Here is a 72,089-nt window from a genome sequence, read left to right as displayed (position 1 = left end):
GATAGACTTGTGGATGGGGTCCTACCCCAGTACCATTTACTTTATGGTCCTCCAGACCAACAGGTGAGTACACTGTGAACACGCACGATGCATGGGGCATGAATGCATGTAGTGCTGTGTGTGTAAGCCTCATGTAAGCGGGGTGGCTGAGGGGTCCTGGGCAGAGTGCTGCATGTATGGTGGTCAATGTCTGTGCGTCAGGGGATGGGAGGGATACGGTTTGCCATGAATGTAACAGGCCGGACAGTATGACTAATATATTTTTCTATGTATCTTTTTCTGCAGGTCAGTGCTCATCAGAAAAAGGGTATTTGGCGTGCCATCGCCAAGGACGTGTGGACCCTGGGGGCCTTTGACAGGCAGAGCACCCACTGTCACAATCGGTGGGAGGACCTGCGCCGCTGGACAAGGAAGATGGCAGAGGCCCAGCTGGGAATGGCCTCCCAATGAGGAAGGGGTGCCCGTCATACCCTGACGCCCCTAATATTCAGCATCCTGGTGGTGGCCTATCGGAGTTGGATGGGCGCTTGAAGGCATCACAGCAGCCACAAGGGGGTGAGTACAGGTTCAGAATCTGAAAATTGAGAGTATTGAGGTGTTATCTGGGTGTTATGTGGGTTTGTGGGTGCAGGGTAGGTTCCATGATGGGCAGGGTGTGATGCACTCCAACCCAAAATATGCTAGTTGGCATCTACTACTGGTCAGGGTCCTGTGGGTTTCAGATGTGAGCTATTGGCATTAGGCATTGTACTCCATGGCCTAGTCACTAGCATAGTAACAGGAAGTGCATGGCCTAGTGCATAGGGCTGTTCCCTGTGTGTTGTTTACGCCAACGGTGGTGTTGTTGCTGGCATTGACCAAGTGTATCCTCTGTCTCTTCCACCACCCTTTTTGTTTTGTCACCCTGTCCTTGTGTGTATTAGCATCATCTGGCGGAGAAGCAGAGGCACTGGCGAGGGAGGGAGCTGCATCCCACATGGCCCAGGAGGCCGAATCCACCGATGGTGAGGGCACCAGTGGGATGGAAGGCGAGGGGAGCACCATGGCAGAGACTGGAGGGGACAGTTCTGACTATGACACCTCCTCCGATGGAAGCTCCCTGGTGGTGGCAGACACCTCTGTGGCCACCCCAACTACAGGTACAGCCGCCACCCCGTACCAGCACTGCCCTCCCAGCAGTCCCTCAGGGTGTTTCCCTTGCCCGCTCACCCAGGAGTGTGGGCATCTCCTTCGCCCTAGGCACCTCAGGTCCTGCCCCAGTCAGCCCTGCTGGCCTCAGTGAGGAGTCTATTGACCTCCTGCGATCCATCTCTGTTGGGCAGTCAACCATAGTGAATGCCATCCAGGATCTGGCAGGGCATTTGCAACAAACCAATGCATTTCTGGAGGGCATTCACTCTGGCGCGGCTGCCCAACAGAGATCATTCCAGGCTCTGGCCAACTCCCTGATAGCAGCCATTGTCCCTGTCTCTAGCCTCCCCCCTCCAACTTCCTCTACCCAGTCCCATTGCCCTCAACCCCAGCCTATCCCAAGCACACCTTCAGACCAGCATGCACCCAAATCAACACATAGAAGTGGCTCAGGCAAACCCAAGCACCACACTTCATCCCACAGGCACTCACACAAGCACCACCCAGATGCAGACACACCAACATCCACTGCCTCCACTGTGTCCCACTCCTCCTCCTCATCCACCTCCCTCCCAGTAGCATCTCCACTCACACCTGCATGCACTACATCCTCATCCACTACCTCCATCACCATCACGCCTATCACTACACGCCCCTCACTGGCAGTCACCACCCCCACATCCATGCACAAGTCCCCTCTGTCCTCTCCCAGTGTCCCAGTGTGTCTGTGTCCCCTCCTCCCAAAGTACACAAACACAAGCACTCACACACCCAACAGCCACCCACCTCACAATAGCATCCAGCCCATGCACCTACACCCAAACACAGCAGACAGACACCTCCTACCACCACTCCCTCTTCCTCCACTCCCAAACCTTCACCCTCTTCCAGCCCCAGTGTCCTTAAAAATCTTTTCCTCTCCACCCTTGACCTATTCCCTACCCCTACCTCCGTCCTTCACTTCAGGCCAGGGTGGTCAGGACAAAGGCTAGCACCTCAGCCACCCAGTCCACGGGCACTGTTGGTTCTGCAGCCACTGCAGTTCTGAGAGGCACAGTGACAAGACTTGTCCACACAGCCTGCACCAGCTGCCAAGGGGAAAAAGGGAGCACCAGCTGGCAGACACAAGGAGGCACCACCAGCTGGCAAACGCAAGGAGGCATCACCAGCTGGCAGAAGCAAGGAGGCACCACCAGCTGGCAAATGCAAGGAGGCACCACCAGCTGGCAGAAGCAAGGAGGCACCACCAGCTGGCAGAAGCAAGGAGGTACCACCAGCTGGCGAACACAAGGAGGCACCACCAGCTGCCAAGGGCAATGAAAAAGGCACAGACGCCGCAGGCAGGATGGATCTGGAGCCTGGTGCTGGAGCAGCATCTGGGAAAACAACACCAGCCATGGCACTTCAGCCGTCCGAGGCTGCGGGGGAAGGGCTGGAGCCTCCACCCACCACTGGCAGCCCCGCCACTGCCACCACTGAGCAGCCGTCACCACCAGGGCAGTGTGTAGTCATGCCTCCATGGGCTGTAGTACGTCCTGGCCCCTGCAACAACTGTAGGTGTGACACCCAGGTGAGAGACTGTGACCCTGCACCATCCAAGATCTGCATCACTGGGCACAAAGTCCCCTCAAGAACCAGTGGAGGAAGTAATCCACTCACCCCCTCCTTGCCAGGATGAAGCACACTGGGCACAAGGCCCCCGCCAGAACCAGTGTAGGAAGCCATCCACTCATCCCCTCCTTGCCAGGATGAAGCACACTGTGCACAAGGCCCTCTCCAGAACAAGTGGAAGAAGGCATCCACTCACCCCCTCTTTGCCAGGATGAAGCACGCTGGGCACAAAGCCCCCTCCAGAACCAGTGGAAGAAGGCATCCACTCATCCCTCCTTGCCAGGATGAAGCGCACTGGGCGCAAAGCCCCCTCGAGAACCAGTGGAAGAAGCCATCCACTCACCCCCTCCTTGCCAGGATGAAGCACACTGGGCACAAGCCCCCCTCCAGAACCAGTGGAGAAGCCATCCACTTGAAAGACTGTGACTTTGCACTCCCCAGGACCAAGCAGTGGGCAAACCACCTACTTGAGAGATTGTGGCTTTGCACTCCCCAGGACTAAGCAGTGGGCAAACCACCCACTTGAGAGACTGTGGCTTTGCACTCCCCAGGACCAAGCAGTGGGCAAACCACCCACTTGAGCAACTGTGGCTTTGCATTCCCCAGGACCAAGCACTGGGAAAACCACCCTCTTGAGAGACTGTGGATTTGCACTTCCCAAGACCAAGCAGTGGGCATATGTAGCCCCCTCTAGGAGCAGTGGCGTTGTACCATCTTCCGGCTGAGGTGCCCCCCGTTCCCCCTGAGGTGCCTGTGTATTCTCAACCTGATGCCCCAGTAGTGTTCTTTCCATATTGAGGCAGGAGTCAAGTGGGGCCTCGGCCTATGTGATATAGACCTGTGGGCCGCGGACATTTTGGACTGGACATTGTCCCTCCATTTGTATATATTGTAGATACTGTTATATGCTTTAAGGACGTATTTTTCGAAATTTTTATTATTACACTGACTTCACTCACTTCCTTTTGTCCTTGTGTTATTCCTAAGGGGTGGATATGTAATGTTGTTGCATCTGTTTGTGTGTATGGTGTTTGGGGTGGTGGTGTTGCCTGTTGCATGTGTGTGTCACTCTCTTTTTCCTCCCCCCTCCCTTGTGTGCTAGGTGCGGTACTCACTGTGGTCGTCTTCACCGCCATTCGTGTTCCTGGTGTAGGAGGAGGTATACCAGCATGGGAAACACCTGTAGTTTGGGCTCCATGGCATCATGTTTTTCCTTGAGTGTCCAGAGGTGAGTCGTTTCCCTCTTGTGTACTGTTTCTGCCGTGCTTTCGATGGGGTTGGTACCGCCACGGAAAAGGTGTCGGATTGGCTTGTTGTAATGGGCGGTACATTGTCTTCCGCCTGGCTGTTGGTGGTTATCACTGCGGTGCTTGTTGCTACAGCTGTGGCGGTCAGTGTGTTAAAGTGGCCGTCTGTGTTGGCGGTTTCCGTCGTGGTCAAAATTCAATTTTTTTTACCGCCGCCTGTTGGCGGTATTACCGCCACTTTATCACTGACCGCCAGGGTTGTAATGAGGGCCAGAGTCTTCAAAAATTCAAGAAATCCCTCTACTTTCACCCATGAAAATAAGAGGCGGTCAAGTGCTAACATTTTGGACAACTAAATGGACTCCCTTATGGACTGGGTAGTGCAGCCACTCCTTGCTGAAGAAAGACATGTTGGTGGGTTATTGTGGCAGTTGTTTTTTTTGTGAGGACACCACCTTAAGTGACCTACGGTGGGCACGAATGCTGCTTAAATGCTTTGGGGTAACTGTATCCATCTTTTCCTTGTGCCTTGCCAGTTTGCTGTAAGTGATGAGTTCACAATAAGACCAACAGGGCTCCTTTGAATGACAGTGACATTACCTTTTTCTTCTTCCTAATTGTTTGTCAACTACTTCTTTTCTATTGACAGCGGCTGTTAGACAGGTCCTACTTTGGTAATAGGACTGTATGTTTTAGCACAGCAGCACTGCTGAGCATGGGAGACTGTGTACACCCCATGCCATTGCGTAGCTGTCAGCCTAACTCCTGGCTAGCTCACAGTGCGTCACCCGAAACTCAAAAGCTGTAGTGATGAAAGGTGATTGTGGCTACCTGAGTATGACACTCTCACTACCCAGAGAAGTCTTTGAAACAGATCGTACCCCTTTTGTCCAGTTATTCATGCATGCCAAGGTGAGACACAGGAAGCTTAATGAGTTTTCAATGTGTTTATTGAAGAAACCCCATTCTGGTAAAAAACTGCATGGCTGCATTACGTACGCAGATGACACAAAGCAAGGTAACCAACATTACAATCAAAGTGAAGATAAACAAATCCCACCATGTTGTGTGAGTCTAGATGTTCTTGAGATTACTACCTAACACTATGGCCCTCATTAGGAATACAGCGGTAAACACCGGTGACCGCCGTGGCAACGGCAAACAGAAGACCGCCATTGGCGGTGAACAGAAACCCGCCATGTAATGACGCAAAAATCAGAAACCAACAAAAATCTCCCTGCCACCAGTCACCACCAGGACCTTGTCGACAGAAATGCTGGACCTCCCACCCCGCCACCGCCGAGCAGAGAAACTCCCCGCCCTCTAAATAATGAAGCACTAAATCACTGCAGCGGTCATTGGCGGTACAGGCTGCCACGGACGGCAAGTGGACCCAACAGTATGAAATGCATACATTGACAAGTTTGAAACCCACACACCTGACACACATCCAAAACACTATAAAACACCCACAGACACACCCCACAATCCTTTGCAATGAAATTAGGCCAACTAATACAGAGAACCCCAGAAGCAGACACCGAACGCCACAATACACAATACATACACCCAACCACACAAGAGCACCCTCACCTAGATCCACACAAGACACCATTCACAACGCACACCATGGCACCCCCCAAACACCCACGCTTCACAGGAAGAGAGCTAAGGACCATGGTGGATGAGAAATTGAAGGTCGAGCCACAATTATTCGGGGCACAGGTCCAGCACACACTCATCACCAGGAAGATGGAGCTATGGCAGACAAGTCAACAAGGTCAATGCAGTGGGACACTATCCACGCACCAGGGATGACATCCGAAAGAGATGGAACGACCTGCGTGGGAAGGTCAGGTCCATGGCATCCAGGCACCACATTGCAGTCCAGAAGACTGGGGGAGGACCTCCACCAACACCACCCGACTACACTGACTGGGAGGAAAAGGTACTGGCCATCCTGCACCCTGAGGGACTCACTGGACTCACTGGAGGAATGGACTTGGGTAAGTCATCTACATTTACCCCATATCCATCACACATGTAATGTATGCACCACCCCACCCCTCCAACACCCACCAGGAGCACTACCCTACCCAGGCCACAATCACTACATCCAGTCCCCCTGCATGCCCACAAACCCACTAACAGGCCCACATCCCTCCCCCTGTGCACAGCCACCCTCCCCTGCAAGGAATCACAATGGCCTACAGCACCCACAATCCACCTCCACAACCAAAGCAAAATGCAATGCTAACCTCACAAAAGCACCCTGCATGACCCTAAAGTGTGAAAACATGCACAAAACTGCCCAGTACTGTGCACCCCGTCTGATCATGCAATTGTAACAGACATGTCCATTCCCCCAAACAGGCACCACCACCCATGCCACCCTGACGGACAGGACAAGGAGTGGCAGTGCCCCACAGGGAGACAGAGGCACCTGCCAGGACACTGGGCATGGAACCCTGGACATTGACGATCACCCTAGCCCCTCACACAGTCTGGACTGTCATCATTCAGCAGCCCCACCCAGGACACCACTGACCCCCCTACCACCCAGCCAACAACATCAGCCCAGGGCAACTGTCCCTACACCTGTGTATCCGGGCCAAAGACTGGTGGAACACATGGACAGAGGCCACAGTCACCCCCTACCAACAGGCAGGAAGACAATGGCCCCAGTACAAGTGGTACCGCCAGACTTGTGCAGGGGACACAGCCACAGGGGGCTAGGCCCAGTGGGAGGGCATCAGTGGCCCAGGGGGCAGGCCACAGGATTGATGCAGAAGCCCAGGGTGTGATCTCTGAGGTCCTGGGAGCATATCACCATACCCAGGAGAGACTGGCCCAGATAGTATCCACCCTGGAGCAGAGTCAAAGGATGCAGCTAGCAGACCACCAAGAGGCCGTGGAGCAGTGGAAACTGCACAATGCCACAATGGCCAGCATAGCAGGTGCATTGTGGAGAAGTGTGGCTCAATGGTTAGAGCAGCAGACCCTGAAGCAGAGATCTGGCTCAAGACCAGGGTTCAAGTCCCGCTTCGGCAGGTCTTGGTCTCAATTCCCCTTGACCAGATAATTCTCGCCTTGGTGCCTAATCTAATTCATGGGTCCCACTCTGCAACTCTGGGCAATAGTTTGCTTAATCTCCACAATGGCCCCAACAGCGCTTGGATGCCTGGCTTCACCCTGGGGGTGCTCAGGAGTGGGTGCCTCACAGGGAAAAGCCAGGAGGAGTTCCATAGCGGTATGAGTACAGCGCCTTGAGACCCTAACGGGTGAGTAGTGCGCTATACAAGTGCTAATTTACATTTACTGCTGCACCTTGTCCCAACACAGCCTGAGGCCCACACAGACCAGGAAGCCCCCACTACAGTCCAGGCTACAGATCGGACAACAACAGCATCAGCAGCAACTGCACATGTTCCACCCTCTCAGGACACACAGGGGACATCCATCTCTACCCGTACAGGCCAACACCAGGCACCCTAACGGACCCTCAGGCCCAGATATGGCACTGGGACACCTGCCAAGTCCAAGGTCCCCTCAAAGAAGTGACTCTGGCAATAACTGTCCTCCAAGTGTCCCACTGAATCAACGACCAAATCATGTGAAAATAAACAAACTCTTGTAAACATAGATGGACCTACCACTACTACCAACAAATGCTGAGACCATGTTGCCATATTGTACAACCACCAGTAGCCCACTCCCATCACTGTAACCTGCATGATTTAATCCCTGCACCAAATAAAGCTCCAGTTTTACCTATTACAGTGTCCCCTGTCATTATGTTTAAACAAAGTGAAGTATGGATGCAACTCTATTGTAACTCATTTATTATTATCTGAGTAGCAGGAAATGCAACACACGCATAACATGTTATTGTGCCTACAGATGTGTTGAACTATTATACTATAATGTTACCTGTCCTATGCAGACATGGTCGCAGTGGCAATGACTATTGACCCAACACCCCCTAGAAGAAAAGGCACACTGACAGTATGCTGCACAGACAGCAATCTCATCCAATAGTCCCACATAGTTACTGAAAGTAGAGCTGTATCAGCTGGGTCCTGGAATTTACCTCTAGCCCCCACCCCCCATCATCACCATCACTCTCATCCCCTTTCTGAGGAAGCTGGTCTGGATATACAGCACTCTCCTCCTCCAAGAGAGGGACAGAATTCCTCACAGCCATGTTGTGCAGAATGCGGCAGGCCACCACTAATCTACACACCTTTTCAGGCACATAGGCCAGGGAACCGCCAGAGATATGTAGGCAACAAAATCTAGCCTTCAGGAGACCTATTGTGCGCTCTATCACCCTCCTAGTACATCCATGGACCTCATTTTAATTCCTATATGCATCTGTTCCAGGATTCCTCACTGGTGTCAGGAGCTAACGCAAGTTGGGGTAGCCAGAATCACATATAAAATGGTGCAAAACAGGACTGTCAATGACAACCCTCAGAGGCAGACAGCCTGGCTGTCTGCTATGTGGCAATAAGTGTCAGAAACGCCTACCTATGATCCATCCTCTGTCCTCTTGTAGTTGTTACATCTTGTGTGGCACACTACTGTTCCTTATCACAAAGGAATCATGGACTGATCCAGGGAACATGGCATTCACATGTGAGATGTACTGGTCTGCAGTACACACCAATTGAATGAAAGTTCTTCCTGTTTCTGTAAACCTGTTCACTGACTCTTGGGGGTATGATAGCTATGTGGGTGCCATCGTTGTCACCTATCACATGGGGTATGTTGGCAAAGGCTTAGAAGTCCGACTTGATGGCAGGGAGGTCTGCACTTTGGGGAAACCTCACGTAGGACTGCCGGTGTCGTACAAATGCATTCAGGAATCTAGACAGTACAATGCTAAAAATTGGCTGTGAAAAACCTGCACCCATGGCCACTGTCACTTGAAATGAGCCGTGGCCAGGATATGAAGTGCAGAGAGCACCTGCACTTCAGTAGGGATGGCATGCTGATTACGATTAGGCGGTCTCAGTGCTGGATCCAGTAATGCACAAAGTTCATCAATAGTAGCACGAGTGATTCTGTAATTGATAATGATGTGACGCTCCACCATGGTCCGCAAATCAACAAGTGGTCTGTACACCGATGAGGCCCTCCCTCGCCACAAGGGTCTGTACCTGGGAGGAGTTGAAAACACGTGCGAGGAACACACATACATCTGCACACATTGTTTCTCAATCAGCACTGCTGGCATGATTGTCGACGACACAAATGCTTAGTGTGTGTGACATTACAGCAACATGACCACAATGATATTTCAGGACTGGTCAGGTGAGGTAATGTATTTTGTTTCATGCCTATGGGTGTTTAGGGGACAATAGGGCCTGCATTGTGCTGATGAGGTTTTTACAACTGCGTAGTTAAGGCCAAAATGTCTGCCCCCTGTAATCCAGAAGTGTTGATGTGGAAGTGACCTCATACCGCTAGCAGTTGACGCAATAGCATAAGGCGGTGCTTACCGCCGTGCGCAAATTCATTGGTTAACACGGTTGTCAATGGGAATTCTTAGCGTATCGTGATCGCCGCCGGCGGTGACGGTGCACACCGCCGCGGTGCGTATGCGAACTCATCACACCAACTTCAGTTGACTCCCTGATCTTGTGCATGAAGGGACTCCACTGAGTGTGTCCTGCCTCTTGTCATGGAAATGGCACGTGTTGCAGGGGAAAGAGCCCCGGCTTTCACCAACGAGGAATTAGAGAAGCTCGTGGACGGGGTCATGCCCCTGTACACCAAGCTCTATGGTCGGCCAGAGGTACAGGTGAGTAGGAGGATTAGGGGGATGTGTGTAATGGTGGTTGATGGATGCATACATATGTGCACGTGTGACACTGTATAGTCCAGGGTTCCTGACATGCTGCATGTGTGTGTGCTGTTAGGCTGTTTGAAATGTCTCTCCCATAGTGGAGGTATAGCCAGCTGTATATTATTGCCCATTGTCTGACCTCAGTGTTACTTTTTCTGTGTGTCCCTTATAGGTAAGCGCCCACCAGAAGAGGAGACTTTGGCATGCCATCACCAAGGAGGTGCGGACCCTGGGGGTCTACAACTGGTGGAGCACCCACTGCAGGAAGAGGTGGGAGGACCTGCGGCACTGGGCAAGGAAGATCTGTGAGGCCCAGCTGGGGAAGTTGTCCCAACGAGGAAGGGATGCCCATCGGGCATTGACCCCCCTTATGCAACGCATCCCCGCAGTTGTGAACCCGGACCTGGATGGGCGCTTGAAGGCTGCACAGCAGTAACAAGGGGTGAGTACATATACCATATTTTGGCTCCTTGATGGATGTGTGTGTGTGTGCGTTCGTATTTATGCTGTCTAGTGGCGGGGACTCTGACTGATGTCCATCTACATAATGGCCCCCGTGGGGAGTAGGAGTGTAAGGGTCAAATCAGCAGTACGTCAGGTCCTTAAGTTCTGTGGGGAATGGTTGTAGAGCAGGGATCTGGCCACTAGTCTGGGGCATAGCCATGTGTATAGCCAGGTGCTGCCTGGTGGAATATTTTCTGGGTGGGTGGGTGTATGTGTGAACCACTTATGTACCTCCATTCAGCTATTTACAAGCGTCTCTCCTGTTTTGTCTCCCCATCCCTGTTCCCTTGTCTTGTCTGTGTACATCAGCATCATTTGGCGAGGGAGCTGAGGCACCGGTGGGTGGGGAGGCAGCGGCCCACGATCCTCGGAAGCAGATTCGTCCAACGCCAAGGGGACCAGTGGGTTGGAGGGCGAGAGGAGTACCACGGGGGAGGCAACTACCACTGGAGGCAGTGACTCTGATACCTCCTCTGATGGGAGCTCCCTGGCAGTGGCGGACCCTAGTGGGCACACCCCTACTGTGTCATCTTCCACTACCCCCATACCATCACCGCCCTCCCAGTTTCTCCCCACCGAGTAGCCCAGGCGCGCTCACCCAGAAGGTTGGGTGTCTCATTCGCCCCAGGCACCTCATCTCCTACCCCAGTCAGCCCTGCTGCCCTCACAGAGAAGGCTATTGACCTCCTGAGAACCATCTCTGTAGGGCAGTCAACCATCGTCAATGCCATCCAGGGGCTAGCAGCAGACCAATGCCTATCTGGATGACATTCACGGTGCTGTGTCTGGCCTACAGAGATCTTTTCAGGCTCTGGCCTCCTTTTTGACGGCAGCCATTGTCCCTGGTCATTCCATCCCCCCTCCAACCACCTCTACCCCTTCCAGCACCCCACTCCCTTCACCCGTCCAAAGCACACATTCTGATGCGCAGGCACACACCTCAACACACAAGAAGCACACTTCAAAACACAACACCACACCTCCCATCACAAGCATACACACAGCCAACATACACATGCACACACACCAACATCCACTTCCCCCAGTGTGTCTACCTCTTCCACCTCCCTGTCTGTCCATTTACATGCACACCCACAGACCCTGCACCCTCATTCAATGTTGCTGACCCTATTCCTGCAGTCACCACAATAGCACACATCCATTCATGCACCCCATACACAACACCTGCATCCACCACAACGACTTTAGTTTACACATGCAGCACACTCACCAGACTTGCAGACACCCAGACAACATCCATTTACACTGGCAGCCTGTCTTGTCCCACTGTGTCCACCCCCTCCTCCCAAGACACTCAAATGCACCAAAACACTCACCTATCACACATCCACCACACCTCAGCATACTGTCCAGTCACCTGCACCCACGTCACACACACCTACACCTGTCACGACCACTCCCTCTACCTCCACTCCCACGCCTTCCTCCAGGTCCACCCCAATTGAACCTAAGAAACTTTTCCTATCCCATGTTGACCTATTTGAACCCACTGGCTCACCCCGTCTCGTCCCTAAACGTGCTCACCTCTTTGCCCTGTCCACTCCTCCCACGTCACAGGCCGCCCCTGTCTACCCTTCCCATTCCTGTGCTACCTCCCCTGTGAGGAAGAGACACCATTCTGGCCCAGGAACATCTGCCGCACCCCAGGCCAAGTCCGCTCCACCAGCTGCTGTCACAAAACCTAAGTCGCCTCCACCTTCCAAATGGAAATCTAAGCCCCCCCTCCCAGTCGTATGTCCCAGCCCCACCTCCCCCTGCCCCTGTTCCCTGAGGTGCCTTGATGCCCCATTGTTGCACCTATGAGGTGGAGTACCGTTGCCCTTGTGGGAGTCAAGGTGGGGCCATTGTGGCCCATCGGACTTCTTTACCTATGGACTGGCCATTGGCCTTATGTGCACTTCTGTTGCTCAGTGAGCAGAATAAAGGTTAATGTGTAGCCTGTGTTGTTTAAGGCACACTCTGGATCCGTGGTCTCTCCTTTCATTTTTTGAGGGTGTTGGGCACATGTATGTACTATGGGCAGGTTGGACTTGCCTTGTGTCAGGGAAGTACCTCTTGCTGGGGGGTGTATGGCTTGTGCTGCTGTGAAGGATTGTGGGAGCGCTGCAGGGTGGGTGGAGTAGGTGGGCATGTAACTGTGCCTTTTCTTCCCTTGTTTAGTAGGTTGCGCGACTTACTGTTGTCGTCTTCCTCAGTGATCTCGGTCGTGGAGGTATATGGCAAGGAACAGGGCAGACATGATCTGCAACTCTCTCCATGTCTGCTTTGGTGTGTTGTGTGAGCCTCCGGTGAGTGTTTCCTTATATTTGGTTTGTTTCCACCTGGCTTTGCGTGCCAGTGGTTCCCGCCCCGGAACTGACGGCGGTCTAGTGCTTCATTATTTGATGGGCGGGCAGGGCCTTTCCGTCGGCCTTTGGGTGGGCTCTGCTGTTGTTTTCAGCACTTCTCTGCTGGAGGTGAGTGGTTTTCAGGATGCCTGTGTTTCAGTTGGTTCATTATTTGGCGGTTCGGACCGCACGTCTCTTGGCGGTTGTTACCCCCACCACTGGCGGTGCGGTGTTAACCGTTGTGTTCATAATGAGGGCCTATGTCTATGTCTGACAGCTTAGTGGTTGTAACCCTCTGCCTTGCCCTACCTAAGGGATCAGAGTCAGACCCATACCTGCATAAAATAGCAGGGGTGTGCCTGTCTTGCAGTTGACAATCCTCTCGGGAGGCTGAAAGATCAGCACCAGCAAAGCTGTCTGTGGTGCTGCATGCGTCCTAGGATGAGCATGACCGAAATGCCTGCTACCTTCCTTCGGTCAGTATGTAGTTTATATAACAACCCATACTATGGGCCTCATTATGACCCTGGCGGTCTGTACAGTCGCAGTTGGATCACTTCCAAAGTGGTGGTCTGACCGCAACAAAATGACTGTAGCGGAGCCGCCATGGTCCAACCATTGACAGAGCCAGGCTGCCACCAACAGCGCTGCCCTTGGGATAACGAGTCCCCATCCACCAGCCTGTCTTGGCCGCTTTATAACACCATGGAAAGGCTGGTGGAATGGGGGACTTGGGAGGCTCCTGGGGGCATGGGCAGTGCAGGGGCCCTCATGCACAGCCCCATCACGCATTCCACTACCTGAATTACAGGCAGTGGAATGCGCGACGGGTGCTGCTGCACCTGCCGCACCACCACATTGCAGCCGGCTCCATTAGGAGAATTAGGCAGAAACACTATTTCCCAGCGGGAAACTCAAAATAGGGCCAGCAGGGTTCAGGCTTGATGGCGGTAAGAGTTTAGCTGGGGGCCTCCGCCACCTGCAATACTCATAATGAGGCTCCATATTGAGACCCCATCCTGGACTAGCAACACGAGTTAGCAAATCTTGTACTGCATGTAACAGCCTTGGACAAAGAGTACAGATTATGACCCTCATTACGACCTTGGCGGTCGGCGTTAATTTGGGGAAAGGTACTGCCAACAGAGTGCTAGGTGGAAAGTATTTGTACCAACACACACTGTAACTTAATGAAAACACTACAAAATGACAAAACACGAGTTTAGAAAGATAGGTAATATTTATCTAAACAAAACAAGACCAAAACAACCAAAATCCACAATACAGAAGTCAAGTTATGAATTTTTAAAGATTAAACTCAAAAATAGCACTTAGAAAAACAAAATGCTTCGATGAGATGTTAACACAGCATCGTGACGGAGTCGTTCCCAACAAGCTGACACCAGCAGCACCGGACACGGAGTCGCGTAGACCCCCAAGTACAGTACCTTTGGTGAAGAGTGAAAACAAGTTGATGCGTGAAGTCAGGATTGCGGCGATGCGAAATGTTTAATCCCCGCACTTTGAGTGGCATCGGTCACGACGTGGTGCATCAACTTCTATGGAGTTGTGTACTTCAGCAGGGCTGCAGCGGCGTCGGGCCTGCGAAGGTCACCGCGTTCCAGCGAAGATCACGGAGTCGGTTGCAGGCGGCGTAACCGGATTCAGCAGCGGCGTCGGTCCGAAGTTGTCCGAAGTTGTCCAAAGTCGATTTCCTTGGATTTCCACCAGCTTTCCTTTCAAGGGCCCAGGGACTAGATAGGGCACCACTTGTCAGAGCAGGAGTCTCTCCAGAGACCCCAGGTGCTAGCAGAGAGAAGTCTTAGCTGTCCCTGAGACTTAAAACAACTGGAGGCAATCTCTAAATCAAGCCCTTGGAGATTTCTTTACAAGATGGAAGGCACACAAAGTCCAGTCTTTGCCCTCTTATTCTGGCAGAAGCAGCAACTGCAGGATAGCTCCACAAAGCACAATCACAGGCAGGGCAGCACTTCTCCTCAGCTCTTCAGCTCTTCTCCAGGCAGAGGTTCCTCTTGTTTCCAGAAGTCTTCTAAAGTCTGTGGTTTTGGGTGCCCTTCTTATACCCAATTTCTCCTTTGAAGTAGGCCTACCTCAAAGTAAAGTCTCTTTTGAATGTGAAATCCTGCCTTTCCAAGGCCAGGCCCAGACACTCACCATGGGTTCGTAGACGGCATTGTGTGAGGACAGGCACAGCCCTTTCAGGTGTAAGTGACCACTCCTACGCTCCCTCCTAGCACAGATGGCTCAGCAGGAAATGCATACTACACCCCAACTCCTTTTGTGTCACTGTCTAGTGTGAGGTGCAACCAGCCCAACTGTCAAACTGACCCAGACAGGGAATCCACAAACAGGCAGAGTCACAGAAATGGTATAAGCAAGAAAATGCTCACTTTCTAAAAGTGGCATTTTCAAACGCACAATCTTAAAATCAACTTTATTAAAAGATGTATTTTTAAATTGTGAGGTCAGAGACCCCAAACTCCACATGTCCATCCGCTCCCAAAGGGAATCTCCACTTTAATCAGATTTAAAGATAGCCCCCATGTTAACCTATGAGAGGGACAGGCCTTGCAACAGTGAAAAACGAATTTAGCAATATTTCACTGTCAGGGCATATAAAACACATTACAATATGTCCTACCTTAACCATACACTGCACCCTGCCCTTGGGGCTTCCTAGGGCATACCTTAGGGGTGCCTTACATGTAAGAAAAGGGAAGGTTTAGGACGCCAAGTCAAATTTACAGCTAAAACTGCACACACAGACACTGCAGTGGCAGGTCTGAGACATGATTACAGAGCTACTTATGTGGGTGGCACAACCAGTGCTGCAGGCCCACTAGTAGCATTTGATTTACAGGCCCTGGCACCTCTAGTGCACCTTTCTAGGGACTTACTAGTAAATCAAATATGCCAATCATGAATAAACCAATCAACATTACAATTTACGGGGGCGTGGCTGGGCCACGAAAGAAGATGGCCGCCTAAGTCCCGAGCTCCGCGCCGCAGTGGCCCCGAAGAGGCGGCGGGGGCCCTATGGAGGCCGAAAAAATCGCCTTAACGCACGCCGAAACCCTCCCACAACCTCGAGCTCCCGTCCGAACCTCAACAACTGGCCGCCGAGACCCTATCGGCCGACAGCGCGCCTCGGAGGAAAAGGGGCAAAAAATGGCCTACAGCGAGGGCGGAACCGTGCCTTCTCGACCAGAAAACCGGCTCTCTTAAGGATGGAGGAACCCAGTCCGGAAGACCCTGAGGAGCCTCCCAAAGCCCAGGACCTCCGATCTTGAGTGGGGACACGCTCCGGAGCACCAGGGGATCTAGGGTGCACAATATCGAGGTAGGCCCAACTGCGGGGGAGGAGCCGCGCTCTCGAGCCGAGAGAGGAGCCGGCCTCCCTACCATTACGGCGACTGGAGTCGCAGACACAGTCCTTCGCATCCTATTTCCAAAGGGAGGCGGTGAGCATTTATACTCTATTTGGCCCAGGAGAGGGAAGAAGACAATGCTGCGGAGCGGCGATGGGGAACGAGGTGAGGAGGCGAGGAGGGGTGAACCAGGACAGTAAACAATAGAAAGGAATATAGACAAGGAAACAAGAGCAGAAGGGGAGCAAGGGAAAAATAAAAGGAAGGAGGAAGAAAGAGCAAACAGAAAAGGGGAAGAAGGAGAGGGGAGGCGAAAGGGGGGGGAAAGAGGAGAAGACAGAAAGAAAGAAGAAACACACCAACAAATCTCCCCCCCCAACACATCCGGGAACAGAAAAAGGATCAAATAAATTACCGCCTCAACCCTAAAATCCCCCAAAACAAAACAAAAAAAGAAGAGGAGGGGAAAAAGAAAAGGGGAAAAAAAAAAAGAGAGAATATCAAAAGTCAGAACAAGACAAGAGCTGGCTGACTGCATAACACTGCTTTCGCCAGACTCCGAGGAAAACTCTGGAACCAGCTGGAACCACACGCAGACGGACGAGGCGATGCCCGGCAGCAAAACAAACCAGAAACCCACTGGTAAGTCGGCACGACAATTACTATTCTCCGAAGCTCTCCATCACAGGCGTCCAATATCTACGTTAACAGGACCTCACTCACCACCCTCCCTAACACAATCCACTGCAATGTCTGACAAGGAACAATCTATAACCATGGAAAAAATACTACAGGAGATCACCGCTGTCAGCCGCCGAATAGAGGGAATGGACGCTTCTCTGTCTTCACTGACCCTGGAAACCAAATCTATGAGATCAGACATTGCAGGTTTTCAAACCAGGGTGACAGGCTTGGAACACCGCATGGGCTCATTAGAAACGCAGATGACCACTTACCGAGACAGAGACCAAGACCTCCTTTACCTTAGGAGTAAACTCACAGACCTAGAGGATAGGAGCCGAAGAGATAACATTCGCCTACTGGGAATCCCGGAGCATGAAGAAGGTACAGACATGCAGGCCTTCCTGGGCTCCGTTCTCCCCAAACTAACCTCCCTGGACTTCGACCCACCGCTGGAATTCCAAAGAGCACACAGAGGAGGCCCGAAACGTTCTGATACATCTTCAAGATCCAGACCGATAATCGCTTGTCTATTACGCCACAACCATGCCCGACAGATATTACAAACGGCGCGCAAACAGGGCCCTTTCCGGATAGGCCAACATGACATCAGAATAACGGCTGATTACTCCAAGGACACCAACGAACGAAGAAAAGCCTTCCTAGCTCTAAGACCTCGACTTCGCCAAATGGGGATGAAATTCGGCCTCTTCTACCCCGCCAGAATGTGGGTCACCAATAACAGTATATCCAAAGACTTCTATAATCTAGACGAACTGAGCCTTTTCCTTGACTCTTTTCAACATCAGCCTATGGACTCTACCAATCCAGACTGTTCACAAGATACCGGGAGAGAAAACTAAGGGGGAGGACTCTTACCCCCGGGCCCAGAGAAAGAAGGCCCGATCCATCATGACACCGCCCTCAATCAAAGGGGCAGGGACGCAGAGAGGCTACCCAGACTACACGACGACAGGGGTCAGGTTCTCCACGCTGTGGCAACCTACACCCAACTGTCAGAAAGAGACAAATCCAGATCACCTCTAAAACCAATGACTGTAGCCCCCTGAGACACTGATCCCTCGCTGGATGCATGTGAGATGATTACAAGACATTGAAACTGGAACGACGAGAACTCACGGAAGGATGAGTACAAGCCCGGGTTTTGTTTGTAACCATTATTACTTAACAATCGTCAATAACCTTTTTAACAATATTAGATGACCATTATGTTTACATGTTCTACAAGATAACACGGGGATTTATTCTATAACACTGTTGCATAGACATCCACTGTATAACACGAAACGCACAAGCCGGATCTTGCAGACCCCACAGGTGATGCAAACACATACATCGAGACCTTGCTCAGTAGGGACAAGTTCCAACACCTAAAGAGAAGCTGCCATTCACCCCCTCACAGCACTACTACAATATAGAATATTCGACAACACAACACCACACAATAACAACAAGACTACATGAACAGGCCCGATCCTGCAGACAAGTCGTAATGCTGTCCCCTCTCAGCTAAATCTACCACCCTCTATTTCTCCCTTAAACGGCCATTCAGGGAAACGAAACAAATGTAATATAATCTACACGCAATAATACACACCCCGACGATCACTAGAGTACTGCCACAGGGGACGATAAGATATAATACAACACAACATTACATATTACGGAGATGCACCACTACTTCTTACGGGAACACTATGTGGGTCATTCTGACCCCCGCGGGCGGCGGTCTCCGCCCGCCTGCAGGGAGCCGCCATATGGCCGCTCCGCGGTCGAAAGACCGCGGAGGCCATTCTGGCTTTCCCGCTGGGCTGGTGGGCGACCGCCAGAAGGCCGCCCGCCAGCCCAGCGGGAAACCCCTCCCCACGAGGAAGCCGGCCCCGAATGGAGCCGGCGGAGTGGGTATGTGCGACGGGTGCAGTGGCTTTGCTTTGCAGACACTGAAATACAAAGTGGGGCCCTCTTACGGGGGCCCCTGCAGTGCCCATGCCATTGGCATGGGCACTGCAGGGGCCCCCAGGGGCCCCACAACACCCCATACCGCCATCCTGTTCCTGGCGGGCGACCCGCCAGGAACAGGATGGCGGGATGGGGTGTCAGAATCCCCATGGCGGCGCAGCAAGCTGCGCCGCCATGGAGGATTCTGCAGGACAGCGGAAAACCGGCGGGAGACCGCCGGTTTTCCTGTTCTGACCGCGGCTGAACCACCGCGGTCAGAATGTCCTGAGGAGCACCGCCAGCCTGTTGGCGGTGCTCCCGCATCCCCGGCAAGGACTGCCAGGGTCGGAATGACCCCCTATATCTCCATGGAGACATGGCAAACAGGTCGACATTCATACGTATTCCCCAGAATCCCCCCCATGAGGGGGATGCAACCCCACCATATACTTGCGATGACACCTGACCACGTAGATGATGAGCAGTAGACCAACCACTTGTATACACAACCCATGTTCCACCCTTCAATAACAACACCCACCCCGGGGCTGGTCCCACGACATATAAACTAATAGAATGTAATAAGATTACCTGTGTGGAAATAAGTTATATTGCGTTACGTTATGCTATATTATACTATGTTATGTTATACAAATTAACAGATTGCAGTGACATTATGCTGTTTGACATTATGTTGTTTGACATAGCGATATTATGCTATATAAGTATAGTAATATTTCAACTGTTATTATGTGCAAATGTACTCCAATATCCTGATCTGAACTGGCATTATGTTACTTAACACCCTCCCCCCCGCCCTCTCCTCTCCTCCGGCCCTTTAGACACCCACCCCTTGATCCCACAAATCACTTCTCCCCCCTTACACAAATACCAACACCTACGGCACCCTTCTCTACATGCCCAAGCCCCTTTAGCGGGAAATTTTTTATAAAAATAGGGGGAAGTACCCTAAGATGGCCCCAGTGGAACGACGCTGGTATCCACAACATAACTCAAATAATAGATGGCAATGATTTCCGGTCCTTTGAATCCCTACGGGAAGAGTTCGGAATCCACAAAAATCAGGAATGGAGGTACATGCAACTCATGCACTGTATGCGCAAGGCCCTAGGACCCCCCGTGGATGATCAAAACCTCACCCGTTGTCAATTACCTGCAGAAATGGGGCCGGCACAGAGGAGTTATGGCCGGTCTATACGCAGAGATTACGAACCATCTTTACTCGCAACCCCTCCTAGAACGACTGCGTCTCAGATGGCAAGATCGACTAGCGATAGCCTACACAGAAGAAGATTGGCAAGACATAATCGAAGCCCTAGACAGAGGGGTCCGCGAGGCCCGCCTGAAATTCTGTCTCTTCAAAATCCTCCAGGACTGGTACTGGACCCCCACAAAACTCTTGAGGGCAGGTCTGATACCACATGCGAGGTGTTGGCGATGTGCAGAGCTCCATTGTGATCTACTTCATATTCTGTGCCACTGTCCGACGATACAGCCCCTATGGGAAGCTGTGTTCCAGACACTTAGGGATTTCATATCAATACCAAACCCGTCACCGATAACACTCATTATCTTACACGACATGCGCCCATACCCCTCCCTATCACGCCCCCATAAACGACTACTTCACACGGCAATTGCCACAGCGAAAATCTGTATTCTTCGACACTGGAGGTCTGCTGTTGCCCCAACACCAACGGAATGGATGACAGCCATGTTCCAAACAGCTACCCATGAGCGAGTCATTTATAACCTACAGGATCAAGCGGCCCTATTTACAGAAATTTGGAGCCCTTTCCTGACAAGACCATGAGGCAGCTGGCTGATGGTCAGTGGATGGCAGCTGACACCCCACCATCTTCCTTTCTCTCCTTCCCTCCCTGCTCTCCTACCCCTTTCCTCCACCCCGGAGACTATTCATCCCAGAGAACATCCTTTACACAATGCCATATCGACCCGCTTAAATACGTACTAGAAACTATCCGTCTTGGTTTTGCTCGATCAGAGGCTAACTGTCCAACATTAGTAGGCAAGACCGGATTCTTTATACATCTTTATACATCTAATCCTGAATCTACACAGATACTCTCCCTTGTCTAGCCTCCCCTGGAATGGCCCTCTCCCCCCCCATAAATGTATCCTCTTGGCCCACCCTACAATACACGTTGATAAATGTATCACATGGCACAATCCTATAAGATCGTCGGCAAATGACGAGGAACAACCGGAATATCCATCTAATAACCCAGAAACACGGAGCCAAAATATTTGCCTTCCCCCCCTAATATTCTACCTAACCCTCCTACTTCCCCATTCTCCTCTCTATCACTCTTCTCTCTCTCCTGCTCCCCTCTATTACAATTTGACCCCCCAATAACCTCTACCCCCCTACCCCGCACCCTCCCTAATTTTCAAACCATAGTCTATGTCGACGAATCAATGTACCTATTAGACAATGAACATTCAGATATCATTTGTAATACTACCATCTGAACCACGGATTACTGAAAAATGTCAATGCATACTGTGTATCGTCTTATATTTTTCCCTAATAAAAAATTTATTTAAAAAAAACATTACAATTTACACAGAGAGCATATGCACTTTAGCACTGGTTAGCAGTGGTAAAGTGCCCAGAGTTCAAAAGCCAACAGCAACAGGTCAGAAAAAATAGGAGACAGGAGGCAAAAAGATTGGGGATGACCCTGCATAAGCAAAAAAGTCCAACAGGGCCTATATGTGGTACAAAGGCTGATTAAATGTACAGCATGATTCTTGCCTCCATAGAAAGAAGCAGATGCTAAAATATATAAAAGTAATCACTAAAAGTGATAAAAATGAATACAAATGTGCTTAAAATGTGAATAAGGCACAAACTGTGAAACTAAGCTAAAACAGGGGTGCCCAACACAAGAACCAAAAGGGCCCTCAGAACACAGCCGTCCTTTCGTGTAGCTCTTACCATTTAATTGTATATACATTTTTCACATGGGACAGTTGTCCTTCATTACAGTAGTGCCCATCTTCTTCCCATGATGCACTGGTTTCCTTCAAATTGTGTAATCTCCAATGTGGTTCTCATGCCGCCTAAGTGTACAGAAGTCTTGAACCAGGGAGGGGAGCTTATTTATAGAGCCAGAGTAACTTTGTTTTGGACAGCTAGGCTTTTGTGTTTGTCTTTCCTTATGGCTGAGATGAGGATGGTGGTTGCTCCAGGTCTTGGAGTTCTTGAAAAGATGGAAGCAGGTGGTGTTGGTGGTGCTAAATGGTTCAGACCCGGCTGGAAAGAAGAGATATGGACTACCTCTGTGCCACTCTCCATATGAACAACTATTGGTTCTTTTGTGTCCTCTTCCAAGGCTTTCAGCAAACTACCTCATGATCATCTGAATGGAGTCTTAGAAAAGATAGTGAAGATGATGAGTCCAGTGGAAGAGCAGTCACAGCATTGTGCTCTGCTGTATGACCAAATTCTTGTTCTTCTCCTACCTCTGGAAGGCTTCAATTTTGGTGGTATTATGATTGTTTATCTGAGGGTGAAATTACATCCAGGGTCTTCCTATTTAGAAGAGGGTGGAGTAAGTATACAGCACTGCTGGGAAAAGGATGAAGGCTTGATACTAGTGGTGTTAACACACATTTCTCACTCTGACCGCTTTCATGGCAGGAACCTGCTTCTTTAGTGTCATCTATACTTCGTCTAAAGTTTGTCAGCAGCACGAACAGAAGAGCTTGGCAGAGAGGTCTCTGCACTCTGTTGTCAGCTAATTTTCAGACTTCTCTCCGTTTCACTATCCTCTTGTCACTATGCACCTGCAGACAATAGAAAATAAGATGGAACAGGGTGAGAGTAATTCTTCTCAATGCAATACAAGTAATCAGATGCATATTCATCACAATATTATATAACTGAAATAAATTAATAAAAATAATACCTGATGCCCCTCCAAGTCCCATGGTACCACTCTGGGAGGTCGAGGCCTGGGAAGTAGGCAGAATCTAAATCAATTATTTAATAAATACCTGGTGCCCCTCCAGGGCCTGAGGGGTTTCTATGGGAAGCAAGTAGAGGAAAGCAGAGCTCCACTACATTAATAAAATGCTAGTGTCTCGCCAGGGTTCATCGGACCCATACAGGAGGCAGGGAGCTGCAGGAAAAAATTGAGTAACTTATATGAATGAATTTAATGAGGTGGTTTTTATAGGGCATGACTCACCCTAGGGGGAGTCCTGACATTAGTCTGATAATAATATACTGTGCTTGTGGTAACATTACAGTGTGAAGGCAACAAACCACTATGGTAGTGCAAACAGCCACACCTTCAATTGTTTCCAAAAGTGCTTGTCATTTTTTATGAATCTGAGGGCCTGGTGGAGTTTATTACAAGCTCTTGCGATGTGCACAGGGACGGGGCTGCCTCATCACTTAGCCAATCTGAATTTTGGAATGCTGAGAAGGTTGGAGTTCAAAGATCTCAATATAAATAAATACATATTTAAATATCTGGAGTCCTCTCAGGCCAATGTGGTCCCTATGGGAGCCAAGGAGAGGCGACCAAAACTGATTACATTAATAAATAAATACTTGGGCCCATATTTATACTTTTTGACGCAAACCAGCGCCGGTGCTGGTTTGCGTCAAAAATTTTACTGCCGGCTAACGCCATTCCAGCACGCCATGTGGGCGCCTTATTTAAGGAATGACGTTTGCCGGCGCTGTGGACTAGTCAGAGTAAAAAAAAATTACTCAAACCAGGCAGCACCGGCGTAGGGGAAAATAGGGGTTGTGCAAGTCGAGTTTGAGGCAAAAATCATGCATCAAACCGGACTTGCTCCATTTTTTGACGCACAACCCCTAATGAAATGACTCCTGTCTTAGCAAAGACAGGAGTCATGCCCCCTTGCCCAATGGCCATGCCCAGGGGACTTCTGTCCACTAGGCATGACCATTGGGCACAGTGGCATGTAGGGGGGCCCAAATTAGGCCACCTATGCCACTTTAAAAAAACTAAAAAAAATGCTTACCTCAACTTACCTGTACTTGCCTGGGATGTGTCCCCCCATCCATGGGTGTCCTCCAGGGGTGGGCAAGGATGGCAGTGGGTGTCCCTGGGGGCAGGGAAGGGCACCTCTGGACTCCTTCTATGGTCAGAGACCATGGACGTGAGCCCACAGGTCCCTTAACACCTGCCCTCACCGAGGCATTAAAAAACGGCGCACATCAGGCTGTGCACCGTTTTTAAGGCCCGCCCCTCCGTGCGTTTTGACGCACATTCTGCGCAAACAGAGTATAAATATGCCCCTTGGTTCCTCCAGGGCATTGTGGTCCAATATGTCAGGCAGGTAAAATTGAATACATGAATTGGGGCATAAACCTGTTAAAGAGATGTTGGCTGTTTTTAAAAGCAAGTGCTCTACTATTGCAACATTTGGAGCAGGAGATTGGGGTCAAACTGATTGTTCAAGTCTCCAGGTAGTTGAAAATAAGTTTTTAAGAAGGTTATTAGCAGTTCCACAATCCACCCCGGCAATGTTTTGTCATGAAGAAGTAGGCTTGAGGGGCATATCTGATTATATAAAACTCCAACCTGTATTGCTATGGCTAAAAATGTGGTCAAATCCTGAAGCCCACCTGTGCAGAACAGTGATCCAGGATTGTCTGTCATTATCACGGTCGATGGACATACCCTGGCTTAGATTTGTTCCTTCTAAACTTCTCCGTCTTGGGGCAGGGGAGTCTTTTCTTGCCCCTGTTTCTTTAGCGGGTTGGGATATTAAAAGGACCAAGGAGACATATTGGCATATAATTCATGACCCAAAACTAAACATTGACACAGCCTGGGATCAGGAGAGGTTGCCGTTACAACAACTACACCCTATGTTATATTTGGACATTACTAGCTCTGAGCGGCATAGGTTTTTACTTACTAGGTTATGCCTGAATACTATACATCACCTAGTAGCATTCCCCACCTGCCGGAGGCACTTGTTTTAAGAACCATCCTCCATGCTGTTGTGATGGTAAATCAGTTCAAAGCACTCTGCACTTTGTCCTCTTTTGTACTTTCTATATTGCACCTAGAAGAAGGTTTTTGCGTCCAATATTTTTGTCCAAGGGCATTAGGTATAGTTACTTTGCTTTATTTTATTTATCCAATCTGGGAAATTAAGATATAATACAGGATGTGTTCAATTTTATATATGCTGCTTTTGTTATCCGAAATTCTCATTAACTTTGCTATTTATTGTATGAGAATTATGTATGTATATATTTGATGTCTTTTATATTTCGTATCCGAACCGAATAAATTATTTGATGATGATGAATACATGAATTAAGAAAACTGGTGTCCCCAGGGTCCATGGTGCCCTTAAGGGAGCTAAGGAGAGACAGACAAAAAGAGATTACATTTATGAATAAATAGAAGGAGCCCCTCCAGGTCCATGGGAGTCATTTGGGAGGCAGAAAAAATTGATTAATTTAAAACCTCTGTGTACTGCTACTACAATGGGCACCAGGCAACAAAAACATAACAGGAAAAAAATATTTGAAAAAATATGAATAAATGTAATAAACACCTTTAAAAAAGCTTTTAAAAGTGGAATGGGCACAAGTGCTTGCCCTAGTTGAGGTCAACTCCTCCCCACATCAAAGGAAGCCATGGAAGTGACAATTTTGAAGCCCAAAAAACCTGCTGATCTGCGTTCCTTTTACACCCCCCTTTCATTGCTAAACACACAACTAGATTTCTTGTTACGCCACGGCACTCGCCGCGGCGCCCGCCGCGGTCGCGGGCTCAGGTTGCCGCGGTGCGGCACGTTAAATCTGCCGCGGCCGGCGCCCGGGTCGCGGTAGACGCCGCGGCGGACGCCCAGGTCACGGGGGTTGCCGCCGCTCCGGCGAGAGCCATGGAGGCTCCAGAGAGCCGGTCTGGGGGCCACGGCGCTCGCCGCTTTCCCTTTTTCAAGTTCTGCCATAAAGGCAGACGCGGCAGAGCCTGAAACCCCGAGGGGGTTTCAGGCATGGCCGCACACAGCGCATCATGCGCTTAACATTTATTTTCTTGCATGTCATTTCCTGCCCACCACTTACCGATGTTCCTAGGACAAACCGAACCCTTACACTTAGGGTTCTTTATACTCGGCTTTTTCTCTTCCCAGCATGCTTACCACTTCCTCTCTGCCCAGCATGCATTTTTAAACACACATATCTAATTCATTATTGTTTTCTTTTTCCCAATCCAAGATGGTGGTGTTCTACTTCCTGTTTTCTATTTCCTGTCCAGGGGTATATAAGGGGATTCCAACTGCTTGTCCATTGCGTTGCAACACTCCTTGGTGGTAGTCACGCTCCGATCGATCTCCTCCTGCGAATCCTGTCTGTTCCTGTCCTGCCTTGTTTTCCAGTCTTCCTGATCCTTGGTCCTAACGCCCTGGTGTCCTCCTTTCATTTCAGGGAGTTCCTGTGGAGGTTTTTTACCCTACGGGGGTTTTTCCTCTGGGACTCCTTCTGGAGGGCACGGACTGTAGTGGTTTGTTCATACCAAACAGCACCGTGGCTACTGGAAGGGGTCGCCCCTATCTCGGCCAGAGCAGAACCAGCCGGAACAAGGGTCGTTCCCCTACGCCTCTCAGCTTCGACGGTAAGACCATTGAAAACCACGACAGATTGCAACGCCAAAAATTCCAGTTGCAGTCCGGAACTATGGATAACCCAGTGGCAAACACGGAACCTACTAACCAGGACCTACTGGCGATAATACAACAACAGGCTCAAGAACTCCAGCAATTACGTACTGAGAATACTGTTTATCGACAAGCCTTTGCCTCCAGGACCACAGATGTCCCTGCAGTAGCCGCCTCTACACCTCGATTTTCCGGGGATCCCACCACATTAAAAGAATTCCTGGATGCCTTGACGGTGTACTTTGCCTTTCGCCCCTCGCAATTTGTACAAGATAAGACCAAAGTGGGGTATTTGATTAGTGCCTTATCAGGACCAGCCTTAGCCTGGGCCACACCTCTAGTAACCAGAAACGATCCCTGTCTATCTAATTATTCCACCTTTATCACTACTTTCAAACAGATGTTTGAACGCCCTGGACTCGAGGCGTCAGCAGAAGAGGCTCTTTGCGAAGTCCAACAAGGGGGTCAAGATGTATTACAATACATCACCCGTTTCAGACAATTAGCTGCAGAAACAACCTGGGTGGAACGTACCTTGGTGACACTCTTCCGTAGAGGTCTCAGAGAGGACATCAAAGATGAACTAGTACATTCTGCCAGGATAGAAAACCTCAAAGGATTGATGGACCAGGCACTAACGATAGAATATCGGTTGAATGAACGAAGAATGGAGAAAAAGAAGACTCGTTTGCCTTCTCACTCAGTACCATCTCGTCCCTTCGCCCATCGTACCGAGGAAGTCCGTTCTGAATCCAAAGGGAATACCGAGGAAGAGCCCATGCAGATTGACACAGCTCGCGGACCTTTATCCGCCAGTGAAAGGGAACATAGACGAAGGAAGGGGCTTTGCCTATATTGTGGTGCAGCTGGTCACCTAATTCGCGCTTGCCCCATTCGTCCAACCAAGCCCTTGGGAAACGCCAACTCCCGTCCCCAGTAAGAAGGGTGAGGACGGGATATCGTGATATACCTTCTATTTGCTCTTCCAGGGAGGAAGGAACTGCTCTTTTTCTCTTACCAGTTACCCTCCATTTAACTGATGGCCGCGAAGAAAGAACTTTGGCCTTATTGGACTGCGGAGCCAGTGGTCTCTATTTAGATGAAACCTGGGCCAAAGAACAACAGATAACACAAATACCCAAAGAAGTACCAGAACAGGTACATACCGTTGATGGGTCACTCTTGGCCTCTGGACCTGTACAATACACCACCCCTACCTTCTGTTTACAGTTTGGAAAACATCAGGAAATTCTCTTGTTTGACTTAATTTCATCACCACACCACGTCATGATCCTGGGAATTCCATGGCTTACACGGCACAATCCTTACATTAACTGGGAAACAAAAACCATTTCGTTATCCTCCCATTTTTGTCAACACCACTGCTATCCGGCCGGGGATTATTGGTCCCCAAAAAGTCTCTCAACAGCACCCTCTCAGGTGGGAGGATCCATTAATGTCCTATAAGGAGTTCCCAGACATTATCAGGACTATATCGATGTATTCCAGAAGCCTGAAAAGCCTGAATTGCCACCCCACAGAGAATACGACTGTGCCATTCCTTTAGAACCAGACACCGTGGTTCCTTTTGGGCGGATGTACTCTCTCACAGAACCAGAGAAACAAATTTTGAAGGAGTACCTAGATGAGAATCTACAAAGTGGGTTGATAACTCCCTCCTCTTCACCCGCCGGGGCTCCTCTTTTCTTTGTACCAAAGAAAACCAAAGATCTGCGTCCCTGTATCGACTTCAGAGGGTTAAACAGGATCACTATCAAAGACCGGTATCCGTTACCCCTCATCAAGGACATCTTAGAAGCAGTCAGAGGAGCCCAGAGATTCACCAAGCTGGATCTCCGAGGAGCCTACCATCTACTAAGAATCAGAGAAGGTGATGAGTGGAAGACCGCCTTTAGAACACCTTTTGGTCACTACGAATATAGAGTAATGCCCTTCGGACTCACTAATGCCCCGTCCATCTTTCAAAGATTCATGGATTCTATCTTTTCTGATCTTTTGCAACAAACAGTGGTGGTGTATCTTGACGATATCCTAATTTATTCGGTTCATCCAGAGGAACATTCCAAGCACGTTCGCCAAGTCTTAGAGAGACTCCGACAACATCATTTGTTCTGTAAGCCTGAAAAATGCGAGTTTGATCAGATAGAAGTAAAATACTTGGGATACTGTATAAACCAAACCGGAGTTGCCATGGACTCAGACAAAGTACAGGCTATATTGAATTGGCCATCTCCTTCTTCCATCAAGGAGACTCAATGTTTTCTGGGACTAGCCAACTTCTACCGACAGTTCATAGCAGACTTTGCACAGAGAACCAGCTTCATTACTCAAACCCTCAAAAAGGAACATCTAAAGAAAGGTTTTTGTTGGACACCAGGCGCTGAGTCAGCTTTTCAGGACTTAAAGAAAGCCTTTATTCAAGCCCCTATTCTTCGACACCCAGACACCAGCAAACAATTCATTGTTGTCACAGACGCCTCAGAAAGAGCCATTGGGGCTGCCTTGTTACAAAAACAAGACGATGATGACCTAGAACACCCTGTATTTTATCTCTCACACATTCTATCTGATTCTGAGCGAAACTATTCCGTGCTAGAACGCGAATTACTCGCCTTAAAGGTCGCGTGCACCGAATGGAGACACTTTTTGATGGGATCAAAGGAGCCCTTTGAAGCCCGGACCGATCACAGAAATCTACAGTGCTTAAGAAATTTCCAGTGCCAAAATAGCCGGCAGGCTCGATGGGCCTTCTTCTTCAGCCAATATGATTTCAATATCACCTACATCCCTGGTTCTCAGAACATCCTGGCGGATGCCCTGTCCCGACGTTATCCTGGGTGCGGTGATTCCGCGGTTCAAAAGTTATTTGACAACAATAAAATCATAGGGGTAGCACAGTCTTTTTTTAGATCAAGTCAAGTCCGAATATGCCCGTCTACACGAAACAGAACTAAAAAAGTTACGTCCACAGCTGCACATGGATCATGACTACTATTATCGTGATAAGGCCCTGTTTTTACCCACTAAAACAGTGCAAATCGAAGCTTTACGCATGTGCCATGATTCCCCTATTGCCGGTCATCGAGGAATGAAAGCGACTCAAGATCTTTTACTTCGCTCTTTCTGGTGGCCAACTCTCAAGGCTGACACTGAGGCATATGTGTTATCCTGTCCTACATGTGCTCAAGCCAAGACACCCCGAACCAGACCTGTGGGGTTACTCCGCCCATTACCTGTTCCCCCAGGGCCATGGCATACCATATCCACCGATTTTATGTGCGCATTACCTTCCTCAGTGGGAAACCACGTCATAATGGTAACTGTGGACTCCTTCACCAAGATGGCCCACTTCACGGCATTGAGAAAGTTACCAACGGCAAAGGAGTTAAGTCAGATCTTTACTCAAGAAATCTTCAGGCTACATGGGTTACCCCAAGTTATTATATCGGACAGGGGTCCTCAATATATCTCCCGTTTCTGGAATCAATTCTGCAAGACCTTGGGGATCCAGGTGGCCTTATCATCCGGGTTCCACCCTCAAACCAATGGACAAACGGAACGACTCAATCAGGGTCTCGAACAGTACTTACGTAGCTTCTGTAACGCTACACAAAGTAATTGGGCTTCCTACTTACCGCTTGCAGAATTCTCCTATAATAACTCTCTACACAGTGCCTCTAAAGTCTCTCCTTTCTATGGCTCTTATGGTTTCCATCCAAGGGCCTTCCCAACTCCCCTGAGAGACAACTCCAATCTTCCCGCCATCTCCTCCTTCGTTCGACAGCTACGGGGTATACAACGAATTATCCATTCCAACCTTGTGTCCACCAAGTCCCGCATGAAGAAGATAGCAGATAGGAGACGCTGTGCGGCTCCTCTATATCAGGTCCATGATAAGGTCTGGCTCTCCTCTAGATTCCTACCTCTCTGACTCACCCAAAACAAATTCAAACCCCGCTTTTATGGTCCCTTTCTCATTCTCAAAAAGATCAACCCAGTGTCTATGCGTCTTCGCCGACCTCGGACATGGAAGATCCACCCAGTATTCCATGTCTCGCAACTGAAACCTTACCGTCTTGATCTTTTTCATAGGCAGTTGCCCTGTCCCCCTCCTCTGTTGGTTCACAATGTGCCTGAGTATGAAGTGCAGGAAGTCTGTGACTCTCGGTTTTTCCATGGTCACCTCCAATACCTTATTCATTGGAAGGGATACCCTTGGAGTGAGTGTTCCTGGGAGGATGCCTCTTCAGTCCATGCTCCTCTTTTGATCCGCCGCTTTTTTCGGCTCTTCCCTCACAAACCCGGGGCCTCGGGGGGGCATACTGTTATGCCGCGGCACTCGCCGCGGCGCCCGCCGCGGTCGCGGGCTCAGGTTGCCGCGGTGCGGCACGTTAAATCTGCCGCGGCCGGCGCCCGGGTCGCGGTAGATGCCGCGGCGGACGCCCAGGTCACGGGGGTTGCCGCGGCTCCGGCGAGAGCCATGGAGGCTCCAGAGAGCCGGTCTGGGGACCACGGCGCTCGCCGCTTTCCCTTTTTCAAGTTCTGCCATAAAGGCAGACGCGGCAGAGCCTGAAACCCCGAGGGGGTTTCAGGCATGGCCGCACACAGCGCATCATGCGCTTAACATTTATTTTCTTCCATGTCATTTCCTGCCCACCACTTACCGATGTTCCTAGGACAAACCGAACCCTTACACTTGGGGTTCTTTATACTCGCCTTTTTCTCTTCCCAGCATGCTTACCACTTCCTCTCTGCCCAGCATGCATTTTTAAACACACATATCTAATTCATTATTGTTTTCTTTTTCCCAATCCAAGATGGTGGTGTTCTACTTCCTGTTTTCTATTTCCTGTCCAGGGGTATATAAGGGGATTCCAACTGCTTGTCCATTGCGTTGCAACACTCCTTGGTGGTAGTCACGCTCCGATCGATCTCCTCCTGCGAATCCTGTCTGTTCCTGTCCTGCCTTGTTTTCCAGTCTTCCTGATCCTTGGTCCTAACGCCCTGGTGTCCTCCTTTCATTTCAGGGAGTTCCTGTGGAGGTTTTTTACCCTACGGGGGTTTTTCCTCTGGGACTCCTTCTGGAGGGCACGGACTGTAGTGGTTTGTTCATACCAAACAGCACCGTGGCTACTGGAAGGGGTCGCCCCTACCTCGGCCAGAGCAGAACCAGCCGGAACAAGGGTCGTTCCCCTACGCCTCTCAGCTTCGACGGTAAGACCATTGAAAACCGCGACATTTCTAGCCAAAATCTTATCTAATCAAATATCCCCTTTCATGGTAGGTATTGTGCTCCCTCAGCAATCAGAGTATATCCCTGGCAGATTAACAGCACATAACAGGAAGACCTTCTTCAGCACTGTCACACAGCTTGACCCTGATGTGAATGCTGTAGGGTGTTTTTAGATGCTGAGAGGGCCTTTAATTCTGTAAAATAGGACTATGTATTAGTAGTGCTAGAAAATCTGAGTGGGAGGCATTTTCTTGAATATAGTGTGGCTTCTTTACACTCATCCCACAGACAGAATAAACATAAAAGGCTGCATAATAGACAAGTCCCTACCCAGAGAGGGAACCAACAAGGGTGTCTGTTCCCACCTCTACTTTAAGTTATAGCTGTTGAGCCATTGGCTTGTGCCCTAAGGGAGAGCCATGCTCAAGTCCCAGATTTTCCCACTGACTGAATCCATGCAACAGTGTATGCTGTAAATCTCTCTCCAGTGGATACAGGAACCAGTGCTATTCATGAGTATAATAGTACACAGAGATTCAGTGGAAGTGTTCTGTTGTAATTATGGAATGGCCATAGATACGTTTGAGATCGTATAAAGGGATGGACTGGGCATGCCTGTTTTTCGCTTGAAGAATTGCCATTATGAAGATAGTTATGCTTCCAATTTTTTTTAATTTTTTTCTTGATATCCCTCTAGTTCCCAACTTGGTGTTTTTAACCATCTCAGACAGTTGATGATGTGACTGGCTTGGGCAGGAAGGCAACTGAGAATTAGGTGAAGCACATGGTCACTTCCATTTGAACAGAGAGGAATAGATGCACCAGATTCAGATATGTATTACTATGTAACATTTGGATGCATGGCCCTGCACATTTGTCGTATTTAAAGATATAATGAGATGAGTCCGCTTCTATGCTGCTTTTTCCTTTAGTTAAAGCCACGAGGAGCTATACTTGGTCAGCTAGATATGCATGGGTATGGCTCGCAGAACAAAGTAACATTAAGGTACTCCATATATCAGAGCTGAGCATACATGCAATGTATGCTCCAGGACAGAGAGCAGCTGACAGCCTGTTTAATGGACTGCAAATCAGGCTTACCACTCAACCTATGGCATTCCCGTATTCTGAGGAAGAATGTAGACAGTATTTGTCTATCTCAGTCTGTTCAGCTCCTCTTTTTCAAATGGACATTGTTCCTGATTTGTGGAAAAGGCCAACATCATTCCTCTTTTAAAAAGGCCTACGGCCAATAATGATGTACTATCCAATTTCAGACAAATCTCTCTCCTCCCTGCGAATTAAAAAATCATAGAATTCATTCTCGACCAACAATTTGTAGAGTTAGTTGAAGCTCACAACCTCCTTCACCCTTCTCAGTCTGGATCCCATGCACGTAATAGCATAGAAACATCTCTGCTTGAAATTTTGGATTTCATCAAGTTGACATTGTACCAGGGCCAGAATGCTGCCTTAATTTTAGGAGATTTATCGGCACCGTTTTGACACCATCTCTCATGACATACTGCTTCAATGTCTGTTAGATATCGGAGAGGGAGGATCGGCCTTGAAACGTCCCAGGTCTTTTCTGAGTGGCAGAGAACAGTCAGTTTGGATGAAACCCTATTTCCCCTGTGCAAAACCTCTCATGTTTAGGGTACCTCAGGGATCTACATTAAGTCCTACAATGTTTAATGTTTACATGTTCCCGCTTTCTTTTATAGTGCAGTGTTTTGATATAAAGATCATTTCCTATGCTGATGATATCCAGCTTCTTTTCTCTTATGAGGGATTTTCGGCCTCAGCTAGATAATCTTTCTCTGCTTGTATGAGAACTGTTTTCAGCTGGCTGAAAGAAAACCATTTGCAATGCAATCCATAGAAGATGGAAAGCGTTCTCTTCACTCCCAATCCGTCTCCTGGTTGGTTGGGATGCTAGCCTTCGGGTGGCCCTACCCCCGATGGTGCCTATGAGTGCTGCAAGAAACTTGGGAGTTACATTTCATGACCACCTTTCCTTTAAGGGCCAAATCTCTTCAGGTGTAAAGGTTTGTTGTTGGCTAATGCGGACTTAGAAGAAATGTTTAGCTTTTTTACCCTGGGAAGCCCATAAAAATTTTCTTCAAGCGTCCATTTTGTCTAGATTGGACTATGCCAATGTCGAGAGCACAAAACTGGGTGCAGAATATGGCATATTGTAATAATGCAACTGGCACAGTTGGTGCCCCTTGCATCCAGACCAAAGGCTATATAGGCGCTACTTGCTACTTCAGACCTATTTATTGATACATATGCAAGAAAAAGATGCAGAAACTATGACAGATAGCAGTCAGAATGATGTTAGCTAAAGAATGATAATGTCTGAATCCATGTCAACCAAGACAATCAACGTGTACTATATGCATGCAGTAGGTAATGCCCGTGTAATAGGTACATTGTGTTAACATGACAAATGAAGTTATGTGATGTCATCATTTGCCAGTCTTTTATACATAAAAACATTAAAAAAAAGAATAATCAGAATCACTAACTGGCGCCACAAAATGGTGGTTGGCACATGGCTACTAAAGATACAGACATGTAGAACAAAGACAAAGGTGGTCATTACAACCCTGGCGGACGGTGTTAAAACGGCAGTAAGACCGCCAACAGGCCGGCGGTAAAAAAATGGGAATTATGACCGTGGCGGAAACCGCCAACAAAGACAGCCACTTTAACACTCCGACCGCCACGGCGGTACAGAAAAACAGCGCGGCGGTCACCGCCAACAGACAGGTGGGAGACAAAGTACCACCCGCAGTATCACAACCTACCAATCCGCCACCTTTTCCGGGGGGGATTCACCGCATATAAAAACACAGCGGAAACAGCCATTTCAAAGGGAAAACGCTCACCTCTACACACTCCACGAGGAACGACAACACCATGGAGCCGGAACTCCATATTCTTCCTGCACTAGTCTTCCTGCTCCTATACGACGATCATCAACGCCGGCGGAGAAGACAACGGTGAGTACTGCACCTACGACATAGAGGAGGGGGAGGCAAAAGACAGGGACACACACACGCAACACCCCCACCCCCACCCCGACCCTCACCCACTACAACGCACACACCAATGCATATCCAAACATTACAGTAACAACCCCCAACCCCCCCCGGAAGAATGCAAAGACAAAAGGAAATGAGTGGAACCATTGTAATATACAAATATCTACATATATATATATATACACAATAAACAAAATATACACCATGATTAGTAGTGCAGGTAATGCACCATTCATTGTCCGTGGACCACTGGGCCCAAAATACATGGGCGAGGCCCACACTAGATACCTGATCAAAACGGAGAGAACACTGCTGGGGCATCAGATAGAAATACAACAGGCCCCTCAGGGGGAAGGGAAGGGGGGGCACCTCAGCCGGATGAGTGCACGACGCCAGATCCACAAGGGGGCTCAATGCCCATTGATGTATCCTGGGGAGTGCAAAGCCACAGTCTCTCAAGTCTCTACAGTGGGTGGTTTGTCCGCTGTAGCATCCTGGGGAGTGCAAAGCCACAGTCTCTCAAGTCTCTACAGTGGGTGGGTTGCCCGCTGTACCATCCAGGGGAGTGCAAAGCCACAGTCTCTCAAGTCTCTACAGTGGGTGGGTTGCCCACTGTACCATCCTGGGGAGTGCAAAGCCACAGTCTCTCAAGTCTCTACAGTGGGTGGTTTGCCCACTGTACCATCCTGGGGAGTGCAAAGCCACAGTCTCTCAAGTCTCTACAGTGGGTGGGTTGCCCACTGTACCATCCTGGGGAGTGCAAAGCCACAGTCTCTCAAGTGGATAACAGTCTCCACAGGTTCTGGAGGGGGACTGGTGCCCAGAGTGCTTCATCCTGTGTAGGACAGAGGTAGTGGATGCATGTCTCCACTGGTTCTGGAGGGGGACTGGTGCCCAGAGTGCATCACTCACCCCGTGACGGTCCCAGTTGCGTCACTGCCCCTGCCGCCCATTGGCTAGCGGGGCTTGAGTTGGTGGTCTTTGCCCTGTTCAGCGGAGCTTGCCATGGCGGTCTTTGCCCTGTTCAGCAGTGCTTCAGTTTGCAGTTTCTGACCTGTTCAGCGGTGCTTGCCCTGTTCAGCGGTGCTTGCCATGGCGGTCTTTGCCCTGTTCAGCGGTGCTTGAGTTTGCAGTTTCTGACCTGTTCAGCGGTGCTTGCCCTGTTCAGCGGTGCTTGCCATGGCGGTCTTTGCCCTGTTCAGCGGTGCTTGAGTTTGCAGTTTCTGACCTGTTCAGCGGTGCTTGCCCTGTTCAGCGGTGCTTGCCCTGTTCAGCAGAGCTTGCCATGGCGGGCCTTCATTGAATCATTGGGCAGCTGGGCTGTGGCTGACGGGGCCCTCCTGGGCAGGTGGGCTGTGGCTGCAGGTGGCCTCCTGGGCACTGACTCTGGTGGTGGCCTCCTGGCCAGTGACGATTGGGCTGGCGGTGGCCTCCTGGGCAGCGGGGATGATGGCGGTCTTCTCCGCCGTGCTGCTACTCCCAGACTTTGGCGATTTCTTCTGCCCCTTCCCTACCTTGGGAGGAGTCACAGCTGATTCGACACTCCCCCCGGGACCCTTGTGAACGGCTTTGCTGGCTGGAGTCTTCACTCTCTCCCGCCGGGCACTGTCCAACTTCTGGTGCTTCACAGGGGGGGGACTGGCTGTGCTGTGGCTCCGTGTCACACTGGCTGCCCTGCTGCTCGGTGCACTCCACATACCTGTAATAACAGGCACCACTGGTCCCGGAGATTTTTTGGCTGAGGTGCTAGTACGGGACCTATGAATTGGAGGGGGGGTGGGAAAGAGGTCAAGCTTGGTCAGGAAAAGTTTCTTAGGAACACTGGGACGGGTAGCTGGAGGGGGTTTGGGAGTGGAGGAAGAGGTAGTGGTTGTAGGAGGTGTACGTTTGGTGACTTTGGGTGAAGGTGCATGCGCTGGAGGCTGTCGTGAGGTGGATGGCTGTTGGGTGGGTGTGTGCCTGCGTTTGTGTACTTTGGGAGGGGGCGTCACAGACACACTGGGAAAGGACACAGGGGACGTGTAAATGGTAGTGGGGGTGGTGACTGCACGTGAGCGGGGTGTGGTGGTGGGTGTGCTGGTGCGGGACGTAGTGGCTGTAGTTGTAGTGCATGCAGGTGAGAGTGTAGACGAGACTGGGAGGAAGGAGGGAGACGATGAGGAGGGGGACACAGTGGAGGCAGTGGATGTTGCTGTGTCTGTATGTGTGTGATGCTTGCGTGAGTGCCTGTGGGATGTGTGGTGCTTATGATTGCCTGAGCTTCCCTTGTGTGGTGAAGTGTGTGCATGCTGGTCTGATGGTGTGCTTGGGATAGGCTGGGGTACAGGGGATTGGGTCCGGGTGGAGGAAGTTGGAGGGGGGAGGCTAGACACAGGTACAATGGCTGCCATCAGTGCTGAGGCCAGAGTTTGCAGGGTTAGATGAAGGGCAGCCTGACCAGAATGAATGCCCTCCAGGAATGCATTTGTGTGTTGCAATTCCCTTTGTACACCCTGGATGGCATTCAAAATGGTAGACTGCCCAACAGTGAGTGACCTGAGGAGGTCAATGGCCTCCTCACTGAGGGCAGCAGAGGTGACAGGGGCAGGGGCTGAGGTGCCTGGGGCAAAGGTGATGCCCACCCTCCTGGGTGAGCGGGCACAGGGCGAAGGCTGAGGGGCTGCTGGGAGGGCGGTGCTGGTAGGGGGGGTGGTGGCTATACCTGTAGAAGTGGGGGGCACAGATTTTGCCGCCACCACAAAGGAGCTCCCATCGAAGGATGAGTCCGTGTCGCTGGTTGCAGATCCTGTGACCGCCGTGAAGCTCCCCTCGCCCTCCGTCCCACTGGTGTATTCAGAGTCCGTGGTGTGGCCCTCCGTGGCCATGTGGGATGCAGCTCCCTCGTGCTCCGGTGCCACTGTACCTCCGCCTGATGATGCTGATGCACACAAGAACAGGGAGACCACAAAAAGGGGGGGGACAACAGAAGAAAGACAGGTTGAGTGCATGGCTTACCGCTACCGTTGGCGGACTATACAGACACAGCAGCCCCCTGCACTACGCTGCGCTGTTGGCCTCTACAGATGCAATTCCTGGGATATGGCCTACATGACTATGGTCGACATCTGCACACATAGATGACACAGGGGCATGTATACCTGTACTTGGCACTCTACAGAGGTGGGGTGGGGTGCCACATGGCCTGCATTACGGAGGGGCCTAGCCTACGGAACTCGCCCTGGCCTAGAGAAACCCACAGCCCTCCTCCCCCACCCAGACACCTTCACTGCGCGCAAAGTCCGCTGAATGATGTTGTACTCACCCCCTTGTGTCTGCTGTGATGCCCTCAAGCGCCCATCCAACTCAGTGTAGGCCACTGCCGGATCTGGAACATCAGGGGGGTCATGGTTCGACGGGCACCCCTCCCACGTTGGGAGGCCATCCCCAGCTGAGCCTCCGCCGTCTTCTTGCTCCAGCGGCGAATGTCCTCCCATCTTTTATGGCAGTGGGTGCTCCGTCTGTGGTGGACCCCAGGGTCCGGACGTCCTTGGCGATGGCACGCCAAATATCCTTCTTCTGGTGGGCGCTGACCTACATGACATGTACTGGGGAAGAAGAGAAGTCATTAGCAACTGCACCGTCGAAGTTAGTGGCCCACATCCCTAGCCTTGCCATGTGGCACATGCATTCACAGTCCTTCATGCACGCAGAACTGTGCCCCCTTCCTTCTTACAACCAGCCCTCTCCACACAGGCATAGCCCATACAACGTGCTCCCTGTGTACTTACCTGTTGGTCTGGAGGACCGTAGAGTAGCGTGTACTGGGGGAGGACCCCGTCCACGAGCTTCTCCAACTACTATGCAGTGAAGGCAGGGGCTCTTTCCCCAGACGCACGAGCCATTGTCTCTTCCAGACCGAGGTCACAGCAGCACTTGCAGTGTAGGTCCTCTCCTGTTGAAAATCAGGTATCAAGTGATTGAACAGCTAGAAAATGGCAGTCACGTCCGCGGCGGTCACGTCCACGGCGGTGCGTAGCATCACCGCCCGCGTACATTGTCATTGGCTCCTGGGACCCATAGGGTCCAATGTTAACCAATGCAGCATTGCGCCGTGGACTTCGACCACCTACCGCGACGGTGTACAACGCCAGCGCAGTTACCTCACATCCCATTGTCCCACTTTAGAGGTCAGGCAGCCGCCATTTCAGGGGCCCACATGGCCTAATTACCAACTGCGTCACACAGACCTAGGCCTTGTCGCACAACACAAATACAGGCCAGATTCTGTGTATGAATGGTGTTCTGTGTAGACTGTGGGTACATACCTCTGAGTTGTTTGACTCTGTGGTCACTGTTGTCCTTCCTAGGCACCGTCCGCTGGGACATGTGAGGAGATGGCGGAATCCTCCGGTGTACCGACCGCTGGTGGACCTGTTGACAATGGAGGAGCGACATTTGATCATCACCTACAGGTTTGACCGTGCCACAATCCAGGAACTGTGTACCCAGTTGGAGCCAGACCTGATGTCAGCAATCCGCCATCCCACAGGGATCCCCCCTCAAGTGCAGGTGCTATCAGTGCTCCATTTCCTTGCAAGTGGGTCATTTCAAACAACAGTGGCCATGGCATCAGGGATGTCCCAGCCTATGTTTTCCAACGTGTTGTCCAGAGTGTTGTCTGCCCTGCTGAAACACATGCGGAGCTCCATCGTTTTCCCTCAGGTGGAGGACTTGCCTACAGTGAAAGATGACTTCTATGCCCTTAGACATATCCCTAACATCATAGGTGCCATTGATGGGACCCATGTAGCTCTGGTCCCCCCCCCACAGGAGTGAACAGGTGTACAGGAACCGGAAGAGTTATCATTCCATGAATGTACAGATGGTATGTTTGGCAGACCAGTACATCTCCCAGGTAAATGCTATGTTCCCTGGCTCTGTGCATGACGCCTACCTCCTGTGGAATAGCAGCATCCCTTATGTGATGGGTCAACTCCAGAGGCACCGGGTGTGGCTTTTAGGGGACTCTGGTTACCCCAACCTGTCATGGCTACTGACCCCAGTGAGGAAGCCCAGGACCAGGGCAGAGGAACACTACAATGAGGCCCATGGGCGGACTAGGAGGGTGATCGAACACACCTTCGGCCTCCTGAAGGCCAGGTTCAGGTGCCTCCATATGACAGGTGGTTCCCTATTCTACTCACCAAGGAAGGTGTGCCAGATCATCGTGGCCTGCTGTATGCTTCACAATTTGGCTTTGCGACGACAGGTGCCTTTTCTGCAGGAGGATGGTCCAGATGACGGTGTTGTGGCATCTGTGGAGCCTGTGGCAGTGATGAGGGGGAAGCAGAGGAAGAAGACATTGACAACAGGGACTCAGTTATCCAGCAATATTTCCAGGGACACACATGTGAGAATACATACCTGCCTACTACAAGTACTTTCACACTTCTACCTCTATCCTGTCTGTCCATTTCAACCAGTATATGGTAACTGAGTTGTACATTTCCATTACGGTTTCACAGGTGTGGTTTCCAACGTGTGTTATCTGCTTAGATTCCTCATGCACTTGAGATGTGTGACATAGGTATGTTGACATTACATTTGAGAACACATTTCGTCACTGTCATTGCTAATACACATTTTCAAAATCACAGACTGACTCCAGATTGTTTTGTGCTTCAAGGGTGTTTATTGCAGTGCTAAATATTGGAGGGGGGTTGTAAAATGGTGAGGGGTCATGGTGGAGGAATGTCCATGGCAGAGTCCAGTCTGTTAGTCTGACAGGTGCATTGCCCATATGGGCATAGGAAGTGGAGCTGGGGCAGTTCCAATATGGACAGGGTTACAAAGTGGGACAGTAGGATGACAATCAGGGTGGTCTCATTTCTTAGCGGGGGTCTTGGAATCGTGCTCTTTCTTGTTCCTGGATCTCAGGGACTGTTTGCGGAGTGGTTCTCCGTCTGCAGGGGGTGGGGTGCTGGTGTGGTGGTCCTGTGGCGGTGCCACCTGTCCACTAGCGCCGGCGGAGGAGTTGGGCAGTTCATCGTCCATGCTAGTGTCAGGGGCCCCTTGGAGTGCCACAGTGTCCCTCCTGGTGTTAAGTATCTCCTTCAGCACCCCTACGATGGTGCCCAGGGCGGTGCTGATGGTTCTGAGTTCCTCCCTGAAGCCCAAATACTGTTCCTCCTGCAGGCGCTGGGTCTCCTGAAACTTGGCCAGTACCGTTGCCATCGTCTCCTGGGAGTGGTGGTATGCTCCCATGATGGAGGAGAGGGCCTCGTGGAGAGTTGGTTCCCTAGCCTGTCCACCCCCTATCGCACAGCAGCCCTCCCAGTTCCCCTGTGTTCCTGGGCCTCCGTCCCCTGGACCGTGTGCCCACTACCACTGCCCCCAGGTCCATGTTGTTGTTGGGGTGGTGGGTTATCCTGGGTTCCCTGTAGTGGTGGACACACAGCTGATTGACGTGTCCTGGGTACGGAGGTATGGGCCTGCTGGGTGGGTGCTGTGCTGGTGTTACCAGAGGGTGAAAGGTCTGTGGTGGCCTGTGACTGGGTGTGGGGAACCAACTGTCCCGAGGCCCACGATGGTCCGGGCTGGTCATCTGGATCCAGTTGGACAGAGCTGCTGTCATCACTGTGGGCCTTTTCTGTGGGTGGGTTGGAGATGTCTGGACCCTCCTGTCTGGTGACGTTGGGTAGTGGTCCTGTAGGGGTGTAAAGGCATGATTATTGCATCTGTGTGTGTCATGGTGTGCAATGGGTGGGTGAGCGTGTACCCCAGTGCTAGCATTCCTGTGTGGGGGCTTGTGTGATGATGGTTGAGGGTGGTGTTATGGGTATGTGCAGTGGGCATGCTTTAGTGATGGGTGTCCATGCTTTGTTGTGTCATGCAGGGCTTGGTGTTGGGATGGGTGGTTTGTGTTATTAGTACATTAGTGAGGAGTTGGAGTGATAGGGGAGGGGGCGAGGGTGGGGGTCTGTAATAGCATGCAGGTAGGGTGGGGGGATATGATAGTTAAGATTTGACTTACCAGAGTCCATTCCTCCACCGAATCCTGCGAGGCCCTCAGGATGCAGAATAGTCAAGACCTGCTCCTCCCATGTTGTTAGTTGTAGGGGAGGAGGTGGGGGTCCGCCGCCAGTCCGCTGTACCGCGATGTTGTGTCTGGAGACCACGGAACGCACCTTCCCCCGTAGGTCGTTCCACCTCTTCCTGATGTCGTCCCTATTTCTTGGGTGCTGTCCCACTGCATTGACCCTGTCGAATATTCTTCGCCATTGCTCCATCTTCCTAGTTATGGAGGTGTGCTGCACCTGTGATCCAAATAGCTGTGGCTCTACCCGTACGATTTCCTCCACCATGACCCTCAGCTCCTCCTCCGAGAACCTGGGGTGTCTTTGCCGTGCCATGGGTGGTGTAGGTGATGTGTGGGGTGGTGTAAGTGGTGATAAGAGTGGTGATATGTAGTGGTGTGTGGTGTTTTGTGCGTGGAAGTAGTGTGGGTGATGGTGTTGAGTGCCTGTGGCTGCTAGTTTGTGGATGGTGGTGTCTCTCTCTGGCCTTCTTTCAGATTTTTTTGTCATAGGGGTTTGTGGGTGATGTGGGTGTTTGTTTTATATAGTATTTAGTGTGTGGGAGTGGTGTGTGTATGTGTATCAGGCGTGTGTCTTTCGAATTGTCCAATGTGGTAGTGTTTTGGAGATATGGGTGCATTTTGAGCGCAGCGATGTGTACAGTCAATGGAATACTGCGGTTGAAAGACCGCTGCGTGGATTCGTGGGCCGTGATCGCATGGGCGTATTTCTGTTGGTGTGACGGTGTCGGTTTTGTTTTCGCCAGTTTATCACTGACCTTTGGTGTGGCGGACTTGTGTGGGTGTCTGAATTTTGGCGGATTTCGGGATGTGGGTCATAATAGCTGTGGCGGATTTCCACGGCCACAGCAGTGTGTTGGTGGTCTTCTGCACGGCGGTAAGCGGCTTTTACCGCCAATGTTGTAATGACCCACAAAATGTCTGCATAGGTACCATTAAGACTACAGAAGGAATCCTGCAAGCGTTTGAAGCGTCAGACCAGTCCAGAATCTAACAGGGATACCAATTCTTTGTTGTCAACTCATGTTATTTTAGTAATCGATACAAGTATTTATTTCTCTTTCTTTCTTATACATGAAGGAAATAGATTTTGATTCTTCTTCTGAATTATGATGCTACATGTACATCTGCATATTGTGTTAAGTGTTGGGTTTCTGGTTCTGTGAGATTGAAAAATCCTCCTGCACGAAACAGATACTTCTGGCTAAATACCAATACAGCAATCAAAGTTGTGACAACCAGGAAGTATCCTAGCCTTTAGCTTATTAAATACATTTCATGCAGTTTATAATACTCTGGTGATAATGACAAATTACAGATATTTGAAGAATTTGCTATAATCATCAGACATTTACCAGGACACACTATGATAGGTAATAGTTTGAACTCATCCTTAGAGCCCCATTTGTCCAATGAACGGCAGGATCATGCAGGCTTAATCATTGGCTACTTAGAATCAATTTAAATCATAGAACATCTATCAAATCAAAATGTATTTGCTGTATGTTATTTCCAAAAGTGTGCATAACCAGATAATAGGTATGGTAGCAAACTGGTCCCTATGGCAAGACTGTACTGTCAACTTCTTTCACAGGAGACCCCATATACCAGGAGGGGCAGCCGTGAAGTGAACACTGGCAGACTTAGCAGCAACCCAGTGAGCCTTGGAGGGGCCGTCTTGGTTTAGACTGCCATGCAAGAAGTTCCAATGGCTTGTGTGGGGTACTGTGGGAACCCCAAATGCCAGGAAGAGGGGACTAATGTTAATAATTAACGTTTAGAGTTTAGGCTGCTGCTCATAAACTGAATTGTGACCGATGAGTCGAGATTGAGCTTTGAGGAAATTGCCCCAAGCTGACCTGTGGACAGAGGAGGATGCAGCGAGTCCTTTGACCTGAATGGGACCAGATCAGGAGTGACAGGATGAATCCCTCCCACAATCTGCCCCGGTCTGGAACGCTAAACTTATCTTGGAGGAGGGAGAGCTGGAGCACCTCCAATCACTGCTGGAGCAGGCCGCAGAAGCTCGTACCTTCCAGGTGCTGTCACATCTCCCACTTGCAGCCTGATTAATTTAAGAAGGACTAGAGCAATGCGAGTGCCTGCCATTGGGGCATCTTCTATGATGCTGAACTCTTCCTTACTACTGGGATGAGTAAGACTTGATACGGCCCTACAGGGCTCCAGGGCACTTGATGCTATAGGTGCTGCAGCACCATAGACACTTTTGACTACTTTCAGAGAGTCCATGTGGACTCATGAATAAGGCCTACTAGTGAACACTTCCTGTTTGCAGCCATCAGAGAATGGAGAATAACTTAAACATGCTATGAAGAGCTTGTGGAAAAGGGACATGCTGGAGAGACACTAGAGCCCCAACCTCAAGGGGATTATGTTATGGCTTCTGAATGGTGTATTACTACTTGGAATGGGTAGAGTTAGAAATAAAATACTTCTTTTTTAAATAAAAGTAGGTATTTAACTGGACATTGATTTATTATCAATACTGTGTGCTTTTTAAGTTACGAGTCGTGTTCAGTAACCTGTATCCACACTTCCCCTCGCAGGGCACCTTGGCTGCTCGCCCACAGCTTCCATCTGAGAGTTAAGTGCAGAAGCCCAGTAGCTCAGGATCCATAGTAGTCAGGTCCTGGGACGTAAGGAGCAAAAGGCCTCAACCACCACGTTTGGGTCCAGAAACCACTGCATGCCCCGTGGCCCTCTGAAAGGGGTCCAGACAGTGTCCCTCTTGTTCTCCCCTGTTAGTCTTCCAGTGTCAAGGCCAGTTATCTTATTTCTCTGTCGAACTAGTGTCAGTGCCGCTGTGTCAGTATCAATGTTCCCCACGTCAGTTCTTTTGTGCCATTCTACACATGCCAATAGGAACATCTCAATCTCATTATCCCTGTGTCCTTAGTGTCCTCTCACCCCAGTGCCTGTGTTTGAGGCAGTGTCACTGTGCAGTAGTGCTCAACAGTGTTGCAATGTCGAGTGCCTATGTTAGTGTCCCAGTGTCAGTATCAATGCCTGTGTCCCTATATCTCTGTCCTTATGTCAGCATTCCTCTGTCAATTACCCACGTAAGCAAGACTGTCTGAGTGTGTTCATTTAAAAAGACTCAAATCCTTAAAGAATGTTTACTTTTGTTTTGTTGTGTGGATCCCATCGTTATTCATACAATACCAAAAGATTTCCACCTTGAGCTCGAAGATGACAGGGCCTATCTGCACTCCACTACTAACACTGGAGTCTGGATGTACAGCAACCCAATGATGAAGCACACCACCTAAGTTGGTGGGTGAGGTTTGCATCATTTTAAATGGGCTTATTCATTCCCCCATGAGGAGCACATTTTAAATGGGCAAACTAAGTCCGGTATTAATTGATTATTACATTATCACTATAGTCCCCCATAAGGGATGAGGGTCTGAAGTGTGAAATATTTTTGTTTTCATATGTGAGTATTCCCATATCAGAATGCTAATGCCTTGTCCCCCCAAATCAGTGTCCCCGTGTCATGTTACTCTACTTCTATTATGTCCTAATTTCAATATCCATGTATTACATCCCTGTATTGGTGTCCCAGTGAAACTCCCCAACTCCAAGGTCCCATGATTTGTGATTGTGACCCATGACAGAGCTCCTGTGTCACTGTTCCTGTTAGACCTGACAGCCTTAGGGTGGTCATCCCCCAACTTTGTGCCTGCCTCCCTCCACTTTCATGACACTGTTTTTGCTGGTTTCAGGACTCTAACCAGTGCTAAAGTGTGTATGCTCTCTCCCTTAAACATGGTAACATTGGTTCATTCCCAATTACCACATTTGATTTACTTGTAAGTCCCAGTAAAGAGCACTAGAGGTGCCCAGGGCCTGTAAATTGAATGCTACTAGTGAGCCTGCAGCACTGGTTGTGCTACCCACATAAGTAGCCCCTTAATCATGTCTCAGGCCTGCCATTGCAAGGCCTGTGTGTGCAGTTTCACTGCCACTTCGACTTGACATTTAAAAGTACTTGCCAAGCCTTAAATTCCCCTTTTTCTACATATAGGTCACCCCTAAGGTAGGCCCTAGGTAACCCATAGGTCGGGGTGCTATATAGGTAAAAGGCAGGACATGTAGGCCCTCATTACAACCCTGGCAGTCAGTGTTAAAGCAGCAGTAATACCGCCAACAGGTCGGCGGTAACAAAAATGGGATTGTAACAGCTGCTGGGCTGGAGACTTCGGTCTCCAGCCCAGCAGGCGTCACAATCCCACCCTCTGGATTACGACCCTGCCTACTGCCATAGTTTTCGTGCCAAACGTACTGCCACGAAAACCATGGCGGTAGGCACTATCAGTGCCAGGGAATCCTTTCCCTGGCACTGATAGGGGTCTCCCCTGCCCCCCTTCCCCAGAGTCCTCCCCAACCCTCCCCCTCCCGCTCCTGCCCCCGCACATATACACACCCACACGCGCACACATATACACATGCACATACACATACCCACCACAACCCACGCATGCACACATGCATAACCACACACCACAACACACACCAACATAGCTTGTCACACACATGCATACACAACGCTCACAATCACTTATTCACGCATGCATCCAACGTGACTCACACCCGCATGCACGTATACCAAAACATACACACAACCCGTCCCCACATATACAAAACACCCCCTTTCCAGTTGGAGAACCCAACTTACCTGCTTGCAGGGGGTCCTCCAGCTGGAGACGGTCCCCGGCGCTGCTGTCAGCAGCAGCGTCTGCCAGCCTTACACCGCCAGGCCGTATCATTGCTCATGATACAGTCGGCAGTGTTTTGCTGCTGTGGCGGTGCTGCTGTCAGCAGCGCCGCTTTACCGCCGTCCGCCGCCATGACCGTCGGCAGTGTTCCGCCAGCATTCTGGTGGAATACCATTGGCGGTCATAATACGCATTGACGGCTGGTAGCCACGGCGGCGGTATGTTGGCTGCCGTCACCATGGCGGTAGGCGGTCAATACCGCCAATATTGTAATGAGGCCCATAGTGTGTTTTATATGTCCTGGTAGTGGAAAACTCATAAATTTGTTTTCCACTACTATGAGGCCTGCTCCTTTCATAGGCTAGCATTAGGTCTGCCCTCACATAGTGGTTGAGTGGTAGATTCTGATCAGAAAGTGGTAAACAGGTCATGTGTAGTATGGCCAGAATGATAATACAAAATTCAGCTTATTGGTGAAGTTGGATTTTTTATTACTATTTTAGAAATGCCACTTTTAGAAAGTGAGCATTTCTCTGCACTTAAAATCCATCTGTGCCTTACAGCCTGTCTCCAAGTTGGAGTTCAAAGATCTCAATATAAATACATACATATTTAAATGTCTGGAGTCCTCTCAGGCCAATGTGGTCCCTATGGGAGCCAAGGAGACGCGACCAAAATTGATTACATTAATAAATAAATACTTGGGCCCATATTTGTACTTTTTGACGCAAACCAGCGCCGGTGTTGGTTTGCGTCAAAATTTTTACCGCCGGCTAACGCCATTCCTGCGCGCCATGTGGGTGCCTTATTTAGGAATGATGTTAGCCGGCGCTGCGGACTGGTCAGATTAAAAAAACAATTACTCAAACCAGGCAGCACCGGCGTAGGGGAAAATAGGGGTTGTGCGTCACAAAATGGTGAAAGTCGAGTTTGAGGCAAAAATCATGCCTCAAACCGGACTTGCTCCATTTTTTGACGCACAACACCCATTGAAATGACTCCTGTCTTAGCAAAGACAGGAGTCATGCCTCCTTGCCCAATGGCCATACCCAGGGGACTTCTGTCCCCTGGGCATGACCATTGGGCACAGTAGCATGTAGGGGGGACCAAATTAGGCCCCCTATGCCACTTTAAAAAAACTAAAAAAAATGCTTACCTCAACTTACCTGTACTTGCCTGGGATGTGTCCCCCCATCCATGGGTGTCCTCCAGGGGTGGGCAAGGGTGGCAGGGGGTGTCCCTGGGGGCAGGGAAGGGCACCTCTGGACTCCTTCTATGGTCAGAGACCATGGACGTGAGCCCACAGGTCCCTTAACGCCTGCCCTCACCGAGGCGTTAAAAAACGGCGCACATCAGGCTGTGCACCGTTTTTTAAGGCCCGCCCCCTCCTGTGCGTTTTGACGCACATTCGGCGCAAACAGAGTATAAATATGCCCCTTGGTTCCTCCAGGGCATTGTGGTCCAATATGTCAGGCAGGTAAAATTGAATACATGAATTGGGGCATAAACCTGTTAAAGATGTTGGCTGTTTTTAAAAGCAAGTGCTCTACTATTGCAACATTTGGAGCAGGAGATTGGGGTCAAACTGATTGTTCAAGTCTCCAGGTAGTTGAAAATAAGTTTTTAAGAAGGTTATTAGCAGTTCCACAATCCACCCCGGCAATGTTTTGTCATGAAGAAGTAGGCTTGAGGGGCATTTCTGATTATATAAAACTCCAACCTGTATTGCTATGGCTAAAAATGTGGTCAAATCCTGAAGCCCACCTGTGCAGAACAGTGATCCAGGATTGTCTGTCATTATCACGGTTGATGGACATACCCTGGCTTTGATATGTTCCTTCTACACTTCTCCGTCTTGGGGCAGGGGAGTCTTTTCTTGCCCCTGTTTCTTTAGCGGGATGGGATATTAAAAGGACCAAGGAGACATATTGGCATTTAATTCATGACCCAAAACTAAACATTGACACAGCCTGGGATCAGGAGAGGTTGCTGTTACAACAACTACACCCTATGTTATATTTGGACATTACTAGCTCTGAGCGGCATAGGTTTTTACTTACTAGGTTACGCCTGAATACTATACATCACCTAGTAGTATTCCCCACCTGAGGCACCTGTTTTAAGAACCATCCGCCATGCTGTTGTGATGGTAAATCAGTTCAAAGCACTGTGCACTTTGTCCTCTTTTGTACTTTCTATATTGCACCTAGAAGAAGGTTTTTACGTCCAATATTGTTGCCCAAGGGCATTAGGTATAGTTACTTTGCTTTATTTTATTTATACAATCTGGGAAATGAAGAGATAATACAGGCTGTGTTCAATTTTATATATGCTGCTTTTGTTATCCGAAATTCTCATTAACTTTGTTGTTTATTGTATGAGAATTATGTATGTATATATTTGATGTCTTTTATATTTCATATCCGAACTGAATAAATTATTTGATGATGATGAATACATGAATTAAGAAAACTGGTGTCCCCAGGGTCCATGGTGCCCTTAAGGGAGCTAAGGAGAGACAGACAAAAATAGATTACATTTATGAATAAATAGAAGGAGCCCCTCCAGGTCCATGGGAGTCATTTGGGAGGCAGAAAAAAATGATTAATTTAAAAGCACTGTGTACTGCTACTACAATGGGCACCAGGCAACAAAAACATAACAGGAAAAAAATATTTGACAAAATATGAATACATTTAATAAACACCTTTAAAAAAGCTTTTAAAAGTGGAATAGGCACAAGTGCTTGCCCTAGTTGAGGTCAACTCCTCCCCACATCAAAGGAAGCGATGGAAGTGACAATTTTGAAGCCCAAAAAACCTGCTGATCTGCGTTCCTTTTACACACCCCTTTCATTGCTAAACACACAACTAGATTTCTAGCCAAAATCGTATCTAATCAAATATCCCCTTTCATGGTAGGTATTGTGCTCCCTCAGCAATCAGAGTATATCCCTGGCAGATTAACAGCACATAACAGGAAGACCTTCTTCAGCACTGTCACACAGCTTGACCCTGATGTGAATGCTGTAGGGTGTTTTTTAGATGCTGAGAGGGGCTTTAATTCTGTAAAATAGGACTCTGTATTAGTAGTGCTAGAAAATCTGAGTGGGAGGCATTTTCTTGAATATAGTGTGGCTTCTTTACACTCATCCCACAGACAGAATAAACATAAAAGGCTGCATAATAGACAAGTCCCTACCCAGAGGGGGAACCAACAAGGGTGTCTGCTCTCACCTCTACTTTAAGTTATAGCTGTTGAGCCATTGGCTTGTGCCCTAAGGGAGAGCCATGCTCAAGTCCCAGATTTTCCCACTGACTGAATCCATGCAACAGTGTATGCTGTAAATCTCTCTCCAGTGGATACAGGAACCAGTGCTATTCATGAGTATAATAGTACACAGAGATTCAGTGGAAGTGTTCTGTTGTAATTATGGAATGGCCATAGATACGTTTGAGATCGTATAAAGGGATGGACTGGACATGTCTTTTTCTTGCTGGAAGAATTGCCATTATGAAGATAGTAATGCTTCCCAAAATGTTGAATTTTTTTCTTGATATCCCTCTAGTTCCCAACTTGGTGTTTTTAACCATCTCAGACAGTTGATGATGTGACTGGCTTGGGCAGGAAGGCAACTGAGAATTAGGTGAAGCACATGGTCACTTCCATTTGAACAGAGAGGAATAGATGCACCAGATTCAGATATGTATAACTATGTAACATTTGGATGCATGGCCCTGCACATTTGTCGTATTTAAAGATATAATGAGATGAGTCCGCTTCTATGCTGCTTTTTCCTTTAGTTAAAGCCACGAGGAGCTATACTTGGTCAGCTAGATATGCATGGGTATGGCTCGCAGAACAAAGTAACATTAAGGTACTCCATATATCAGAGCTGAGCATACATGCAATGTATGCTCCAGGACAGAGAGCAGCTGACAGCCTGTTTTATGGACTGCAAATCAGGCTCACCACTCAACCTATGCCATTCCCGTATTCTGAGGAAGAATGAAGACAGTATTTGTCTATCTCAGTCTGTTCAGCTCCTCTTTTTCAAATGGACATTGTTCCTGATTTGTGGAAAAGGCCAACATCATTCCTCTTTTAAAAAGGCCTACGGCCAATAATGATGTACTATCCAATTTCAGACAAATCTCTCTCCTCCCTGCGAATTAAAAAATCATAGAATTCATTCTCGACCAACAATTTGTAGAGTTAGTTGAAGCTCACAACCTCCTTCACCCTTCTCAGTCTGGATCCCATGCACGTAATAGCATAGAAACATCTCTGCTTGAAATTTTGGATTTCATCAAGTTGACATTGTACCAGGGCCAGAATGCTGCCTTAATTTTAGGAGATTTATCGGCACCGTTTTGACACCATCTCTCATGACATACTGCTTCAATGTCTGTTAGATATCGGAGTGGGAGGATCGGCCTTGAAACGTCCCAGGTCTTTTCTGAGTGGCAGAGAACAGTCAGTTTGGATGAAACCCTATTTCCCCTGTGCAAAACCTCTCATGTTTAGGGTACCTCAGGGATCTACATTAAGTCCTACAATGTTTAATGTTTACATGTTCCCGCTTTCTTTTATAGTGGAGTGTTTTGATATAAAGATCATTTCCTATGCTGATGATATCCAGCTTCTTTTCTCTTATGAGGGATTTTCGGCCTCAGCTAGATAATCTTTCTCTGCTTGTATGAGAACTGTTTTCAGCTGGCTGAAAGAAAACCATTTGCAATGCAATCCATAGAAGATGGAAAGCGTTCTCTTCAGTCCCAATCCGTCTCCTGGTTGGTTGGGATGCTAGCCTTCGGGTGGCCCTACCCCCGATGGTGCCTATGAGTGCCGCAAGAAACTTGGGAGTTACATTTCATGACCACCTTTCCTTTAAGGGCCAAATCTCTTCAGGTGTAAAGGTTTGTTGTTGGCTAATGCGGACTTAGAAGAAATGTTTAGCTTTTTTACCCTGGGAAGCCCATAAAAATGTTGTTCAAGCGTTCATTTTGTCTAGATTGGACTATGCCAATGTCGAGAGCCCAAAACTGGGTGCAGAATATGGCATATTGTAATAATGCAACTGGCACAGTTGGTGCCCCTTGCATCCAGACCAAAGGCTAGATAGGCGCTACTTGCTACTTCAGACCTATTTATTGATACATATGCAAGAAAAAGATGCAGAAACTATGACAGATAGCAGTCAGAATGATGTTAGCTAAAGAATGATAATGTCTGAATCCATGTCAACCGAGACAATCAACGTGTACTATATGCATGCAGTAGGTAATGCCCGTGTAATAGGTACATTGTGTTAACATGACAAATGAAGTTATGTGATGTCATCATTTGCCAGTCTTTTATACATAAAAACATTTAAAAAAAGAATAATCAGAATCACTAACTGGCGCCACAAAATGGTGGTTGGCACATGGCCACTAAAGATACAGACATGTAGAACAAAGACAAAGGTGGTCATTACAACCCTGGCGGACGGTGTTAAAGCGGCGGTAAGACCGCCAACAGGCCGGCGGTAAAAAAATGGGAATTATGACCGTGGCGGAAACCATCAACAAAGACAGCCACTTTAACACTCCGACCGCCACGGCGGTACAGAAAAACAGCACGGCGGTCACCGCCAACAGACAGGTGGGAGACAAAGTACGGCCCGCAGTATCACAACCTACCAATCCGCCACCTTTTCCGGGGGGATTCACCGCAGATAAAAACACAGCGGAAACAGCCATTTCAAAGGGAAAACGCTCACCTCTACACACTCCACGAGGAACGACAACACCATGGAGCCGGAACTCCATATTTTCCCAGTACTAGTCTTCCTGCTCCTATACTACGATCATCAACGCCGGCGGCGAAGACAACGGTGAGTACTGCACCTACGACATAGGGCAGGGGGAGGCAAACGACAGGGACACACACACGCAACACCCCCACCCCCACCCCGACCCTCACCCACTACAACACACACACCAATGCATATCCAAACATTACAGTAACAACCCCCAACCCCCCCGGAAGAATGCAAAGACAAAAGGAAATGAGTGGAACCATTGTAATATATCAAAATACAGTAAGCAAATATCTACATATATATATATATATATATATATATATATATACACATTAAACAAAATATACAGCACGATTAGTAGTGCAGGTAATGCACCATTCATTGTCCGTGGACCACTGGGCCCAAAATGCATGGGCGAGGCCCACACTAGATACCTGATCAAAATGGAGAGAACACTGCTGGGGTATCAGATAGAAATACAACAGGCACCTCAGGGGGAAGGGAAGGGGGGGCACCTCAGCCGGATGAGTGCACGACGCCAGATCCACCAGGTGGCTCAATGCCCATTGATATATCCTGGGGAGTGCAAAGACACAGTCTCTCAAGTCTCTACAGTGGGTGGTTTGCCCACTGTACCATCCTGGGGAGTGCAAAGCCACAGTCTCTCAAGTCTCTACAGTGGGTGGGTTGCCCACTGTACCATCATGGGGAGTGCAAAGCCACAGTCTCTCAAGTCTCTACAGTGGGTGGGTTGCCCACTGTACCATCCTGGGGAGTGCAAAGCCACAGTCTCTCAAGTCTCTACAGTGGGTGTGTTGCCCACTGTACCATCCTGGGGAGTGCAAAGCCACAGTCTCTCAAGTCTCTACAGTGGGTGGTTTGCCCACTGTACCATCCTGGGGAGTGCAAAGCCACAGTCTCTCAAGTGGATAACAGTCTCCACAGGTTCTGGAGGGGGACTGGTGCCCAGAGTGCTTCATCCTGTGATGGACAGAGGTAGTGGATGCATGTCTCCACTGGTCCTGGAGGGGGACTGGTGCCCAGAGTGCTTCATCCTGTGAAGGACAGAGGTAGTGGATGCATGTCTCCACTGGTTCTGGAGGAGCACTGGTGCTCAGAGTGCTTCATCCTGTGAAGGACAGAGGTAGTGGATGCATGTCTCCACTGGTTCTGGAGGGGGACTGGTGCCCAGAGTGCATCACTCACCCCGTGACGGTCCCAGTTGCGTCACTGCCCCTGCCGCCCATGGGCTAGCGGGGCTTGAGTTGGCGGTCTTTGCCCTGTTCAGCGGAGCTTGCCATGGCGGTCTTTGCCCTGTTCAGCGGTGCTTCAGTTTGGAGTTTCTGACCTGTTCAGCGGTGCTTGCCCTGTTCAGCGGTGCTTGCCATGGCGGTCTTTGCCCTGTTCAGCGGTGCTTGAGTTTGCAGTTTCTGACCTGTTCAGCAGTGCTTGCCCTGTTCAGTGGTGCTTGCACTGTTCAGCGGAGCTTGCCATGGTGGTCCTTCATTGCCCAGCTGGGCTGGGGCTGGCGGTCCATCATTGGGCAGCTGGGCTGTGGCTGCCGGGGCCCTCCTGGGCAGCTGGGCTGTGTCTGGCGGTGGCCTCCTGGCACTGACTCTGGCGGTGGCCTCCTGGCCAGTGACGATTGGGCTGGCGGTGGCCTCCTGGGCAGTGGGGATGATGGCGGTCTTCTCTGCCGTGCTGCTCCTCCCAGACTTTGGCGATTTCTTCTGCCCCTTCCCCACCTTGGGAGGAGTCACAGCTGATTCGACACTCCCCCCGGGACCCTTGTGAGCGGCTTTGCTGGCTGGAGTCTTCACCCTCTCACGCCGGGCACTGTCCAACTTCTGGTGCTTCACAGGAGGGGGACTGGCTGTGCTGTGGCTCCGTGTCACACTGGCTGCCCTGGTGCCCGGTGCACTCCACATACCTGTAAAAACAGGCACCACTGGTCCCGGAGATTTTTTGGCTGAGGTGCTGGTACGGGACCTATGAATTGGAGGGGGGGGTGGGAAAGAGGTCAAGCTTGGTCAGGAAAAGTTTCTTAGGAACACTGGGACGGGTAGCTGGAGGGGGTTTGGGAGTGGAGGAAGAGGTAGTGGTTGTAGGAGGTGTACGTTTGGTGACTTTGGGTGAAGGTGCATGCGCTGGAGGCTGTCGTGAAGTGGATGGCTGTTGGGTGGGTGTGTGCCTGCGTTTGTGTACTTTGGGAGGGGGCGTCACAGACACAGTGGGAGAGGACACAGGGGACGTGTAAATGGTAGTGGGGGTGGTGACTGCACGTGAGCGGGGTGTGGTGGTGGGTGTGCTGGTACGGGACGTAGTGGCTGTAGTGGTAGTGCATGCAGGTGAGAGTGTAGACGAGACTGGGAGGGAGGAGGGAGATGACGAGGAGGGGGACACAGTGGAGGCAGTGGATGTTGCTGTGTCTGTATGTGTGTGATGCTTGCGTGAGTGCCTGTGGGATGTGTGTTGCTTATGTTTGCCTGAGCTTCCCTTGTGTGGTGAGGTGTGTGTATGCTGGTCTGATGGTGTGCTTGGGATAGGCTGGGGTACAGGGGATTGGGTCTGGGTGGAGGAAGTTGGAGGGGGGAGGCTAGACAAAAGGACAATGGCTGCCATCAGTGCTGATGCCAGAGTTTGCAGGGTTCGATGAAGGGCAGCCTGACCAGAATGAATGCCCTCCAGGAATGCATTTGTGTGTTGCAATTCCCTTTCTACACCCTGGATGGCATTCAAAAATGGTAGAATGCCCAACAGTGAGTGACCTGAGGAGGTCAATGGCCTCCTCACTGAGAGCAGCAGAGGTGACAGGGGCAGGGGCTGAGGTGCCTGGGGCGAAGGTGATGCCCACCCTCCTGGGTGAGCGGGCACGGGGCGAAGGCTGAGGGGCTGCTGGGAGGGCGGTGCTGGTAGGGGGCGTGGCGGCTGTACCTGTAGAAGTGGGGGGCACAGATTTTGCCACCACCACAAGGGAGCTCCCATCGGAGGACGAGTCTGTGTCGCTGGTTGCAGATCCTGTGACCGCCGTGAAGCTCCCCTCGCCCTCCGTCACACTGGTGTATTCCGAGTCCGTGGTGTGGCCCTCCATGGCCATGTGGGATGCAGCTCCCTCATGCTCTGGTGCCACTGTACCTCCGCCTGATGATGCTGATGCACACAAGAACAGGGAGACCACAAAAAGGGGGGGGGGCGACAGAAGAAAGACAGGTTGAGTGCATGGCTTACCGCTACCGTTGGCGGACAATACAGACACAGCAGCCCCCTGCGCTGTTGGGCTCTACAGATGCAATTCCTGGGATATGGCCTACATGGCTATGGTTGACATCTGCACACATAGATGACACAGGGGCATGTATACCTGTACTTGGCACTCTACAGAGGTGGGGTCGGGTGCCACATGGCCTGCATTACGGAGAAGCCTAGCCTACGGAACTCGCCCTGGCCTAGGGAAACCCACAGCCCTCTTCACCCACCCAGACACCTTCACTGCGTGCAAAGTCCACTGAATGATGTTGTACTCACCCCCTTGTGTCTGCTGTGATGCCCTCAAGTGCCCATCCAACTCAGGGTAGGCCACAGCCAGGATCTGGAACATCAGGGGGGTCATGGTTCGACGGGCACCCCTCCCACGTTGGGAGGCCATCCCCAGCTGAGCCTCCGCCGTCTTCTTGCTCCAGCGGCGAATGTCCTCCCATCTTTTACGGCAGTGGGTGCTCCATCTGTGGTGGACCCCCAGGGTCCGGACGTCCTTGGCGATGGCACGCCAAATATCCTTCTTCTGGTGGGCGCTGACCTTCATGACATGTACAGGGGAAGAAGACAAGTAATTAGCAACTGCACCGTCGAAGTGAGTGGCCCACATCCCTAGCCTTGCCATGTGGCACATGCATTCACAGTCCTTCATGCACGCAGAACTGTGCCCCCTTCCTTCTTACAACCAGCCCTCCCCACACAGGCATAGCCCATACAACGTGCTCCCTGTGTACTTACCTGTTGGTCTGGAGGACCGTATGAGTAGCGTGTACTGGGGGAGGACCCCGTCCACGAGCTTCTCCAACTCCTCTGCAGTGAAGGCAGGGGCCCTTTCCCCAGACGCACAAGCCATTGTCTCTTCCAGACCGAGGTCACAGCAGCACTTGCAGTGCAGGTCCTCTCCTGTTGAAAATCAGGTATCGAGCGATTGAACAGCTAGAAAATGGCGGTCACGTCCGCGGTAGTGCGTAGCATCACTGCCGGCGTACATCGTCATTGGCTCCTGGGACCCATAGGGTCCAATGTTAACCAATGCAGCATTGCGCCGCGGTCTTCGACCACCTACTGCGACAGTGTACAATGCCAGCACAGTTACCTCACATCCCATTGTCCCACTTTAGAGGTCAGGCAGCCGCCATTTCAGGGGCCCACATAGCCTAATTAACAACTGCATCACACAGACCAAGGCCTTGTCGCACAACACAAATACAGGCCAAATTCTGTGTATGAATGGTGTTCTGTGTAGACTGTGGGTATATACCTCTGAGTTGTTTGACTCTGTGGTCACTGTTGTCCTTCCTAGGCACCGTCCGTTGGGACATGTGAGGAGATGGTGGAATCGTCCGGTGTACCGACCGCTGGTGGACCTGTTGACAATGGAGGAGCGACATTTGATCATCACCTACAGGTTTGACCGTGCCACAATCCAGGAACTGTGTACCCAGTTGGTGCCAGACCTAATGTCAGCAATCCGCCATCCCACATGGATCCCCCTTCAAGTGCAGGTGCTATCAGTGCTCCATTTCCTTGCAAGTGGGTAATTTCAAACAACAGTGGCCATGGCATCAGGGATGTCCCAGCCTATGTTTTCCAACGTGTTGTCCAGAGTGTTGTCTGCCCTGCTGAAACACATGCGGAGCTACATCGTTTTCCCTCAGGTGGAGGACTTGCCTACAGTGAAAGGTGACTTCTATGCCCTTGGACATATCCCCAACATCATAGGTGGCATTGATGGGACCCATGTAGCTCGGACCCCCCCCCCCACAGAAGTGAACAGGTGTACAGGAACCGGAAGAGTTATCATTCCATGAATGTACAGATGGTATGTTTGGCAGACCAGTACATCTCCCAGGAAAATGCTATGTTCCCTGGTTCTGTGCATTACGCCTACATCCTGTGGAATAGCAGCATCCCTTATATGATGGGTCAACTCCAGAGGCACCGGGTGTGGCTATTAGGGGACTCTGGTTACCCTAACCTGTCATGGCTACTGACCCCAGTGAGGAATCCCAGGACCAGGGCAGAGGAACGCTACAATGAGGCCCATGGGTGGACTAGGAGGGTGATTGAACGCACCTTCGGCCTCCTGAAGGCCAGGTTCAGGTGCCTCCATATGACAGGTGGTTCCCTATTCTACTCACCAAGGAAGTTGTGCCAGTTCATCGTGGCCTGCTGTATGCTTCACAATTTGGCTTTGCGACGACAGGTGCCTTTTCTGCAGGAGGATAGTCCAGATGACGGTGTTGTGGCAGCTGTGGAGCCTGTGGACAGTGATGAGGAGGAAGCAGAGGAAGAAGACATTGACAACAGGGACTCTGTTATCCAGCCAAATTTCCAGTGACACAGGTGAGAATACATACCTTCCTACTACAAGTACTTTCACACTTCTACCTCTATCCTGTCTGTCCATTTAAACAAGTATATGGTAACTGAGTTGTACATTTCCATTACGGTTTCACAGGTGTGGTTTCCAATGTGTGTTATCTGCTTAGATTCCTCATGGACTTGAGATGTGTGACATAGGTATGTTGACATTACATTTGAGAACGCATTTTGTCACTGTCATTGCTAATACACATTTTCAAAATCACAGACTGACTCCAGATTGTTTTGTGCTTCAAGGGTGTTTATTGCAGTGCTAAATATTGGAGGGGGGTTGTAAAATGGTGAGGGGTCATGGTGGAGGAATGTCCATGGCAGAGTCCAGTCTATTAGTCTCACAGGTGCTTTGCCCATATGGGCATAGGAAGTGGAGCTGGGGCAGTTCCAATATGGACAGGGTTACAAAGTGGACAGTAGGATGACAATCAGGGTGGTCTCATTTCTTGGCGGGGGTCTTGGCATCGTTCTCTGTCTTGTTCCTGGATCTCAGGGACCGTTTGCGGGGTGGTTCTCCGTCTGCAGGGGGTGGGGTGCTGGTGTGGTGGTCCTGTGGGGGTGCCTCCTGTCCACTAGTGCCGGCGGAGGTGTTGGGCAGTTCATCGTCCATGCTAGTGTCAGGGGCTCCTTGGAGTGCCACAGTGTCCCTCCTGGTGTTAAGTATCTCCTTCAGCACCCCTACGATGGTGCCCAGGGCGGTGCTGATTGTTCCGAGTTCCTCCCTGAAGCCCATATACTGTTCCTCCTGCAGGCGCTGGGTCTCCTGAAACTTGGCCAGTACTGTTGCCATCGTCTCCTGGGAGTGGTGGTATGCTCCCATGATGGAGGAGAGGGCCTCGTGGAGAGTGGGTTCCCTAGGCCTGTCCACCCCCTGTCGCACAGCAGCCCTCCCAGTTCCCCTGTGTTCCTGGGCCTCCGTCCCCTGGACCGTGTGCCCACTACCACTGCCCCCAGGTCCCTGTTGTTGTTGAGGTGGTGGGTTATCCTGGGTTCCCTGTAGTGGTGGACACACAGCTGATTGACGTGTCCTGGGTACGGAGGTATGGGCCTGCTGGGTGGGTGCCGTGCTGGTGTTACCAGAGGGTGGAAGGTCTGTGGTGGCCTGTGACTGGGTGTGGGGAACCAACTGTCCCGAGGCCCACGATGGTCCGGGCTGGTCATCTGGATCCAGTTGGACAGAGCTGCTGTCATCACTGTGGGCCTCTTCTGTGGGTGGGGTGGAGATGTCTGGACCCTCCTGTCTGGTGACGTTGGGTAGTGGTCCTGCAGGGGTGTAAAGGCATGATTATTGCATCTGTGTGTGTCATGGTGTGCAATGGGTGGGTGAGCGTGTACCCCAGTGCTAGCATTCTTGTGTGGGGGCTTGTGTGATGATGGTTGAGGGGGGTGTTATGGGTATGTGCAGTGGGCATGCTTTAGTGATGGGTGTCCATGCTTTGTTGGGTCATGCAGGGCTTGGTGTTGGGATGGGTGGTTTGTGTTATTAGTACATTAGTGAGGAGTTGGAGTGATAGGGGAGGGGCGAGGGTGGGGGTCTGTGATAGCATGCAGGTAGGGTGGGGGATATGATAGTTAAGATTTGACTTACCAGATTCCATTCCTCCACCGACTCCTGCGAGGCCCTCAGGATGCAGAATAGTCAAGACCTGCTCCTCCCATGTTGTTAGTTGTGGCGGAGGAGGTGGGGGTCCGCCGCCAGCCCTCTGTACCGCGATGTTGTGTCTGGAGACCACGGAACGCACCTTCCCCCGTAGGTCGTTCCACCTCTTCCTGATGTCGTCCCTATTTCTTGGGTGCTGTCCCACTGCGTTGACCCTGTAGACTATTCTTCGCCATAGCTTCATCTTCCTAGCTATGGAGGTGTGCTGCATCTGTGATCCAAATAACTGTGGCTCTACCCGTACGATTTCCTCCACCATGACCCTGAGCTCCTCCTCCGAGAACCTGGGGTGTCTTTGCCGTGCCATGGGTGGTGTAGGTGATGTGTGGAGTGGTGTATTTGATGATAAGTGTGGTGATATGTAGTGGTGTGTGGTGTTTTGTGTGTGGAAGTAGTGTGGGTGATGGTGTTGAGTGCCTGTGGCTGCTAGTTTGTGGATGGTGGTGTCTCTCTCTGGCCTTCTTTCAGATTTTTTTGTCGTAGGGGTTTGTGGGTGATGTGGGTGTGGGTTTTATGTAGTATTTAGTGTGTGGGTGTGGTGTGTGTATGTGTATCAGGTGTGTGTCTTTCGTATTGTCCAATGTGGTGGTGTATTGGAGATGTGTGTGTATTTTGAGCGTGGCGGTGTGTACCGCCAATGGAATACCGCGGTTGAAAGACCGCCGCGTGGATTCTTGGGTCGTGATAGCATGGGTGTATTTCTGTTGGCGTGACGGTGTCGGTTTTGTTTTCGCCAGTTTATCACTGACCTTTGGTGTGGCGGACTTGTGTGGGTGTCTGAATTTTGTCAGAATTCGGGATGTGGGTCATAATAGCTGTGGCAGATTTCCGCTGCCAAGGCGGTGTGTTGGCGGTCTTCTGCACGGCGTAAGCGGCTTTTACCGTCAATGTTGTAATGACCCACAAAATGTCTGCATTGGTACCATTAAGACTACAGAAGGAATCCTGCTAGCGTTTGAAGCGTCAGACCAGTCCAGAATCTAACAGGGATACCAATTCTTTATTGTCAACTCATGTTATTTTAGTAATCAATACAAGTATTTATTTCTCTTTCTTTCTTATACATGAAGGAAATAGATTTTGATTCTTCTTCTGAATTTTGATGCTACATGTATATCTGCATATTGTGTTAAGTGTTGGGTTTCTGGTTCTGTGAGATTGAAAAATCCTCCTGCACGAAACGGATACTTCTTGCTAAATACCAATACAGCAATCAAAGTTGTGACAACCAGGAAGTATCCTAGCCTTTAGCTTATTAAATACATTTCATGCAGTTTATAATACTCTGGTGATAATGACAAATTACAGATATTTGAAGAATTTGCTGTAATCATCAGACATTTACTAGGACACACTATGATAGGTACTAGTTTGAACTCATCCTTAGAGCCCCATTTGTCCAATGAACGGCAGGATCATACAGGCTTAATCATTGGCTACTTAGAATCAATTTAAATCATAGAACACCTATCAAATCAAAATGTATTTGCTGTATTTTATTTCCAAAAGTGTGCATAACCAGATAATAGGTATGGTAGCAAACTGGTCCCTATGGCAAGACTGTACTGTCAACTTCTTTCACAGGAGACCCCATAAGCCAGGAGGGGCAGCCGTGGAAGTAAACACTGGCAGACTTAGCAGCAACCCAGTCAGCCTTGGAGGGGCCGTCTTGGTTTAGACTGCCATGTAAGAAGTTCCAATGGCTTGTGTGGGGTACTGTGGGAACCCCAAATGCCAGGAAGAGGGGGACTACTGTTAATAATTAACGTTTAGAGTTTAGGCTGCTGCTCATAAACTGAATTGTGACCGATGAGTCGAGATCGAGCTTTGAGGAAATTTACCCAAGCTGCCCTGTGGACAGAGGAGGATGCAGTGAGCCCTTTGACCTGAATGGGACCAGATCAGGAGTGACAGGATGAATCCCTCCCCCGATCTGCCCCGGTCTGGAACGCTAAACTTATCTTGGAGGAGGAAGAGCTGGAGCACCTCCAATCACTGCTGGAGCAGTCCGCAGAACCTCGTACCTTCCAGGTGCTGTCACATCTCCCACTTGCAGCCTGATTAATTTAAGAAGAACTGGAGCAATGCGAGTGCCTGCCATTGGGGCTTCTTCTATGATGCTGAACTCTTCCTTACTACTGGGATGAGAAAGACTTGATACGGGCCTACAGCGCCCCAGGGCACTTGATGCTATAGGTGCTGCAGCACCATAGACACTTTTGACTACTTTCAGAGAGTCAATGTGGACTCATGAATAAGGCCTACTAGTGAACACTCCCTGTTTGCAGCCATCAGAGAATGGGGAATAACTTAAACACGCTATGAAGAGCTTGTGGAAAAGGGACATGCTGGAGAGACACTAGAGCCCCAACCTGAAGGGGATTGTGTTATGGCTTCTGAATGGTGTATTACTACTTGGAATGGGTAGAGTTAGAAATAAAATACTTCTTTTTAAAATAAAAATAGGTATTTAACTGGACATTGATTTATTATCAATACTGTGTGCTTTTTGAGTTATGAGTCGTGTTCAGTAACCTGTATCCACACTTCCCCTCGCGGGGAGCCTTGGGCTGCTCACCCACAGCTTCCACTGAGAGTTAAGTGCAGAAGCCCAGTAGCTCAGGATCCATAGTAGTCAGGTCCTGGGACGTAAGGAGTAAAAGGCCTCAACCACCACGTTTGAGTCCAGAAACCACTGCATGCCCCTTGGCCCTCTGAAAGGGGTCCAGACAGTGTCCCTCTTGTTCTCCCCTGTTAGTCTTCCTGTGTCAAGGCCAGTTATCTTATTTCTCTGCCGAACTAGTGTCAGTGCCGCTGTGTCAGTATCAATGTTCCCCACGTCAGTTCTTTTGTCCCATTCTACACATGCCAATAGGAACATCTCACTCTCATTATCCCTGTGTCCTTAGTGTCCTCTCACCCCAGTGCCTGTGTTTGAGGCAGTGTCACTGTGGCAGTAGTGCTCAAAAGTGTTGCAATGTCGAGTGCCTATGTTAGTGTCCCAGTGTCAGTATCAATGCCCGTGTCCCTATATCTGTGTCCTTATGTCAGCATTCCTCTGTCAATTACCCACGTAAGCAACGACTGCCTGAGTGTGTTCATTTAAAAAGACTCAAATCCTTAAAGAATGTTTACTTTTGTTTTGTTGTGTAGATCCCATCGTTATTCATACAATACCAAAAGATTTCCACCTTGAGCTCGAAGATGACAGGGCCTATCTGCACTCCACTACTAACACTGGAGTATGGATGTACAGCAACCCAATGATGAAGCACACCACCTAAGTTGGTGGGTGAGGTTTGCATCATTTTAAATGGGCATATTCATTCCCCCTTGAGGGGCACATTTTAAATGGGCAAACTAAGTCCGGTATTAATTGATTATCACATTATCACTATAGTCCCTCATAAGGGATGAGGGTCTGAAGTGTGAAATATTTTTGTTTTAATATGTGAGTATTCCCATATCAGAATGCTAATGCCTTGTCCCCCCAAATCAGTGTCCCTATGTCATGTTACTCTACTTCTATTATGTCCTAATTTCAATATCCATGTATTCTGACATCCCTGTATTGGTGTCCCAGTGAAACTCCCCAACTCCAAGGTCCCATGATTTGTGATTGTGACCCATGACAGAGCTCCTGTGTCACTGTTCCTGTTAGACCTGACAGCCTTAGGGTGGTCATCCCCCAACTTTGTGCCTGCCTCCCTCCACTTTCATGACACTGTTTTTGCTGGTTTAGACTCTAACCAGTGCTAAAGTGTGTATGCTCCCTCCCTTAAACATGGTAACATTGGTTCATTCCCAATTATCACATTTGATTTACTTGTAAGTCCCCAGTAAAGAGCACTAGAGGTGCCCAGGGCCTGTAAATTGAATGCTACTAGTGAGCCTGCAGCACTGGTTGTGCTACCCACATAAGTAGCCCCTTAATCATGTCTCAGGCCTGCCATTGCAAGGCCTGTGTGTGCAGTTTCACTGCCACTTCGACTTGACATTTAAAAGTACTTGCCAAGCCTTAAACTCCCCTTTTTCTACATATAGGTCACCCCTAAGGTAGGCCCTAGGTAACCCATAGGGCAGGGTGCTATATAGGTAAAAGGAAGGACATGTAGGCCCTCATTACAACCCTTGCGGTCAGTGTTAAAGCGGCAGTAATACAGCCAACAGGCCGGCGGTAACAAAAATGGGATTGTAACAGCCGCTGGGCTGGAGACTTCGGTCTCCAGCCCGGCGGGCGTCACAATCCCACCCTCGGGATTACGACCATGCCTACTGCCATGGTTTTCGTGCCAATCATACCACCACGAAAACCATGGCGGTAGGCACTATCAGTGCCAGGGAATCCTTTCCCTGGCACTGATAGGGGTCTCCCCTGCCCCCCTTCCCCAGAGTCCTCCCCAACCCTCCCAATCCCGCTCCTGCCCCCACACATATACACACCCACACGTGCACACATATACACACATGCACACACACATACCCACCACCACACACGCATGCACACATACATAACCACACACCACAACACACAACAACATAGCTTGTCACACACATGCATCCACAACACACAACGCTCACAATCACTTATTCAACCATGCATCCAACGCGACTCACACCCGCATGCACGCATACCAAAACATACACACACCCCCTCCCCACATACACAAAACACCCCCTTTCTGGTTGGAGAACCCAACTTACCTGCTTGCAGGGGGTCCTCCAGCTGGAGACGGTCCCCGGCGCTGCTGTCAGCAGTAACGTCTGCCATCAATACACCGCCAGGCCGTATCATTGCTCATGATACAGTCGGCGGTGTTTTGCTGGCGTGGCGGTGCTGCCGCTTTACCGCCGTACGCCGCCATGACCGTCGGCGGTGTTCCGCCAGCATTCTGGTGGAATACCATTGGCGGTCATAATACGCATTGACGGCTGGTAGCCACGGCGGCGGTGTGTCGGCTGCCATCACCATGGCGGTAGGCGGTCAATACCGCCAATATTGTAATGAGGCCCATAGTGTGTTTTATATGTCCTGGTAGTGGAAAACTCATAAATTCGTTTTCCACTACTATGAGGCCTGCTCCTTTCATAGGCTAGCATTAGGTCTGCCCTCACATACTGGTTGAGTGGTAGATTCTGATCAGAAAGGGGTAAACAGGTCATGTGTAGTATGGCCAGAATAATAATACAAAATTCTGCTTATTGGTGAAGTTGGATTTTTTATTACTATTTTAGAAATGCCACTTTTAGAAAGTGAGCATTTCTCTGCACTTAAAATTCATCTGTGCCTTACAGCCTGTCTCCAATCCACGTCTAGGCTGGACTGGTTAACAGCTCCCTTGTGCATTTCACCCAGCCAACCACAAACACAGGATACTCAGTCACACCTGCACTCATCTGCATACTGAATGGGTCTTCCTGAGCTGGGAGGGTGGAGGGCCTGACACTTACATTTCAAAGGCTAGTGGCCTGCCCGCACACAGTGGACTGCCAAACCCCCTACTGGGACCCTGGCAGGCAGATCTGTACTTAGAGGGGACCTTGTGCACTTCAAAACCACTCTTTGAAGTCTCCCCACTTCAATGGCTTTTTTGGGTACATAAACTGGTTCCCTGACCCCACCAACTCAGACACTTCTGGACCTGAACCTGCAACCTGTCAAGAGGAACTGCCTGGCTGCCCAAAGGACTCATCTGCACTGCTTTACTGTGAAGGACTGCTGCCCTGCTGTTGCCCTGCTGCCCTGCTGCCCTCTGACTTTGCTGAGAAGTGCTGTCCAAGGGCTTGGAATGAGCTTGCCTCCTGTTTTCTGAAGTCTCAGGGTCAAAAAGACTTCGGGGGTCATTCCGACCCCGGCGGGCGGCGGGCACCGCCCGCCGGGCGGAGACCGCCAAAAGACCGCACCGCGGTCAAATGACCGCAGCGGTCATTCTGACTTTCCCGCTGGGCGGGCGGGTGACCGCCAAAAGGCCGCCCGCCCTCCCAGCGGGAAAGACCCAGCAACGATGAAGCCGGCTCCGAATGGAGCTGGCAGAGTTGCTGGGGTACGACGGGTGCAGTGGCACCCGTCGCGATTTTCAGTGTCTGCAAAGCAGACACTGAAAATCATTATGGGGCCCTGTTAGGGGGCCCCTGCACTGCCCATGCCAGTGGCATGCCACTGCCCATGCCAGTGGCATGGGCAGTGCAGGGGCCCCCAGGGGCCCCACGACACCCGTTCCCGCCATCCTGTTCCTGGCGGTAAAAACCGCCAGGAACGGGATGGCGGGAAGGGGGTCGGAATCCCCATGGCGTCGCTGCAAGCAGCGCCGCCATGGAGGATTCCCTGGGCCAGGGGAAAACCGGCGGGAAACCGCCGGTTCCCCTTTTCTGACCGCGGCTTTACCGCCGCGGTCAGAATGGCCCAGGAAGCACCGCCAGCCTGTTGGCGGTGCTTCCGCGGTCGACCGCCAGGGTCAGAATGACCCCCTTCATCTCTTCAAGGAACTCCTTGGGTGCTGAAAATCGACACCCTGCCAGCTGGAAACGACACACAGCCTGCATTGTGACAAGAAAATCTGTGCACAGCAGAACCGGAACAACGCAACCCGACTTCCAAAGTGAAGAATTGACGCAGCACCTGCCGTGCAACAGAAAATTTGACGCATCACCTACCGAATCGACACAACGCCTGTGACTTCGTCCCACATGCACAGGATTTCCACGCATTGTCCCTGGGCGTCAAATAAATCCCTGCATCGCAGTGAGGAACCAAGACTGTGAGCCGGAAATGATGCAAATCCCCTTGCAGTGTGGAAAGAAACTACGCAATGTCTGTGCTGTGCCGGAATTTCTGATGCACATCTTAATTTTCCACGCATCTCCTCCTCTGTGGTCTCCATGCATGTATTTTTGACGCAAACCAGGTACTTAGTGAAACCAAGAGACAATTGTTGATTTTTAAGATTTAAGACTCTTTTTAATCTTGCAACAGTGAAATCTCAACTTGTGCATATTAAATGCTTATTGTTTTCACCTTAATTAACCAGATAAATATATTATATTTTTATAAACCTGTGTGTTGTATTTATGTGGTGTTTTCACTGTGTTACTGTATGTTTTATTGCACAAATACTTTACACATTGCCTTCTAAGTTAAGCCTGACTGCTCAGTGCCAAGCTACCAGAGGGTGGGCACAGGATAATTTGGATTGTGTGTGACTTACCCAACCTAGGATTGTGATCCCTATTTGGACAAAGGTGTATACCTCTGCCAGCTAAAGACCCCATTTCTAACAGTTCCCATGTCAGTATTGGAGCTCCTGTTTCAGTGTCCTAGATCAGTGCTGATTTGCCTGTGTCCTTATCTTAGTGTCAGTGCCTATTTGCTATTGCCCCATGTCTGAGTCCCTTGTTAGTGTCATAGTCTACATTTGCCACTGTACTTATGTAAATGTCCGCATGTCTATGGCAGTGAGCCAGTGACAGTGTTAGTTCCACCTTGTCAGGGCACCTGTATCATTGCAGGTACAAGTGTATCACTTTTCTGCTGTCAGTTTGAGTCCCCCACCAAAACCCCTCGATGTCAGGGTACCAGCTTAGAGTCCAACATGATGTGATTGTTTGAACCTGCTTATTCCATACTAAATCAACTTTGAAGCACTAAGACGTTGGATGAGAATGGGGGCACAATTTAGGAAAATTTTTGAGAGTTCTGCTGATCAAAGAAATTGACCTGTGGTGATATGTATTTTATATAGGATAGGATAGCTTGAAAAAAATTGTACAATAATGGAGCAGATTTACCAAATTTTAGTGCAGTTTAAGAGGGAGAAAGCAGCGCAGAGCAATATTTAATACATTGTTTGTTGGTGCTTCCTTCCCGTGCACTGGTGCAAATTGGTGTGTGTGACACCTTTCATTAGATTTGCACTGGAAGTATATCCTCCCAGTACACAATAATATGCCTAGGTATTTTTTATAGAATTCTACACAATGGCTGAGTGCTTTGCAGTGTAGCACACATGCTGTTGTGTAGCCGTTTTAGTTATGGCTCCATGCATGTTATTTTAGCATACTAGGCCGGCCGCTGTGCACTTTAACCTAGATATATTTTATTCAGCTTCATTGTTTTATTCTTACAATAGCCACTTTTGCAGTCTTGTTTTATTTCTCTCTATCTAGCTGTTCTTGCCTAAGCCAGCACTACGTTCTCAAACAAGACATTCTTGCTCACTCTGTGCTTCTTTCAAGGCTGTAGTAAGATAGGTTGCCGGGTGAATGTGGTACAGGTTTTGTCTCTGACATTCATAGAAAAACACATATCCTTACGTAGGGACATTTTCTCAGAATATCAGCTGTTTTATTATAAAAACACTTCCCTGTCCCTTACACGTTAGAGGGAGATTCCAGCCAGACAACCACAACTGTATGCTGATTGCTGAACGCTTCGCTACATCTGCTTATGCAGACTTCAGGCCTTTGCTCAGGTATGGGGGATGATGTCTTCCCAGGGGAACCTGAAGGGCAGAATTAGAGCTTAACGTGCTGTGCTCTATAAATAGCCTAGGCAGGAATTAGTCTATTGACTCTAATGACAATATGGTAGCGTTATTTTTATGCATTACTCTCCTTGTCACGATTTTAATCTTGTCATGCTGTATCATCCTTGTTATTGCAGCACATGCTTTGCTATCTAAGATGCAGCTGCTTCATTAAAATCTTATTACAATATATACTGCCTCTGTTTGTCATTGTGTATGTGAGACTAATGTAACTGAGAGAAACGGGTGAGACCTGAGTGACCACGGTTTCCCTGAGAAATCAATTATGTCATGCACTGGGCTGCCCAATCATCCCTGCCCTTGGGCAGAGATGAGGCACTGCTAGTTAGCCGGACCAAAACCCGGATTGGGGCGACAGGTGTCACCTGTAGTGGGTCAGACTCAGTCTCAGAAACAGCAGGCGATTCTGCTGCTCAAAATCCAGTAGTCTCATTAAAATAATGAGAGCCTACGCGACATGGCGCCGCCAACCATTGGTCAGGCTCTAATTTTCAGGTCCCCCTGAGTATCTCTGTCTCACTATATACAAAAAACACCTCAGTACCATATATGGAGACATCCATGGTGTTGAGGATTTCCTCCTCACCTAAGCAGGGAACACCTATCTGATGCTGGAGGTTGTTCAAGCTTGTACTGTAAAAGTAAAATCCCCATTTGGTGTGCTCATCTCTGATGAAATCTACCATCTAATATGGCGAATCCACAACAGGTAGCAAATGCAATCACTATACACTTGCAAACGTACCTGGATAATACAGAGCATACACAAATTTAGAAATACCTTTATCTTATCAAGGACATAATAATTGTCTTGATAGCGCCCTACCCCACATGATTTTACCAGTTAGGTTAGGTCCTCTAAGTAATGATGGTCCTAACTTGCCTTTATTGGGCACTTATACACCTCACCCTGCAGTAGCAAACTTAGCAGTAGCTGACGTCCGTCGCTTATATACTGAGCTGACGTCAATATACAGACGTTTAGTACAGTTTGTAATGCAAACTTTAAATACAAACCCAGCATGTGCTGCTCCAGCGCAACCACATGCAGTAACAGCAGGCATAAACCCTGCAACTGTACATTCGATCATGGGTAAAGTACCCACCAAATGAGAAGAAATTCTGTTTTGGTTAACTCAAAAAATAAATCACCTGGAAGCAGTATTTCCCCATAAGGGACCTCAGGATAAACATAAAATACTAACAATGTGCTTGCCATTTGGGATGGTTCCCACAGTAGATAACTGTAATACATGGGGCACGGTATTTGCCGCATTCCACACTACTGCACACGGTACATCAACACTTGCCAAGTTACCAGAAGTGTTGAAACAAATTCAAGATGAATATGGGGCTGCCCCGGCCCTAGACTTGGGGATGCAATTAATGGGCAACTTTGCTGCAGTATCCTCAATTATTTTAAGTAACCTTAAAGGGGAAGCAGTCGCATTAGCGGTGCACATGCAGCTTCGGGATGTTCCTCAACAGGATCAAGTACGTGAGTTGCCAAAGATTATCGCAGAGACCTACTCTAGTATTGGTCGAGATAATATCAAAATGCCTGACAGATATCACTATACTAATACGTGCCAATCTCGTTCCTTTCAGCACTCATCGGAAAAACACAGTGAGAGAGGTGGGCGGTCAGAACGAAGAACAGAGTATGTGAAACTGAGACAGGAATCACAACGCTCAACAGAGGTTTCTGTTAAAAAGGAAGAGAAACCTCCCCAACAAAAATACCAATTTAGAAAGAAAAAGGTGGCAGCAGTTGCAGTTCAACATGCCACCCAAGAAGAGGCCCCTCTTGAAGAACAAGAAGTGGGTACTAGCACTGCTAAACAGCACGGCAGAGGTCACAATAGTTCGCCGGAATCTCCTAGAGCATCTGGAGGTGAAAGCAACTGATGACTTTCTACAAGTAGAAATTGCAGACATGCGTGTACAAAGTAACACTACAGTTAGAAGGAGACATTGAACGCACAATAGACGCAATCTTTTGGGATCATGTGGTAAATTTATACAATATTTTGTTGGCTGAACAAGACTGGCCACCTGAATTTGTCCGTACATGGCCATGTGAGGAAGATGTTATTAAACTTTCTTTCTCTCCCCTTGTTCCGGAGGGACTCGTAGAATCCTATGCCATCGATTAGGCATTAGCGCAGGCACCCACGTTATATCGCAACCATGTAGGTTGGGACAAAGAATCCCCCTACCACGTAATTCCTATTAAAAATCAACACCAATATCCAATAAAACATGATGCTAAAGCACCTGTGAGAGAAATTCTCACACAACTGGAGTACCAGGGCGTAATTGAACCCTGTTTCTCCCCAATGAATAATCCTTAATTCCCAGTAACTAAACCGGACCATTCATACAGAATAGTCTTAGACTACAGACAATTAAAAAGTCATACACACACATATGCTATACAAAACTCACATAGCACAGCACTGATGAACAACCTAGTGGACAAAAAATACAAAACAACACTAGACATTTCCAATGTTTTTTTCTGCCAAAATATAGTGCCTGAGAGTAGAGACTTAACAAGTTTCAGCCCACTAGGCTCCCAGAAAATCCATTGTTTACCCCAAGGGTACAAGAACAGTCCAGGACTGTTCGCGGCTTGTGTGACTTCAATTTTGCATGACATTGATCCTGAAGCATTGTCCTATGTAGATGATATATATCTTATGGATGATGAATTGCTACAACATTTAAGATGAGTAGCCCGCATTGTTGTGGGATTTGCTGAATTTGGCTATAAATTCAACTGCAAAAAACAAAAATAGCCTTCCTCAGCGTCCTGTTCTTGGGATATGAGCTATTGAGTGAAGGAAAGAGCCTAGGGCCACAATTCTCAGAAAAAGGCGCACAATTGCAACCTCCAAACACCATTAAAAAACTCCAAACTCTATTGGGTTTCCTACATTTTGGCAGAACTTACATTCCTGACTATGCAACATGCATAAAACCTTTATATGACTTAATACGTCCTGACTTTTCAGGTAAATGTTGGACAGTCGAACATACATGCATTCTCAGAGACCTGCAGACAGACATGCTTGCAACACGTTTACATACAAGGGACAACAAAACACACTTGGTCATCTGGGTAATTGCTGGTGCCATTGGTTTCACCTATGTAAACTTTAACAAGGGTGAGACCGTCACGATTGCATACAAATCACACTTGTACTCCGCAGCAGAACAACGCTTTTCTCCCACAGAGAAAATTCTCACTGCTGTGGAAATGGCTGCCATTAAAGAAAGATCTCTAGCTCAGGGAAAATGCATTATTGTCATCTGCCCAATTCCAGCCCTTGAGCCTGTCACCAAAGCCAGCATTCCAAACGCTAAAGCATTACATCCACATTGGATACAATGGGCAAAGTCTTTGACAGCCACTGATGTAGATTACATTTTCGACCCAAAATTACAAACTCAAGAATTTTTGCAATATGAACTAGAAAACCCAGTTCCAGCAAACACACTGCCTATTCATCAGCATCAAATGTACACTGATGGCTCAGCACAACCTGCAATTGGCACAAAGCATCAATACTCCGCTGCTTGTGCAGTCGTATTCGGCTACATGGAGGATAATAAATTTTGTCCCCAACATACATACATGCAAACCCTAGGGGATTGCACAGCACAGCTAGTAGAGCTAGAGGCTCTGGAACATATGGATCCTGCACAGTTAACACTGACTGTTTGCGATTTGTACTATTGTGTCCAGTCCTTCAATGAATACCTTCATTACTGGCACCAGAATGGGTTAAGAGATTCTAAAGGCAACACTATTAAACACAGACTTCTGTTAGGGTAAGTAGCGGATCTAAAGGAAACGCTACCAAATGTCCATGTTGTACATTAACTTGGACACCA

Source organism: Pleurodeles waltl, chromosome 3_1 (assembly GCF_031143425.1).
Source record: "Pleurodeles waltl isolate 20211129_DDA chromosome 3_1, aPleWal1.hap1.20221129, whole genome shotgun sequence".
Taxonomy (NCBI): domain Eukaryota; kingdom Metazoa; phylum Chordata; class Amphibia; order Caudata; family Salamandridae; genus Pleurodeles; species Pleurodeles waltl.
The sequence above is the reverse complement of the archived record's forward strand: the minus strand, read 5'-3'. Positions refer to the sequence as shown.